Source organism: Crotalus tigris, unplaced genomic scaffold (genome assembly GCF_016545835.1).
Source record: "Crotalus tigris isolate CLP2741 ecotype Arizona unplaced genomic scaffold, ASM1654583v1 scf7180000024192.52159, whole genome shotgun sequence".
Taxonomy (NCBI): domain Eukaryota; kingdom Metazoa; phylum Chordata; class Lepidosauria; order Squamata; family Viperidae; genus Crotalus; species Crotalus tigris.
The window spans coordinates 1-52,159 of record NW_024100423.1 but is presented as its reverse complement, the minus strand read 5'-3'; the positions used below and the strand labels follow the sequence as shown (position 1 = coordinate 52,159).

The window sequence follows — 52,159 nt, the reverse complement described above, 5'->3', positions numbered from 1 at the left end:
ATGTTCTGTGAAGAGAAGAGAAATAGGCATAAGTCAGTCATAAGAGTTGGGAAACATGACTTTCTCCCCTACTACTTCCAATTTCGTGGCAGCTGAGATGGCCACACTTACTCTAAAAAACCGTCGTACAGCCATGACCCCAAGCAGCTGTTGGTCCTTTCACTGCACGAAGGGAGAATGGACTGCTGGGGCCTGATTGGTGGCTTTTCAGGGAAACTGTCAACCTGGTTGCTGTGGCAACCAGGTAAACATTGGCCACATTCTAAACGTGCCCAAGGAGGGCAGCTCACCTGGGTTTAGGAGTGTCTGGATGGCCCGGTGGCTGACTCCTTTGGTGGCTTTTGGCCTCTGCCTTTCACGTGGGAAGTTGTTTGTTCATGAAAAAGAGAGAAGCACAATCATTGTGGCACAAAGCACAGAGGGAATCATACAATCCTAGGATAGATGGGAATTTTAGTCCAACCCCCTGCCCAAGGAAGGGCTCCCCATACCATCTCAGACAAATGACTGTCCAATCTTTTCTTGAAAATCTCCACAATGCAGCACACACAACTCTGGGATATTTCCTCTCCATACTCACACAGACTTCAGGCATGACCTCCCCGGCGGCCATGTTGCAAAGCGTTATTTTGAGCCTTCAGCGTTCACTTAATGACTTCAGCATTCGCTTAATGACTACAGCGTTCGCTTAACAACTACTGTAAAAATGTTCAAAAAATTAGGTCCAGTCACATGATGCTTTGACTTTTTAACTGCAACAATGTACGACTGTAATTCAGGGCTCAATCGCAGTCTCAGGTTGAGGACCACCTGTACTGATAATGTGACTTCAGGCTCAAAGAGAAAAACATTACAGATTTATAGTGATGAGGAGAGAGATGCTGTACTTAAATATCTTCTAAGTAAATGTTGAAGCATTCACTGCCCTAACAAATAGAGACAGTTCTTCTTTCTTCAAGAATGGCCTTGCTGGTCTCAAATATGTTCCATTTTAAATTTCCAAATATCATAAACTAGGAACAAAAAACAAGAAATAAACAGCAGGCTCAAAGTAACCAGCTTCATAACTTATCCTTCAGTTATAGTGAAATATTAAACCACAGGCATCCCAGAAACAGAACAAATTCTTATTTTTTTTTTCAGGTTTGCAGGTTTACTTCCAAAACGTCTATTGTTTCACATAGATATCCTTTTTCTTCCTCCAACGGGAGAATTCTCATTTATTTATATTCATATTTTAAATTCTGTCCTTGTATCCTCTTTGAGTTTATAAAAATATCTAACTTTGATATAATGCCCCAAACAGGAACAAACGTAGTTATCGTTATGACTGCATTTCTGAAGGATGGGCTTCAGAGTGGGTTGTGTAGGGATTAGAGAAATTTCAAAGGAAGGTTGAGGAAAAATATTGGAAGCAGGATTAAGTACACATAGTACAGGAAGTCCTCAACGTACAACAGTTCATTTAGTAACCCTTGAAAGTTACAATGACACTGAATAAAGTGACTTATGACCGTTTTTCACACTTACGACCTTTGTAGCAGTCCCATGCTCACGTGATCAACATTCAAATGCTTGGCAATTGGTTCATCCTTATGACCGTTGCTATGTCCGGAGGTCATGCGATCACCTTTTGCAACAGTTTGAAAAGCAAAACCAATGCGGAAGCCAGCTTCACTTAACAACCGTGTTACTAAGTTATCAAGCGCAGTGATTCATTAAGCAACTGTGGGAAGAAAAGTCGTAAAAGGGACAAAACTCACTTAACAAGTGTCTCCCTTAACAACAGAAATTTTGAGCTCAGTTCTCATCGTAAGTCGAGGACTACCTGTGCAGGAAAATCAAGCTGAGACTTGAGTCCATAACAAACTGATATTTAATTTGAGTTTGTCCCAAGAAGCTTTATAGTAACAAAATTGTCAATATTGTAAAATTTACATTAAAAACAACGTGAAAATGGATTATAAACAGGTTGCCTTAGCTGTACGATATTTCTACCCAATCCTGCCTTCCTTGGCTCTAAAGATGTATTTATACAGATAGTCCTCGACTTACAACCGTTCATTTTTTGACCCTTGAAAGTTACAACAGCCCTGACAAAGTAACTGATGACCATTTTTCACACTTACGACCTTTGTAGCAGTCCCATGATCATGTGATCAAAATTCAGATGTTTGGCAATTGGTTCATACTTATGACCGTTGCTGTGTCCGAAGGTCATGTGATCCCCTTTTGCAATCCTTTCAACAGCAAAATCAATGCGGAAGGCAGATTCACTTAACAACCGTGTTACTAACTTCACCACTTAATTCACTTAACAGCTGTGGCAAGAAAGATTGTAAAAGGAGAAAAACTCACTTAAAAACTCTCTCGCTTAGCAACAGAAACATTGGCTCAATTGTGGTCGTAAGTCGAGCACTACTAGTATAACTCTTAGTAGTTTTCTTAGGGCTAAGACTCCAAGCTTTCCTTCCATCTGCCACTCCCAGCTCCCAAATTACTCACTTCTCTTCCCTCCAAGAATACAAATATATAAATATAAATATAAACCAGAAGAGGAACCCAGTGTTACTATCCTTTGATTGACGAGTCTAAGATCCAATCCCCACTCACTGAATTTCTGGGCAACAGGAAATGGCCTCCTCCTTTCCCAACACGGGGCCTAAAAATCCAGCCTGAGCTGAGGAAGGTCTGTAGTCCTTGCAGTTTGTCCTGCTGTAGTCACCTCTCGGGCTGAGACAGGTAGCATTGTCAGTTCTTTCCACACATTTTTGCAGTGAAGACAGTTCCGCGCAAAGACAAAATTCCACAAGTAACTATGAATAGGATTATGGTGGTGATAAAATACCAGGGCAAAACAAGGCAAGGCAACAGTAAGTAATGGTTACACTGGATATTTCCCATTTGGGACCAAATCTTTAAAAAAATCTCTCTCTCTCTCTCTCTCTCTCTCTGTGTGTGTGTTTGTGTGTTTGTGTGTATTTGTGTATGTGTGTGTGTTTATTTAGCATATGGAATATCATACATGGATTTGCAATATATATTAACATTTCATGTAGACCAATAAAACATAATATAATATAAATTTGAAAAAGATCTATGTTCTAAACCAGGGGTCTTCAAACTTGGCTCTTTTATGATTTGTGGACTTCACCTCCCAGAAGTCCTCATCCAGGCATGCTGGCTGAGGAATTATGGGAGTTGAAGTCCACGAGTCATAAAAGAGCCAAGTTTGCCTACCCCTGGTCTAGGCCATCTAACCATTGAAGCAAAGCATTGTTTATATTTAAAAATGAGAGACTGTATATGCCTTCAGTTTACAGCGGGACATGAACTGATCTACGATTTGACGTGGTACCCGCACATTTAAACACCGGTTTGCTGTTCATGAGACCTAATGCTAATTGCTGTCTAAATTGTCCTGGCGCAGAATTGTTCCCTCATGCTGTTTAGTTTCCTTTTCAGAAAATACTGAAAGTAAATATAAAGGTAAAACCAGAAACTTTTCTTTTTGGTTTAATGGAAAAAAGACTTGGACAAAATGATGGAACTTCAATGTTATATACGCTGACTGCAACAAGACTAGTTTATGCACAAACATGTAAGGACATTTCGATCTCCACAATGGCGGAATGGCTGCAAAAGTTGATGGAGTTAGCAGAGATGGCTAAATTGACTCCTTTGATGAAAGAAAAAGACATAAGTCCTTTTGTTTCTACTTGGAAACCCTTTCTGGACTTCTGCACTTCTAGGCGGCTGGGCTAGAAGATCTCCAAGGTCCCTTCCAACTCTGGAATTCAGCTTCTAAGTGGCTTTTATGGCCTCCGACAAATGTCTTTTGGGGGTTTTATCTTCCAGCCTATTATTAAATGGTAAATATAGAATCTTTCTTCGGTAAGTAAACTCATATTCCAAAAGTTTCCAGGTTGGTTATTAATTTTAAGATGTATATTGCAAGACATGATCATTGCTTCTTGTGTATAGAAGAAATAACCCTCCAAATTACAGGAAGCCTTAACTTACAACACTTCATTTAATGACCATTCGAAGTTACAACGTCACTGAAAAAAGGGACATGTGAACCTTTGAGAGCTGTATGCAACGAAATTTCATTTTGATGTATGCCAATTGGTGTACATTCAAAGTGACAATAAAGTTGTTGTTGTTCTTGTTATTATTATTATTATTTTCACAAATACGACCTTTGCAGCATCCCCATGATTATGTTATCAAAATTAAGATGCTTGGCAACTGGTTCACACTTATGACCGTTGCTGTATCCCCAGGTCATGTGATTTTCTTTTGTGACCTTCTGACAAGCAAAGTCAATGGGGAAGCCAGATTCACTTAAGAACCAGGTTACTAACTTATGAACTGGAGTGATTCACTTAACAGGTGTGGCAAGAAAGGTCATAAAATGGGGTAAAACTCAGACGAAATTGGTGCCCCTCTCTAAGTGGTCAGATTGCAGTCGCTGTCAGGTCACCATTTGCATGGAGAGAAATGGCCAGTCTGGGAGTTGCACTCACCTCTCCAGAGAAAGTCGGTTAGAAGAGTTGGATTGCATATTTTGCTAGTGTGTGCCTTGTAGCAACAACCTAGCATGACTTACAAGAAATTATGGCCTCTTAGCTACTATAAGTTGGGTATTGTTCTGTAAAATTCCTTATGAACTTTTTTCACACTTTCGTCCATTGCAGAACCCCATGGTCACGTGATCAATATTCAGATGCTTGGCAACTGACTCATGTTTAGGACGGTAGCAGTGTCCAGGGGTCATGTGATCAACTTTTGCGCCCTTCTGACAAGCAAAAGCAATGGGGAAGCCAGTCTTAACAACTGTGTTACTATCTTAACAACTGCAATGATCTACTTAACAACTGTGGCAAGAAACATTGTAAAATGAGGCAAAAGTCACTTCACAAATGTTCCATTTAGCAACATATATTTGGGGATCAATTGGGGTAGGTTGAGGACTACCTGTATGTAGTTGAGGAACCTCTGGAAGTGTCAGGTTTCCATTAATATTGTAACTAAATACTAATTCACTGTATGCTGTAGAACGGTGGGAAAAAATGGGACAAAGCTCAGACAAAGAATTTTGCTGAAATTTACATTTAATGAAAAGTTTACCCTATTCCTAACAAAAGTGTAATGAAAATAGGCCTAAGCTAAATTAGTATATATAAAATCTTTTTTACTTTTATTCTCCGAACAATAACTAGAACAACAAGAGCAAGTACAACAAAAAGAACAATTACAAAAACAACAACAATAACAAGACGCAGAAAGTTCCTTGGGGGAAAGTGGCTCATCGCTGGTCTTCGCTGCTGGGTCGGATTCCGCCGTCCATCGCCGTCCGTCTATATGCAGATAGAATAACAGAACAGAATACCAAGAGTTGGAAGGGACTTTGGAGGTCTTCTACTCCAACCCCCTACTCATGAACACATTGTTCCCAGCATCGCCTCCATCTGTCTGCTGTGCTAAATAGCCAGCTTCTGGTCCAGCCCATCAAGAAGGGCGAGACTTCCTCCTTGTGAATAAAAGAGCTGCCCTTTGCTGCTCCTGCCTTTTCTCTGCCCTACCTGTTCTCGGATGAGTGTATAAAGCAGTTCCTCCTCCAAACTAACCATCTGCAGCTGTGTGCTTTCCCATCCGAAAGCCTCCTGGCTGTCCTGCCGCACCTGTGCTCCAGCCAAATCCCTCTCCTCTGGCTGCTCGGAGGCATTGACCAACTCACCTCCTGATGTGCCTGGGACTGGTTCATCCTTCTCCGATCTGCCAACTGGAGAGGCATCTGGGGAAGCATCTGGGGGAGTAATCAAAGGCTTTTATTAGTACCACACGCTTTCTATAAAAGTACAAACACTTTGTTCTTTTTGGAGTTACTTTTGATACTTTTGTGGGGTTTTCTTAATAAGGACACTGGAGAAGGTTGCCATTTCCTTCTCCAGTGGACCATGTTGTGTTAGCGCTCTGCACTATGACCTGTCTGACTTGGGTGACCCTGCACGGCAGAGCTCATTGCTTCATTGAGCTTTGCAAGACTTCAACACAACAACAAAGAGGCTAAAATAGGTACCTCTTTTAATTAGAGACTGAAGTCCAGGGAGTCTTCCTCCAGGCTGCTGAGATTCTCCAGCGTGCCTTCCCCTTCTTCAGGAGAATCCTGTGAATGACAATGATTCCTCTTTAGCCATCAGTGAAAAGAGACTCAGAATTCCTAAAAGAGGTCCTATTGAATCAGGATCCTCATCGGGAACAATGCTTCTGTTGCAATCCCCACCCCCACCCAGCCATTCCCGCAGAAATGTAGGCTGTCTACTCTGCCCCTTAATGCCCTGCCCAGAAACAACAGGGTGCTGGAGAGGAGGAAGCAGAAAAAGGAAAGGGATAAGCAGGGTGGTTCATATCCATTTAGGATACCAGTCCACTGCATTGGGCCCTTCCCTGCTGCTTTGCGGTACCCAACCAATCGCAACAGAGCTTGAGTGTTAGCCTAAATATGTTGTCCCAAGGGCCAGGTGTCACCTTGCTCCACTGCCCAGAGCCCTCCAGCACAGTTCACTCAGATTAGGAGAACTGAATAGAGGGACTCTATCCTTCCCCAAGAGAAAACACTTTGTCTTTCTTACCCACGGACTGGACGAAAGGCTGGCCTCCAAAGCCTCTGCAGCCTGCTCCCAGCTTCCCTCAGACTCCTCATCCAAGAGGGCAGAAATGGAGTCGAAATCCTCCAGGCTGTTGATCCCGGAGCCCACCTGCACTTCCATCGAATCCTGCTAGTGACAGTATCGAGGCTAAATCCTAAGCCTTCTGCATCCCAATAAGATTGCTAAAGGATAGGGTGCGTTCAGGCCCTGTGTGCCAACAGCAAGAGAGCCTCCATCGGCCCCATTGCCAAGACTTTCTTACCTCCGAGGTCTGCGTCTTCTCCTCAGTAGGAGAGAGCTCCTCTTCTGCCGGCTGGTCTTCTTCGTCCTGAAATAACAATGTGAAGGTTCTGTCTGTTGGCATCTCCACAGAGACAATGCTTCTTCTTTTAGTGGGGCAGAAGCTGTTCAGGTCTTACCGACTCAACGCAGGTCTCCAAAATGGGGGGGAGTCGCGGCCTCCAGTGCTCTTGCTTTTTCTCTCTGGGGAGCGAAACGAAGAGGCCAAAGGTGAAAAGTAGCCACGGGCCCTTTTTAAAAAAGTGGTCCCGTGGAGGTTCTAAGAACCCTTCCAGCTGGCCTGCCAAGGGGATTGGCCTGCCAAAGGGGCTGCCCTCAGTCATTCTTCCTTTGCAGAGGCAGAGGGCAGAGATGCCTCCCTTCTGCAAAGGTTTCACCCTCCGAGGTGTTACCTACCTTGATAAGCAGGCACTGCTTTCCTCCTGCACGTCGTCCCTTGGTTGGCATTCTTCCAAAGGATCCTGAAATAACAATGCAAATATTACAACTGTCGGCATATCAACAAACCCGCAGCGAAAGGGCTTCTGCATGGTGAGGAGCTGGTCTGGGCTTACCGACTCAGTGCAGGTCTCCGAGATAGTTAAGAGCCGCGGCCTCCATTTCGCCATGTTCTCATTTCTGGGGAGAGAATGAAGAGCCAAAGATGAAAAGTAGCCATGCGATGCCTCCCCTCTGCAAACGGTTCTTCGAGCCCTTTTCTTTAGGGCTTTAGTGCGTCCGCCTTTTCGGGGGCTTCAGAATACTTCAGCTGAGAACACCTACCTCATTGAAATAAGAACTGGCGCCACCTCTTCCTTCCTGGGGATCCGGGCGGTGGCACGAACACCCATCAAAACCTGCAAGTAACAATTGTTCATTGAAGGAATAAATGAAAAGTCCTCTGCATGTGATGGAATGTTTATCTTCCCCAAGAGGGAAAGGCTGCACTCCACAGGGAATAGAGACAGCAGATCATGGAAAAGTTGGCTAATGGGAAGAGGCTCAAAATGGCTCTTTCTTAGAATGTCCCAGTATTTCCCTTCCAAGCCATCAAGATCTTTTCCCGAATCCAAAAGGCTCCTCTTGACTTTCCTAGGCTGGCCAGGTTCCCCCAAGTGAGAATTCCTCCCTTTCCCCACCCGGTTTTGAGGCAAGGACCCTGACTGGCCATGTCACAGAAGAGTCCTTACCCCTTGGGAGGAAGACCTGTGTCCATCAGACACACAAAGATGTGTCTGCCATTCTCCCTTCTGGTCATGCCGCTTCTGTCCCTCGTCAATCCTGGCCAAAAGAAGAAGGTGACATGTCAAAGGTTATCCTTCTAGGTCTGCCTCTCCTTTCTAGGACCGGCCATTCAGCCTGCCCAACTTTTTGCCTCTGCAACCCCTTGCACACAGGAAGCCATCTTGAGGAGAGGCTCTTAGAGACCCTGCAGTCCATCAATGTTGCCCCACCATGCCCAGGGTTTGTGGAGAAGGGGGTGGTACCTGTCAGGAGGCTCAGGAAGGTCCTCTACGTCGCTCTTCGTGCAGCAGAAGAGCGCTGAACATCTTTTCCAGATGTTCTGTGAAGAGAAAAGAAATAGGCATAAGTCAGTCATAAGAGTTGGGAAACATGACTTTCTCCCCTACTACTGCCAATTTCTTGGCAGCTGAGATGGCCACACTTACTCTAAAAAACCGTCGTACAGCCATGACCCCAAGCAGCTGTTGGTCCTTTCACTGCACGAAGGGAGAATGGACAGCTGGGGCCTGATTGGTGGCTTTTCAGGGAAACTGTCAACCTGGTTGCTTTGGCAACCAGGTAAACATTGGCCACATTCTAAACCTGCCCAAGGAGGGCAGCTCACCTGGGTTTAGGAGTGTCTGGATGGCCCGGTGGCTGACTCCTTTGGTGGCTTTTGGCCTCTGCCTTTCACGTGGGAAGTTGTTTGTTCATGAAAAAGAGAGAAGCACAATCATTGTGGCACAAAGCACAGAGGGAATCATACAATCCTAGGATAGATGGGAATTTTAGTCCAACCCCCTGCCCAAGGAAGGGCTCCCCATACCATCTCAGACAAATGACTGTCCAATCTTTTCTTGAAAATCTCCACAATGCAGCACACACAACTCTGGGATATTTCCTCTCCATACTCACACAGACTTCAGGCATGACCTCCCCGGAGGCCATGTTGCAAAGCGTTATTTTGAGCCTTCAGCGTTCACTTAATGACTTCAGCATTCGCTTAATGACTACAGCGTTCGCTTAACAACTACTGTAAAAATGTTCAAAAAATTAGGTCCAGTCACATGATGCTTTGACTTTTTAACTGCAACAATGTACGACTGTAATTCAGGGCTCAATCGCAGTCTCAGGTTGAGGACCACCTGTACTGATAATGTGACTTCAGGCTCAAAGAGAAAAACATTACAGATTTATAGTGATGAGGAGAGAGATGCTGTACTTAAATATCTTCTAAGTAAATGTTGAAGCATTCACTGCCCTAACAAATAGAGACAGTTCTTCTTTCTTCAAGAATGGCCTTGCTGGTCTCAAATATGTTCCATTTTAAATTTCCAAATATCATAAACTAGGAACAAAAAACAAGAAATAAACAGCAGGCTCAAAGTAACCAGCTTCATAACTTATCCTTCAGTTATAGTGAAATATTAAACCACAGGCATCCCAGAAACAGAACAAATTCTTATTTTTTTTTTTCAGGTTTGCAGGTTTACTTCCAAAACGTCTATTGTTTCACATAGATATCCTTTTTCTTCCTCCAACGGGAAAATTCTCATTTATTTATATTCATATTTTAAATTCTGTCCTTGTATCCTCTTTGAGTTTATAAAAATATCTAACTTTGATATAATGCCCCAAACAGGAACAAACGTAGTTATCGTTATGACTGCATTTCTGAAGGATGGGCTTCAGAGTGGGTTGTGTAGGGATTAGAGAAATTTCAAAGGAAGGTTGAGGAAAAATATTGGAAGCAGGATTAAGTACACATAGTACAGGAAGTCCTCAACGTACAACAGTTCATTTAGTAACCCTTGAAAGTTACAATGACACTGAATAAAGTGACTTATGACCGTTTTTCACACTTACGACCTTTGTAGCAGTCCCATGCTCACGTGATCAACATTCAAATGCTTGGCAATTGGTTCATCCTTATGACCGTTGCTATGTCCGGAGGTCATGCGATCACCTTTTGCAACAGTTTGAAAAGCAAAACCAATGCGGAAGCCAGTTTCACTTAACAACCGTGTTACTAAGTTATCAAGCGCAGTGATTCATTAAGCAACTGTGGGAAGAAAAGTCGTAAAAGGGACAAAACTCACTTAACAAGTGTCTCCCTTAACAACAGAAATTTTGAGCTCAGTTCTCATCGTAAGTCGAGGACTACCTGTGCAGGAAAATCAAGCTGAGACTTGAGTCCATAACAAACTGATATTTAATTTGAGTTTGTCCCAAGAAGCTTTATAGTAACAAAATTGTCAATATTGTAAAATTTACATTAAAAACAACGTGAAAATGGATTATAAACAGGTTGCCTTAGCTGTACGATATTTCTACCCAATCCTGCCTTCCTTGGCTCTAAAGATGTATTTATACAGATAGTCCTCGACTTACAACCGTTCATTTTTTGACCCTTGAAAGTTACAACAGCCCTGACAAAGTAACTGATGACCATTTTTCACACTTACGACCTTTGTAGCAGTCCCATGATCATGTGATCAAAATTCAGATGTTTGGCAATTGGTTCATACTTATGACCGTTGCTGTGTCCGAAGGTCATGTGATCCCCTTTTGCAATCCTTTCAACAGCAAAATCAATGCGGAAGGCAGATTCACTTAACAACCGTGTTACTAACTTCACCACTTAATTCACTTAACAGCTGTGGCAAGAAAGATTGTAAAAGGAGAAAAACTCACTTAAAAACTCTCTCGCTTAGCAACAGAAACATTGGCTCAATTGTGGTCGTAAGTCGAGCACTACTAGTATAACTCTTAGTAGTTTTCTTAGGGCTAAGACTCCAAGCTTTCCTTCCATCTGCCACTCCCAGCTCCCAAATTACTCACTTCTCTTCCCTCCAAGAATACAAATATATAAATATAAATATAAACCAGAAGAGGAACCCAGTGTTACTATCCTTTGATTGACGAGTCTAAGATCCAATCCCCACTCACTGAATTTCTGGGCAACAGGAAATGGCCTCCTCCTTTCCCAACACGGGGCCTAAAAATCCAGCCTGAGCTGAGGAAGGTCTGTAGTCCCTGCAGTTTGTCCTGCTGTAGTCACCTCTCGGGCTGAGACAGGTAGCATTGTCAATTCTTTCCACACATTTTTGCAGTGAAGACAGTTCCGCGCAAAGACAAAATTCCACAAGTAACTATGAATAGGATTATGGTGGTGATAAAATACCAGGGCAAAACAAGGCAAGGCAACAGTAAGTAATGGTTACACTGGATATTTCCCATTTGGGACCAAATCTTTAAAAAAATCTCTCTCTCTCTCTCTCTCTCTCTCTCTTCCTCTCTCTCTCTCTCTCTCTCTCTGTGTGTGTGTGTGTGTGTGTGTGTTTGTGTGTTTGTGTGTATTTGTGTATGTGTGTGTGTTTATTTAGCATATGGAATATCATACATGGATTTGCAATATATATTAACATTTCATGTAGACCAATAAAACATAATATAATATAAATTTGAAAAAGATCTATGTTCTAAACCAGGGGTCTTCAAACTTGGCTCTTTTATGATTTGTGGACTTCACCTCCCAGAATTCCTCATCCAGGCATGCTGGCTGAGGAATTATGGGAGTTGAAGTCCACGAGTCATAAAAGAGCCAAGTTTGCCTACCCCTGGTCTAGGCCATCTAACCATTGAAGCAAAGCATTGTTTATATTTAAAAATGAGAGACTGTATATGCCTTCAGTTTACAGCGGGACATGAACTGATCTACGATTTGACGTGGTACCCGCACATTTAAACACCGGTTTGCTGTTCATGAGACCTAATGCTAATTGCTGTCTAAATTGTCCTGGCGCAGAATTGTTCCCTCATGCTGTTTAGTTTCCTTTTCAGAAAATACTGAAAGTAAATATAAAGGTAAAACCAGAAACTTTTCTTTTTGGTTTAATGGAAAAAAGACTTGGACAAAATGATGGAACTTCAATGTTATATACGCTGACTGCAACAAGACTAGTTTATGCACAAACATGTAAGGACATTTCGATCTCCACAATGGCGGAATGGCTGCAAAAGTTGATGGAGTTAGCAGAGATGGCTAAATTGACTCCTTTGATGAAAGAAAAAGACATAAGTCCTTTTGTTTCTACTTGGAAACCCTTTCTGGACTTCTGCACTTCTAGGCGGCTGGGCTAGAAGATCTCCAAGGTCCCTTCCAACTCTGGAATTCAGCTTCTAAGTGGCTTTTATGGCCTCCGACAAATGTCTTTTGGGGGTTTTATCTTCCAGCCTATTATTAAATGGTAAATATAGAATCTTTCTTCGGTAAGTAAACTCATATTCCAAAAGTTTCCAGGTTGGTTATTAATTTTAAGATGTATATTGCAAGACATGATCATTGCTTCTTGTGTATAGAAGAAATAACCCTCCAAATTACAGGAAGCCTTAACTTACAACACTTCATTTAATGACCATTCGAAGTTACAACGTCACTGAAAAAAGGGACATGTGAACCTTTGAGAGCTGTATGCAACGAAATTTCATTTTGATGTATGCCAATTGGTGTACATTCAAAGTGACAATAAAGTTGTTGTTGTTCTTGTTATTATTATTATTATTTTCACAAATACGACCTTTGCAGCATCCCCATGATTATGTTATCAAAATTAAGATGCTTGGCAACTGGTTCACACTTATGACCGTTGCTCTGTCCCCAGGTCATGTGATTTTCTTTTGTGACCTTCTGACAAGCAAAGTCAATGGGGAAGCCAGATTCACTTAAGAACCATGTTACTAACTTATGAACTGGAGTGATTCACTTAACAGGTGTGGCAAGAAAGGTCATAAAATGGGGTAAAACTCAGATGAAATTGGTGCCCCTCTCTAAGTGGTCAGATTGCAGTCGCTGTCAGGTCACCATTTGCATGGAGAGAAATGGCCAGTCTGGGAGTTGCACTCACCTCTCCAGAGAAAGTCGGTTAGAAGAGTTGGATTGCATATTTTGCTAGTGTATGCCTTGTAGCAACAACCTAGCATGACTTGCAAGAAATTATGGCCTCTTAGCTACTATAAGTTGGGTATTGTTCTGTAAAATTCCTTATGAACTTTTTTCACACTTTCGTCCATTGCAGAACCCCATGGTCACGTGATCAATATTCAGATGCTTGGCAACTGACTCATGTTTAGGACGGTAGCAGTGTCCAGGGGTCATGTGATCAACTTTTGCGCCCTTCTGACAAGCAAAAGCAATGGGGAAGCCAGTCTTAACAATTGTGTTACTATCTTAACAACTGCAATGATCTACTTAACAACTGTGGCAAGAAACATTGTAAAATGAGGCAAAAGTCACTTCACAAATGTTCCATTTAGCAACATATATTTGGGGATCAATTGGGGTAGGTTGAGGACTACCTGTATGTAGTTGAGGAACCTCTGGAAGTGTCAGGTTTCCATTAATATTGTAACTAAATACTAATTCACTGTATGCTGTAGAACGGTGGGAAAAAATGGGACAAAGCTCAGACAAAGAATTTTGCTGAAATTTACATTTAATGAAAAGTTTACCCTATTCCTAACAAAAGTGTAATGAAAATAGGCCTAAGCTAAATTAGTATATATAAAATCTTTTTTACTTTTATTCTCCGAACAATAACTAGAACAACAAGAGCAAGTACAACAAAAAGAACAATTACAAAAACAACAACAATAACAAGACGCAGAAAGTTCCTTGGGGGAAAGTGGCTCATCGCTGGTCTTCGCTGCTGGGTCGGATTCCGCCGTCCATCGCCGTCCGTCTATATGCAGATAGAATAACAGAACAGAATACCAAGAGTTGGAAGGGACTTTGGAGGTCTTCTACTCCAACCCCCTACTCATGAACACATTGTTCCCAGCATCGCCTCCATCTGTCTGCTGTGCTAAATAGCCAGCTTCTGGTCCAGCCCATCAAGAAGGGCGAGACTTCCTCCTTGTGAATAAAAGAGCTGCCCTTTGCTGCTCCTGCCTTTTCTCTGCCCTACCTGTTCTCGGATGAGTGTATAAAGCAGTTCCTCCTCCAAACTAACCATCTGCAGCTGTGTGCTTTCCCATCCGAAAGCCTCCTGGCTGTCCTGCCGCACCTGTGCTCCAGCCAAATCCCTCTCCTCTGGCTGCTCGGAGGCATTGACCAACTCACCTCCTGATGTGCCTGGGACTGGTTCATCCTTCTCCGATCTGCCAACTGGAGAGGCATCTGGGGAAGCATCTGGGGGAGTAATCAAAGGCTTTTATTAGTACCACACGCTTTCTATAAAAGTACAAACACTTTGTTCTTTTTGGAGTTACTTTTGATACTTTTGTGGGGTTTTCTTAATAAGGACACTGGAGAAGGTTGCCATTTCCTTCTCCAGTGGACCATGTTGTGTTAGCGCTCTGCACTATGACCTGTCTGACTTGGGTCACCCTGCACGGCAGAGCGTATTGCTTCATTGAGCTTTGCAAGACTTCAACACAACAACAAAGAGGCTAAAATAGGTACCTCTTTTAATTAGAGACTGAAGTCCAGGGAGTCTTCCTCCAGGCTGCTGAGATTCTCCAGCGTGCCTTCCCCTTCTTCAGGAGAATCCTGTGAATGACAATGATTCCTCTTTAGCCATCAGTGAAAAGAGACTCAGAATTCCTAAAAGAGGTCCTATTGAATCAGGATCCTCATCGGGAACAATGCTTCTGTTGCAATCCCCACCCCCACCCAGCCATTCCCGCAGAAATGTAGGCTGTCTACTCTGCCCCTTAATGCCCTGCCCAGAAACAACAGGGTGCTGGAGAGGAGGAAGCAGAAAAAGGAAAGGGATAAGCACGGTGGTTCATATCCATTTAGGATACCAGTCCACTGCATTGGGCCCTTCCCTGCTGCTTTGCGGTACCCAACCAATCGCAACAGAGCTTGAGTGTTAGCCTAAATATGTTGTCCCAAGGGCCAGGTGTCACCTTGCTCCACTGCCCAGAGCCCTCCAGCACAGTTCACTCAGATTAGGAGAACTGAATAGAGGGACTCTATCCTTCCCCAAGAGAAAACACTTTGTCTTTCTTACCCACGGACTGGACGAAAGGCTGGCCTCCAAAGCCTCTGCAGCCTGCTCCCAGCTTCCCTCAGACTCCTCATCCAAGAGGGCAGAAATGGAGTCAAAATCCTCCAGGCTGTTGATCCCGGAGCCCACCTGCACTTCCATCGAATCCTGCTAGTGACAGTATCGAGGCTAAATCCTAAGCCTTCTGCATCCCAATAAGATTGCTAAAGGATAGGGTGCGTTCAGGCCCTGTGTGCCAACAGCAAGAGAGCCTCCATCGGCCCCATTGCCAAGACTTTCTTACCTCCGAGGTCTGCGTCTTCTCCTCAGTAGGAGAGAGCTCCTCTTCTGCCGGCTGGTCTTCTTCGTCCTGAAATAACAATGTGAAGGTTCTGTCTGTTGGCATCTCCACAGAGACAATGCTTCTTCTTTTAGTGGGGCAGAAGCTGTTCAGGTCTTACCGACTCAACGCAGGTCTCCAAAATGGGGGGGAGTCGCGGCCTCCAGTGCTCTTGCTTTTTCTCTCTGGGGAGCGAAACGAAGAGGCCAAAGGTGAAAAGTAGCCACGGGCCCTTTTTAAAAAAGTGGTCCCGTGGAGGTTCTAAGAACCCTTCCAGCTGGCCTGCCAAGGGGATTGGCCTGCCAAAGGGGCCTTCAGTCATTCTTCCTTTGCAGAGGCAGAGGGCAGAGATGCCTCCCTCTGCAAAGGTTTCACCCTCCGAGGTGTTACCTACCTTGATAAGCAGGCACTGCTTTCCTCCTGCACGTCGTCCTTGGTTGGCATTCTTCCAAAGGATCCTGAAATAACAATGCAAATATTACAAATGTTGGCATATCAACAAACCACAGCGAAAGGGCTTCTGCCATTGCCATGGTGAGGAGCTGGTCTGGGCTTACCGACTCAGTGCAGGTCTCCCAGATGGTTGAGAGCCGCGGCCTCCACTTCGCTATCTTCTCATTTCTGGGGAGAGAATGAAGGGCCAAAGATCAAAACTAGCCATGCGATGCCCCCCCTGCCTCTGCAAAGGTTTCTTCTAGCCCTTCTCTTTAGGGCTTTACTGCGGCTGCCTTTTAGGGGGCTTCAGAATACTTCATCTGCGAACACCTACCTCACTGAAATGAGAACTGGCATCACCTCTTCCTTCCTGGGGCTCCGGGCGGTGGCACGAACACCCATCAAACCCTGCAAGTAACAATTGAAAGTATAAATTAAAAGTCCCCTGCATGTTGTGGAACGTTTATCTTCCCCAGGAGGGAAAGACTGCATTCAACAGGGAAAGACACAGCAGATCATGGAAAAGTTGGCTAATGGGAAGAGGCTCAAAATGGCTCTTTCTTAGAATGTCCCAGTATTTCCCTTCCAAGCCATCAAGATCTTTTCCCGAATCCAAAAGGCTCCTCTTGACTTTCCTAGGCTGGCCAGGTTCCCCCAAGTGAGAATTCCTCCCTTTCCCCACCCGGTTTTGAGGCAAGGACCCTGACTGGCCATGTCACAGAAGAGTCCTTACCCCTTGGGAGGAAGACCTGCGTCCATCAGACACACAAAGATGTGTCTGCCATTCTCCCTTCTGGTCATGCCGCTTCTGTCCCTCGTCAGTCCTGGCCAAAAGAAGAAGGTGACATGTCAAAGGTTATCCTTCTAGGTCTGCCTCTCCTTTCTAGGACCGGCCATTCAGCCTGCCCAACTTTTTGCCTCTGCAACCCCTTGCACACAGGAAGCCATCTTGAGGAGAGGCTCTTAGAGACCCTGCAGTCCATCAATGTTGCCCCACCATGCCCAGGGTTTGTGGAGAAGGGGGTGGTACCTGTCAGGAGGCTCAGGAAGGTCCTCTACGTCGCTCTTCGTGCAGCAGAAGAGCGCTGAACATCTTTTCCAGATGTTCTGTGAAGAGAAAAGAAATAGGCATAAGTCAGTCATAAGAGTTGGGAAACATGACTTTCTCCCCTACTACTGCCAATTTCTTGGCAGCTGAGATGGCCACACTTACTCTAAAAAACCGTCGTACAGCCATGACCCCAAGCAGCTGTTGGTCCTTTCACTGCACGAAGGGAGAATGGACAGCTGGGGCCTGATTGGTGGCTTTTCAGGGAAACTGTCAACCTGGTTGCTTTGGCAACCAGGTAAACATTGGCCACATTCTAAACCTGCCCAAGGAGGGCAGCTCACCTGGGTTTAGGAGTGTCTGGATGGCCCGGTGGCTGACTCCTTTGGTGGCTTTTGGCCTCTGCCTTTCACGTGGGAAGTTGTTTGTTCATGAAAAAGAGAGAAGCACAATCATTGTGGCACAAAGCACAGAGGGAATCATACAATCCTAGGATGTGGCTTTTAGTCCAACCCCCTGCCCAAGGAAGGGCTCCCCATACCATCTCAGACAAATGACTGTCCAATCTTTTCTTGAAAATCTCCACAATGCAGCACACACAACTCTGGGATATTTCCTCTCCATACTCACACAGACTTCAGGCATGACCTCCCCGGAGGCCATGTTGCAAAGCGTTATTTTGAGCCTTCAGCGTTCACTTAATGACTTCAGCATTCGCTTAATGACTACAGCGTTCGCTTGACAACTACTGTAAAAATGTTCAAAAAATTAAGTCCAGTCACATGATGCTTTGACTTTTTAACTGCAACAATGTACGACTGTAATTCAGGGCTCAATCGCAGTCTCAGGTTGAGGACCACCTGTACTGATAATGTGACTTCAGGCTCAAAGAGAAAAACATTACAGATTTGTAGTGATGAGGAGAGAGATGCTGTACTTAAATATCTTCTAAGTAAATGTTGAAGCATTCACTGCCCTAACAAATAGAGACAGTTCTTCTTTCTTCAAGAATGGCCTTGCTGGTCTCAAATATGTTCCATTTTAAATTTCCAAATATCATAAACTAGGAACAAAAAACAAGAAATAAACAGCAGGCTCAAAGTAACCAGCTTCATAACTTATCCTTCAGTTATAGTGAAATATTAAACCACAGGCATCCCAGAAACAGAACAAATTCTTATTTTTTTTTTTCAGGTTTGCAGGTTTACTTCCAAAACGTCTATTGTTTCACATAGATATCCTTTTTCTTCCTCCAACGGGAGAATTCTCATTTATTTATATTCATATTTTAAATTCTGTCCTTGTATCCTCTTTGAGTTTATAAAAATATCTAACTTTGATATAATGCCCCAAACAGGAACAAACGTAGTTATCGTTATGACTGCATTTCTGAAGGATGGGCTTCAGAGTGGGTTGTGTAGGGATTAGAGAAATTTCAAAGGAAGGTTGAGGAAAAATATTGGAAGCAGGATTAAGTACACATAGTACAGGAAGTCCTCAACGTACAACAGTTCATTTAGTAACCCTTGAAAGTTACAATGACACTGAATAAAGTGACTTATGACCGTTTTTCACACTTACGACCTTTGTAGCAGTCCCATGCTCACGTGATCAACATTCAAATGCTTGGCAATTGGTTCATCCTTATGACCGTTGCTATGTCCGGAGGTCATGCGATCACCTTTTGCAACAGTTTGAAAAGCAAAACCAATGCGGAAGCCAGTTTCACTTAACAACCGTGTTACTAAGTTATCAAGCGCAGTGATTCATTAAGCAACTGTGGGAAGAAAAGTCGTAAAAGGGACAAAACTCACTTAACAAGTGTCTCCCTTAACAACAGAAATTTTGAGCTCAGTTCTCATCGTAAGTCGAGGACTACCTGTGCAGGAAAATCAAGCTGAGACTTGAGTCCATAACAAACTGATATTTGAGTTTGTCCCAAGAAGCTTTATAGTAACAAAATTGTCAATATTGTAAAATTTACATTAAAAACAACGTGAAAATGGATTATAAACAGGTTGCCTTAGCTGTACGATATTTCTACCCAATCCTGCCTTCCTTGGCTCTAAAGATGTATTTATACAGATAGTCCTCGACTTACAACCGTTCATTTTTTGACCCTTGAAAGTTACAACAGCCCTGACAAAGTAACTGATGACCATTTTTCACACTTACAACCTTTGTAGCAGTCCCATGATCATGTGATCAAAATTCAGATGTTTGGCAATTGGTTCATACTTATGACCGTTGCTGTGTCCGAAGGTCATGTAATCCCCTTTTGCAATCCTTTCAACAGCAAAATCAATGCGGAAGGCAGATTCACTTAACAACCGTGTTACTAACTTCACCACTTAATTCACTTAACAGCTGTGGCAAGAAAGATTGTAAAAGGAGAAAAACTCACTTAAAAACTCTCTCGCTTAGCAACAGAAACATTGGCTCAATTGTGGTCGTAAGTCGAGCACTACTAGTATAACTCTTAGTAGTTTTCTTAGGGCTAAGACTCCAAGCTTTCCTTCCATCTGCCACTCCCAGCTCCCAAATTACTCACTTCTCTTCCCTCCAAGAATACAAATATATAAATATAAATATAAACCAGAAGAGGAACCCAGTGTTACTATCCTTTGATTGACGAGTCTAAGATCCAATCCCCACTCACTGAATTTCTGGGCAACAGGAAATGGCCTCCTCCTTTCCCAACACGGGGCCTAAAAATCCAGCCTGAGCTGAGGAAGGTCTGTAGTCCTTGCAGTTTGTCCTGCTGTAGTCACCTCTCGGGCTGAGACAGGTAGCATTGTCAGTTCTTTCCACACATTTTTGCAGTGAAGACAGTTCCGCGCAAAGACAAAATTCCACAAGTAACTATGAATAGGATTATGGTGGTGATAAAATACCAGGGCAAAACAAGGCAAGGCAACAGTAAGTAATGGTTACACTGGATATTTCCCATTTGGGACCAAATCTTTAAAAAAATCTCTCTCTCTCTCTCTCTCTCTCTTCTCTCTCTCTCTCTCTCTCTCTCTGTGTGTGTATGTGTGTGTGTGTGTGTGTTTGTGTGTTTTTGTGTATGTGTGTGTGTTTATTTAGCATATGGAATATCATACATGGATTTGCAATATATATTAACATTTCATGTAGACCAATAAAACATAATATAATATAAATTTGAAAAAGATCTATGTTCTAAACCAGGGGTCTTCAAACTTGGCTCTTTTATGATTTGTGGACTTCACCTCCCAGAATTCCTCATCCAGGCATGCTGGCTGAGGAATTATGGGAGTTGAAGTCCACGAGTCATAAAAGAGCCAAGTTTGCCTACCCCTGGTCTAGGCCATCTAACCATTGAAGCAAAGCATTGTTTATATTTAAAAATGAGAGACTGTATATGCCTTCAGTTTACAGCGGGACATGAACTGATCTACGATTTGACGTGGTACCCGCACATTTAAACACCGGTTTGCTGTTCATGAGACCTAATGCTAATTGCTGTCTAAATTGTCCTGGCGCAGAATTGTTCCCTCATGCTGTTTAGTTTCCTTTTCAGAAAATACTGAAAGTAAATATAAAGGTAAAACCAGAAACTTTTCTTTTTGGTTTAATGGAAAAAAGACTTGGACAAAATGATGGAATTTCAATGTTATATACGCTGACTGCAACAAGACTAGTTTATGCACAAACATGTAAGGACATTTCGATCTCCACAATGGCGGAATGGCTGCAAAAGTTGATGGAGTTAGCAGAGATGGCTAAATTGACTCCTTTGATGAAAGAAAAAGACATAAGTCCTTTTGTTTCTACTTGGAAACCCTTTCTGGACTTCTGCACTTCTAGGCGGCTGGGCTAGAAGATCTCCAAGGTCCCTTCCAACTCTGGAATTCAGCTTCTAAGTGGCTTTTATGGCCTCCGACAAATGTCTTTTGGGGGTTTTATCTTCCAGCCTATTATTAAATGGTAAATATAGAATCTTTCTTCGGTAAGTAAACTCATATTCCAAAAGTTTCCAGGTTGGTTATTAATTTTAAGATGTATATTGCAAGACATGATCATTGCTTCTTGTGTATAGAAGAAATAACCCTCCAAATTACAGGAAGCCTTAACTTACAACACTTCATTTAATGACCATTCGAAGTTACAACGTCACTGAAAAAAGGGACATGTGAACCTTTGAGAGCTGTATGCAACGAAATTTCATTTTGATGTATGCCAATTGGTGTACATTCAAAGTGACAATAAAGTTGTTGTTGTTCTTGTTATTATTATTATTATTTTCACAAATACGACCTTTGCAGCATCCCCATGATTATGTTATCAAAATTAAGATGCTTGGCAACTGGTTCACACTTATGACCGTTGCTGTATCCCCAGGTCATGTGATTTTCTTTTGTGACCTTCTGACAAGCAAAGTCAATGGGGAAGCCAGATTCACTTAAGAACCAGGTTACTAACTTATGAACTGGAGTGATTCACTTAACAGGTGTGGCAAGAAAGGTCATAAAATGGGGTAAAACTCTGACGAAATTGGTGCCCCTCTCTAAGTGGTCAGATTGCAGTCGCTGTCAGGTCACCATTTGCATGGAGAGAAATGGCCAGTCTGGGAGTTGCACTCACCTCTCCAGAGAAAGTCGGTTAGAAGAGTTGGATTGCATATTTTGCTAGTGTATGCCTTGTAGCAACAACCTAGCATGACTTACAAGAAATTATGGCCTCTTAGCTACTATAAGTTGGGTATTGTTCTGTAAAATTCCTTATGAACTTTTGTCACACTTTCGTCCATTGCAGAACCCCATGGTCACGTGATCAATATTCAGATGCTTGGCAACTGACTCATGTTTAGGACGGTAGCAGTGTCCAGGGGTCATGTGATCAACTTTTGCGCCCTTCTGACAAGCAAAAGCAATGGGGAAGCCAGTCTTAACAACTGTGTTACTATCTTAACAACTGCAATGATCTACTTAACAACTGTGGCAAGAAACATTGTAAAATGAGGCAAAAGTCACTTCACAAATGTTCCATTTAGCAACATATATTTGGGGATCAATTGGGGTAGGTTGAGGACTACCTGTATGTAGTTGAGGAACCTCTGGAAGTGTCAGGTTTCCATTAATATTGTAACTAAATACTAATTCACTGTATGCTGTAGAACGGTGGGAAAAAATGGGACAAAGCTCAGACAAAGAATTTTGCTGAAATTTACATTTAATGAAAAGTTTACCCTATTCCTAACAAAAGTGTAATGAAAATAGGCCTAAGCTAAATTAGTATATATAAAATCTTTTTTACTTTTATTCTCCGAACAATAACTAGAACAACAAGAGCAAGTACAACAAAAAGAACAATTACAAAAACAACAACAATAACAAGACGCAGAAAGTTCCTTGGGGGAAAGTGGCTCATCGCTGGTCTTCGCTGCTGGGTCGGATTCCGCCGTCCATCGCCGTCCGTCTATATGCAGATAGAATAACAGAACAGAATACCAAGAGTTGGAAGGGACTTTGGAGGTCTTCTACTCCAACCCCCTACTCATGAACACATTGTTCCCAGCATCGCCTCCATCTGTCTGCTGTGCTAAATAGCCAGCTTCTGGTCCAGCCCATCAAGAAGGGCGAGACTTCCTCCTTGTGAATAAAAGAGCTGCCCTTTGCTGCTCCTGCCTTTTCTCTGCCCTACTTGTTCTCGGATGAGTGTATAAAGCAGTTCCTCCTCCAAACTAACCATCTGCAGCTGTGTGCTTTCCCATCCGAAAGCCTCCTGGCTGTCCTGCCGCACCTGTGCTCCAGCCAAATCCCTCTCCTCTGGCTGCTCGGAGGCATTGACCAACTCACCTCCTGATGTGCCTGGGACTGGTTCATCCTTCTCCGATCTGCCAACTGGAGAGGCATCTGGGGAAGCATCTGGGGGAGTAATCAAAGGCTTTTATTAGTACCACACGCTTTCTATAAAAGTACAAACACTTTGTTCTTTTTGGAGTTACTTTTGATACTTTTGTGGGGTTTTCTTAATAAGGACACTGGAGAAGGTTGCCATTTCCTTCTCCAGTGGACCATGTTGTGTTAGCGCTCTGCACTATGACCTGTCTGACTTGGGTGACCCTGCACGGCAGAGCGTATTGCTTCATTGAGCTTTGCAAGACTTCAACACAACAACAAAGAGGCTAAAATAGGTACCTCTTTTAATTAGAGACTGAAGTCCAGGGAGTCTTCCTCCAGGCTGCTGAGATTCTCCAGCGTGCCTTCCCCTTCTTCAGGAGAATCCTGTGAATGACAATGATTCCTCTTTAGCCATCAGTGAAAAGAGACTCAGAATTCCTAAAAGAGGTCCTATTGAATCAGGATCCTCATCGGGAACAATGCTTCTGTTGCAATCCCCACCCCCACCCAGCCATTCCCGCAGAAATGTAGGCTGTCTACTCTGCCCCTTAATGCCCTGCCCAGAAACAACAGGGTGCTGGAGAGGAGGAAGCAGAAAAAGGAAAGGGATAAGCAGGGTGGTTCATATCCATTTAGGATACCAGTCCACTGCATTGGGCCCTTCCCTGCTGCTTTGCGGTACCCAACCAATCGCAACAGAGCTTGAGTGTTAGCCTAAATATGTTGTCCCAAGGGCCAGGTGTCACCTTGCTCCACTGCCCAGAGCCCTCCAGCACAGTTCACTCAGATTAGGAGAACTGAATAGAGGGACTCTATCCTTCCCCAAGAGAAAACACTTTGTCTTTCTTACCCACGGACTGGACGAAAGGCTGGCCTCCAAAGCCTCTGCAGCCTGCTCCCAGCTTCCCTCAGACACCTCATCCAAGAGGGCAGAAATGGAGTCGAAATCCTCCAGGCTGTTGATCCCGGAGCCCACCTGCACTTCCATCGAATCCTGCTAGTGACAGTATCGAGGCTAAATCCTAAGCCTTCTGCATCCCAATAAGATTGCTAAAGGACAGGGTGCGTTCAGGCCCTGTGTGCCAACAGCAAGAGAGCCTCCATCGGCCCCATTGCCAAGACTTTCTTACCTCCGAGGTCTGCGTCTTCTCCTCAGTAGGAGAGAGCTCCTCTTCTGCCGGCTGGTCTTCTTCGTCCTGAAATAACAATGTGAAGGTTCTGTCTGTTGGCATCTCCACAGAGACAATGCTTCTTCTTTTAGTGGGGCAGAAGCTGTTCAGGTCTTACCGACTCAACGCAGGTCTCCAAAATGGGGGGGAGTCGCGGCCTCCAGTGCTCTTGCTTTTTCTCTCTGGGGAGCGAAACGAAGAGGCCAAAGGTGAAAAGTAGCCACGGGCCCTTTTTAAAAAAGTGGTCCCGTGGAGGTTCTAAGAACCCTTCCAGCTGGCCTGCCAAGGGGATTGGCCTGCCAAAGGGGCTGCCTTCAGTCATTCTTCCTTTGCAGAGGCAGAGGGCAGAGATGCCTCCCTTCTGCAAAGGTTTCACCCTCCGAGGTGTTACCTACCTTGATAAGCAGGCACTGCTTTCCTCCTGCACGTCGTCCCTTGGTTGGCATTCTTCCAAAGGATCCTGAAATAACAATGCAAATATTACAACTGTCGGCATATCAACAAACCCGCAGCGAAAGGGCTTCTGCATGGTGAGGAGCTGGTCTGGGCTTACCGACTCAGTGCAGGTCTCCGAGATAGTTAAGAGCCGCGGCCTCCATTTCGCCATGTTCTCATTTCTGGGGAGAGAATGAAGAGCCAAAGATGAAAAGTAGCCATGCGATGCCTCCCCTCTGCAAACGGTTCTTCGAGCCCTTTTCTTTAGGGCTTTAGTGCGTCCGCCTTTTCGGGGGCTTCAGAATACTTCAGCTGAGAACACCTACCTCATTGAAATAAGAACTGGCGCCACCTCTTCCTTCCTGGGGATCCGGGCGGTGGCACGAACACCCATCAAAACCTGCAAGTAACAATTGTTCATTGAAGGAATAAATGAAAAGTCCTCTGCATGTGATGGAATGTTTATCTTCCCCAAGAGGGAAAGGCTGCACTCCACAGGGAATAGAGACAGCAGATCATGGAAAAGTTGGCTAATGGGAAGAGGCTCAAAATGGCTCTTTCTTAGAATGTCCCAGTATTTCCCTTCCAAGCCATCAAGATCTTTTCCCGAATCCAAAAGGCTCCTCTTGACTTTCCTAGGCTGGCCAGGTTCCCCCAAGTGAGAATTCCTCCCTTTCCCCACCCGGTTTTGAGGCAAGGACCCTGACTGGCCATGTCACAGAAGAGTCCTTACCCCTTGGGAGGAAGACCTGTGTCCATCAGACACACAAAGATGTGTCTGCCATTCTCCCTTCTGGTCATGCCGCTTCTGTCCCTCGTCAATCCTGGCCAAAAGAAGAAGGTGACATGTCAAAGGTTATCCTTCTAGGTCTGCCTCTCCTTTCTAGGACCGGCCATTCAGCCTGCCCAACTTTTTGCCTCTGCAACCCCTTGCACACAGGAAGCCATCTTGAGGAGAGGCTCTTAGAGACCCTGCAGTCCATCAATGTTGCCCCACCATGCCCAGGGTTTGTGGAGAAGGGGGTGGTACCTGTCAGGAGGCTCAGGAAGGTCCTCTACGTCGCTCTTCGTGCAGCAGAAGAGCGCTGAACATCTTTTCCAGATGTTCTGTGAAGAGAAAAGAAATAGGCATAAGTCAGTCATAAGAGTTGGGAAACATGACTTTCTCCCCTACTACTGCCAATTTCTTGGCAGCTGAGATGGCCACACTTACTCTAAAAAACCGTCGTACAGCCATGACCCCAAGCAGCTGTTGGTCCTTTCACTGCACGAAGGGAGAATGGACAGCTGGGGCCTGATTGGTGGCTTTTCAGGGAAACTGTCAACCTGGTTGCTTTGGCAACCAGGTAAACATTGGCCACATTCTAAACCTGCCCAAGGAGGGCAGCTCACCTGGGTTTAGGAGTGTCTGGATGGCCCGGTGGCTGACTCCTTTGGTGGCTTTTGGCCTCTGCCTTTCACGTGGGAAGTTGTTTGTTCATGAAAAAGAGAGAAGCACAATCATTGTGGCACAAAGCACAGAGGGAATCATACAATCCTAGGATAGATGGGAATTTTAGTCCAACCCCCTGCCCAAGGAAGGGCTCCCCATACCATCTCAGACAAATGACTGTCCAATCTTTTCTTGAAAATCTCCACAATGCAGCACACACAACTCTGGGATATTTCCTCTCCATACTCACACAGACTTCAGGCATGACCTCCCCGGAGGCCATGTTGCAAAGCGTTATTTTGAGCCTTCAGCGTTCACTTAATGACTTCAGCATTCGCTTAATGACTACAGCGTTCGCTTAACAACTACTGTAAAAATGTTCAAAAAATTAAGTCCAGTCACATGATGCTTTGACTTTTTAACTGCAACAATGTACGACTGTAATTCAGGGCTCAATCGCAGTCTCAGGTTGAGGACCACCTGTACTGATAATGTGACTTCAGGCTCAAAGAGAAAAACATTACAGATTTGTAGTGATGAGGAGAGAGATGCTGTACTTAAATATCTTCTAAGTAAATGTTGAAGCATTCACTGCCCTAACAAATAGAGACAGTTCTTCTTTCTTCAAGAATGGCCTTGCTGGTCTCAAATATGTTCCATTTTAAATTTCCAAATATCATAAACTAGGAACAAAAAACAAGAAATAAACAGCAGGCTCAAAGTAACCAGCTTCATAACTTATCCTTCAGTTATAGTGAAATATTAAACCACAGGCATCCCAGAAACAGAACAAATTCTTATTTTTTTTTCAGGTTTGCAGGTTTACTTCCAAAACGTCTATTGTTTCACATAGATATCCTTTTTCTTCCTCCAACGGGAGAATTCTCATTTATTTATATTCATATTTTAAATTCTGTCCTTGTATCCTCTTTGAGTTTATAAAAATATCTAACTTTGATATAATGCCCCAAACAGGAACAAACGTAGTTATCGTTATGACTGCATTTCTGAAGGATGGGCTTCAGAGTGGGTTGTGTAGGGATTAGAGAAATTTCAAAGGAAGGTTGAGGAAAAATATTGGAAGCAGGATTAAGTACACATAGTACAGGAAGTCCTCAACGTACAACAGTTCATTTAGTAACCCTTGAAAGTTACAATGACACTGAATAAAGTGACTTATGACCGTTTTTCACACTTACGACCTTTGTAGCAGTCCCATGCTCACGTGATCAACATTCAAATGCTTGGCAATTGGTTCATCCTTATGACCGTTGCTATGTCCGGAGGTCATGCGATCACCTTTTGCAACAGTTTGAAAAGCAAAACCAATGCGGAAGCCAGTTTCACTTAACAACCGTGTTACTAAGTTATCAAGCGCAGTGATTCATTAAGCAACTGTGGGAAGAAAAGTCGTAAAAGGGACAAAACTCACTTAACAAGTGTCTCCCTTAACAACAGAAATTTTGAGCTCAGTTCTCATCGTAAGTCGAGGACTACCTGTGCAGGAAAATCAAGCTGAGACTTGAGTCCATAACAAACTGATATTTAATTTGAGTTTGTCCCAAGAAGCTTTATAGTAACAAAATTGTCAATATTGTAAAATTTACATTAAAAACAACGTGAAAATGGATTATAAACAGGTTGCCTTAGCTGTACGATATTTCTACCCAATCCTGCCTTCCTTGGCTCTAAAGATGTATTTATACAGATAGTCCTCGACTTACAACCGTTCATTTTTTGACCCTTGAAAGTTACAACAGCCCTGACAAAGTAACTGATGACCATTTTTCACACTTACAACCTTTGTAGCAGTCCCATGATCATGTGATCAAAATTCAGATGTTTGGCAATTGGTTCATACTTATGACCGTTGCTGTGTCCGAAGGTCATGTAATCCCCTTTTGCAATCCTTTCAACAGCAAAATCAATGCGGAAGGCAGATTCACTTAACAACCGTGTTACTAACTTCACCACTTAATTCACTTAACAGCTGTGGCAAGAAAGATTGTAAAAGGAGAAAAACTCACTTAAAAACTCTCTCGCTTAGCAACAGAAACATTGGCTCAATTGTGGTCGTAAGTCGAGCACTACTAGTATAACTCTTAGTAGTTTTCTTAGGGCTAAGACTCCAAGCTTTCCTTCCATCTGCCACTCCCAGCTCCCAAATTACTCACTTCTCTTCCCTCCAAGAATACAAATATATAAATATAAATATAAACCAGAAGAGGAACCCAGTGTTACTATCCTTTGATTGACGAGTCTAAGATCCAATCCCCACTCACTGAATTTCTGGGCAACAGGAAATGGCCTCCTCCTTTCCCAACACGGGGCCTAAAAATCCAGCCTGAGCTGAGGAAGGTCTGTAGTCCTTGCAGTTTGTCCTGCTGTAGTCACCTCTCGGGCTGAGACAGGTAGCATTGTCAGTTCTTTCCACACATTTTTGCAGTGAAGACAGTTCCGCGCAAAGACAAAATTCCACAAGTAACTATGAATAGGATTATGGTGGTGATAAAATACCAGGGCAAAACAAGGCAAGGCAACAGTAAGTAATGGTTACACTGGATATTTCCCATTTGGGACCAAATCTTTAAAAAAATATCTCTCTCTCTCTCTCTCTCTCTCTCTCTCTCTCTCTGTGTGTGTGTGTGTGTGTGTGTGTGTGTGTGTTTGTGTGTTTGTGTGTATTTGTGTATGTGTGTGTGTTTATTTAGCATATGGAATATCATACATGGATTTGCAATATATATTAACATTTCATGTAGACCAATAAAACATAATATAATATAAATTTGAAAAAGATCTATGTTCTAAACCAGGGGTCTTCAAACTTGGCTCTTTTATGATTTGTGGACTTCACCTCCCAGAATTCCTCATCCAGAATTCCTCATCCAGGCATGCTGGCTGAGGAATTATGGGAGTTGAAGTCCACGAGTCATAAAAGAGCCAAGTTTGCCTACCCCTGGTCTAGGCCATCTAACCATTGAAGCAAAGCATTGTTTATATTTAAAAATGAGAGACTGTATATGCCTTCAGTTTACAGCGGGACATGAACTGATCTACGATTTGACGTGGTACCCGCACATTTAAACACCGGTTTGCTGTTCATGAGACCTAATGCTAATTGCTGTCTAAATTGTCCTGGCGCAGAATTGTTCCCTCATGCTGTTTAGTTTCCTTTTCAGAAAATACTGAAAGTAAATATAAAGGTAAAACCAGAAACTTTTCTTTTTGGTTTAATGGAAAAAAGACTTGGACAAAATGATGGAACTTCAATGTTATATACGCTGACTGCAACAAGACTAGTTTATGCACAAACATGTAAGGACATTTCGATCTCCACAATGGCGGAATGGCTGCAAAAGTTGATGGAGTTAGCAGAGATGGCTAAATTGACTCCTTTGATGAAAGAAAAAGACATAAGTCCTTTTGTTTCTACTTGGAAACCCTTTCTGGACTTCTGCACTTCTAGGCGGCTGGGCTAGAAGATCTCCAAGGTCCCTTCCAACTCTGGAATTCAGCTTCTAAGTGGCTTTTATGGCCTCCGACAAATGTCTTTTGGGGGTTTTATCTTCCAGCCTATTATTAAATGGTAAATATAGAATCTTTCTTCGGTAAGTAAACTCATATTCCAAAAGTTTCCAGGTTGGTTATTAATTTTAAGATGTATATTGCAAGACATGATCATTGCTTCTTGTGTATAGAAGAAATAACCCTCCAAATTACAGGAAGCCTTAACTTACAACACTTCATTTAATGACCATTCGAAGTTACAACGTCACTGAAAAAAGGGACATGTGAACCTTTGAGAGCTGTATGCAACGAAATTTCATTTTGATGTATGCCAATTGGTGTACATTCAAAGTGACAATAAAGTTGTTGTTGTTCTTGTTATTATTATTATTATTTTCACAAATACGACCTTTGCAGCATCCCCATGATTATGTTATCAAAATTAAGATGCTTGGCAACTGGTTCACACTTATGACCGTTGCTGTATCCCCAGGTCATGTGATTTTCTTTTGTGACCTTCTGACAAGCAAAGTCAATGGGGAAGCCAGATTCACTTAAGAACCAGGTTACTAACTTATGAACTGGAGTGATTCACTTAACAGGTGTGGCAAGAAAGGTCATAAAATGGGGTAAAACTCTGACGAAATTGGTGCCCCTCTCTAAGTGGTCAGATTGCAGTCGCTGTCAGGTCACCATTTGCATGGAGAGAAATGGCCAGTCTGGGAGTTGCACTCACCTCTCCAGAGAAAGTCGGTTAGAAGAGTTGGATTGCATATTTTGCTAGTGTATGCCTTGTAGCAACAACCTAGCATGACTTACAAGAAATTATGGCCTCTTAGCTACTATAAGTTGGGTATTGTTCTGTAAAATTCCTTATGAACTTTTGTCACACTTTCGTCCATTGCAGAACCCCATGGTCACGTGATCAATATTCAGATGCTTGGCAACTGACTCATGTTTAGGACGGTAGCAGTGTCCAGGGGTCATGTGATCAACTTTTGCGCCCTTCTGACAAGCAAAAGCAATGGGGAAGCCAGTCTTAACAACTGTGTTACTATCTTAACAACTGCAATGATCTACTTAACAACTGTGGCAAGAAACATTGTAAAATGAGGCAAAAGTCACTTCACAAATGTTCCATTTAGCAACATATATTTGGGGATCAATTGGGGTAGGTTGAGGACTACCTGTATGTAGTTGAGGAACCTCTGGAAGTGTCAGGTTTCCATTAATATTGTAACTAAATACTAATTCACTGTATGCTGTAGAACGGTGGGAAAAAATGGGACAAAGCTCAGACAAAGAATTTTGCTGAAATTTACATTTAATGAAAAGTTTACCCTATTCCTAACAAAAGTGTAATGAAAATAGGCCTAAGCTAAATTAGTATATATAAAATCTTTTTTACTTTTATTCTCCGAACAATAACTAGAACAACAAGAGCAAGTACAACAAAAAGAACAATTACAAAAACAACAACAATAACAAGACGCAGAAAGTTCCTTGGGGGAAAGTGGCTCATCGCTGGTCTTCGCTGCTGGGTCGGATTCCGCCGTCCATCGCCGTCCGTCTATATGCAGATAGAATAACAGAACAGAATACCAAGAGTTGGAAGGGACTTTGGAGGTCTTCTACTCCAACCCCCTACTCATGAACACATTGTTCCCAGCATCGCCTCCATCTGTCTGCTGTGCTAAATAGCCAGCTTCTGGTCCAGCCCATCAAGAAGGGCGAGACTTCCTCCTTGTGAATAAAAGAGCTGCCCTTTGCTGCTCCTGCCTTTTCTCTGCCCTACCTGTTCTCGGATGAGTGTATAAAGCAGTTCCTCCTCCAAACTAACCATCTGCAGCTGTGTGCTTTCCCATCCGAAAGCCTCCTGGCTGTCCTGCCGCACCTGTGCTCCAGCCAAATCCCTCTCCTCTGGCTGCTCGGAGGCATTGACCAACTCACCTCCTGATGTGCCTGGGACTGGTTCATCCTTCTCCGATCTGCCAACTGGAGAGGCATCTGGGGAAGCATCTGGGGGAGTAATCAAAGGCTTTTATTAGTACCACACGCTTTCTATAAAAGTACAAACACTTTGTTCTTTTTGGAGTTACTTTTGATACTTTTGTGGGGTTTTCTTAATAAGGACACTGGAGAAGGTTGCCATTTCCTTCTCCAGTGGACCATGTTGTGTTAGCGCTCTGCACTATGACCTGTCTGACTTGGGTGACCCTGCACGGCAGAGCGTATTGCTTCATTGAGCTTTGCAAGACTTCAACACAACAACAAAGAGGCTAAAATAGGTACCTCTTTTAATTAGAGACTGAAGTCCAGGGAGTCTTCCTCCAGGCTGCTGAGATTCTCCAGCGTGCCTTCCCCTTCTTCAGGAGAATCCTGTGAATGACAATGATTCCTCTTTAGCCATCAGTGAAAAGAGACTCAGAATTCCTAAAAGAGGTCCTATTGAATCAGGATCCTCATCGGGAACAATGCTTCTGTTGCAATCCCCACCCCCACCCAGCCATTCCCGCAGAAATGTAGGCTGTCTACTCTGCCCCTTAATGCCCTGCCCAGAAACAACAGGGTGCTGGAGAGGAGGAAGCAGAAAAAGGAAAGGGATAAGCACGGTGGTTCATATCCATTTAGGATACCAGTCCACTGCATTGGGCCCTTCCCTGCTGCTTTGCGGTACCCAACCAATCGCAACAGAGCTTGAGTGTTAGCCTAAATATGTTGTCCCAAGGGCCAGGTGTCACCTTGCTCCACTGCCCAGAGCCCTCCAGCACAGTTCACTCAGATTAGGAGAACTGAATAGAGGGACTCTATCCTTCCCCAAGAGAAAACACTTTGTCTTTCTTACCCACGGACTGGACGAAAGGCTGGCCTCCAAAGCCTCTGCAGCCTGCTCCCAGCTTCCCTCAGACACCTCATCCAAGAGGGCAGAAATGGAGTCGAAATCCTCCAGGCTGTTGATCCCGGAGCCCACCTGCACTTCCATCGAATCCTGCTAGTGACAGTATCGAGGCTAAATCCTAAGCCTTCTGCATCCCAATAAGATTGCTAAAGGACAGGGTGCGTTCAGGCCCTGTGTGCCAACAGCAAGAGAGCCTCCATCGGCCCCATTGCCAAGACTTTCTTACCTCCGAGGTCTGCGTCTTCTCCTCAGTAGGAGAGAGCTCCTCTTCTGCCGGCTGGTCTTCTTCGTCCTGAAATAACAATGTGAAGGTTCTGTCTGTTGGCATCTCCACAGAGACAATGCTTCTTCTTTTAGTGGGGCAGAAGCTGTTCAGGTCTTACCGACTCAACGCAGGTCTCCAAAATGGGGGGGAGTCGCGGCCTCCAGTGCTCTTGCTTTTTCTCTCTGGGGAGCGAAACGAAGAGGCCAAAGGTGAAAAGTAGCCACGGGCCCTTTTTAAAAAAGTGGTCCCGTGGAGGTTCTAAGAACCCTTCCAGCTGGCCTGCCAAGGGGATTGGCCTGCCAAAGGGGCTGCCCTCAGTCATTCTTCCTTTGCAGAGGCAGAGGGCAGAGATGCCTCCCTTCTGCAAAGGTTTCACCCTCCGAGGTGTTACCTACCTTGATAAGCAGGCACTGCTTTCCTCCTGCACGTCGTCCCTTGGTTGGCATTCTTCCAAAGGATCCTGAAATAACAATGCAAATATTACAACTGTCGGCATATCAACAAACCCGCAGCGAAAGGGCTTCTGCATGGTGAGGAGCTGGTCTGGGCTTACCGACTCAGTGCAGGTCTCCGAGATAGTTAAGAGCCGCGGCCTCCATTTCGCCATGTTCTCATTTCTGGGGAGAGAATGAAGAGCCAAAGATGAAAAGTAGCCATGCGATGCCTCCCCTCTGCAAACGGTTCTTCGAGCCCTTTTCTTTAGGGCTTTAGTGCGTCCGCCTTTTCGGGGGCTTCAGAATACTTCAGCTGAGAACACCTACCTCATTGAAATAAGAACTGGCGCCACCTCTTCCTTCCTGGGGATCCGGGCGGTGGCACGAACACCCATCAAAACCTGCAAGTAACAATTGTTCATTGAAGGAATAAATGAAAAGTCCTCTGCATGTGATGGAATGTTTATCTTCCCCAAGAGGGAAAGGCTGCACTCCACAGGGAATAGAGACAGCAGATCATGGAAAAGTTGGCTAATGGGAAGAGGCTCAAAATGGCTCTTTCTTAGAATGTCCCAGTATTTCCCTTCCAAGCCATCAAGATCTTTTCCCGAATCCAAAAGGCTCCTCTTGACTTTCCTAGGCTGGCCAGGTTCCCCCAAGTGAGAATTCCTCCCTTTCCCCACCCGGTTTTGAGGCAAGGACCCTGACTGGCCATGTCACAGAAGAGTCCTTACCCCTTGGGAGGAAGACCTGTGTCCATCAGACACACAAAGATGTGTCTGCCATTCTCCCTTCTGGTCATGCCGCTTCTGTCCCTCGTCAGTCCTGGCCAAAAGAAGAAGGTGACATGTCAAAGGTTATCCTTCTAGGTCTGCCTCTCCTTTCTAGGACCGGCCATTCAGCCTGCCCAACTTTTTGCCTCTGCAACCCCTTGCACACAGGAAGCCATCTTGAGGAGAGGCTCTTAGAGACCCTGCAGTCCATCAATGTTGCCCCACCATGCCCAGGGTTTGTGGAGAAGGGGGTGGTACCTGTCAGGAGGCTCAGGAAGGTCCTCTACGTCGCTCTTCGTGCAGCAGAAGAGCGCTGAACATCTTTTCCAGATGTTCTGTGAAGAGAAAAGAAATAGGCATAAGTCAGTCATAAGAGTTGGGAAACATGACTTTCTCCCCTACTACTGCCAATTTCTTGGCAGCTGAGATGGCCACACTTACTCTAAAAAACCGTCGTACAGCCATGACCCCAAGCAGCTGTTGGTCCTTTCACTGCACGAAGGGAGAATGGACAGCTGGGGCCTGATTGGTGGCTTTTCAGGGAAACTGTCAACCTGGTTGCTTTGGCAACCAGGTAAACATTGGCCACATTCTAAACCTGCCCAAGGAGGGCAGCTCACCTGGGTTTAGGAGTGTCTGGATGGCCCGGTGGCTGACTCCTTTGGTGGCTTTTGGCCTCTGCCTTTCACGTGGGAAGTTGTTTGTTCATGAAAAAGAGAGAAGCACAATCATTGTGGCACAAAGCACAGAGGGAATCATACAATCCTAGGATAGATGGGAATTTTAGTCCAACCCCCTGCCCAAGGAAGGGCTCCCCATACCATCTCAGACAAATGACTGTCCAATCTTTTCTTGAAAATCTCCACAATGCAGCACACACAACTCTGGGATATTTCCTCTCCATACTCACACAGACTTCAGGCATGACCTCCCCGGCGGCCATGTTGCAAAGCGTTATTTTGAGCCTTCAGCGTTCACTTAATGACTTCAGCATTCGCTTAATGACTACAGCGTTCGCTTAACAACTACTGTAAAAATGTTCAAAAAATTAGGTCCAGTCACATGATGCTTTGACTTTTTAACTGCAACAATGTACGACTGTAATTCAGGGCTCAATCGCAGTCTCAGGTTGAGGACCACCTGTACTGATAATGTGACTTCAGGCTCAAAGAGAAAAACATTACAGATTTGTAGTGATGAGGAGAGAGATGCTGTACTTAAATATCTTCTAAGTAAATGTTGAAGCATTCACTGCCCTAACAAATAGAGACAGTTCTTCTTTCTTCAAGAATGGCCTTGCTGGTCTCAAATATGTTCCATTTTAAATTTCCAAATATCATAAACTAGGAACAAAAAACAAGAAATAAACAGCAGGCTCAAAGTAACCAGCTTCATAACTTATCCTTCAGTTATAGTGAAATATTAAACCACAGGCATCCCAGAAACAGAACAAATTCTTATTTTTTTTTTCAGGTTTGCAGGTTTACTTCCAAAACGTCTATTGTTTCACATAGATATCCTTTTTCTTCCTCCAACGGGAGAATTCTCATTTATTTATATTCATATTTTAAATTCTGTCCTTGTATCCTCTTTGAGTTTATAAAAATATCTAACTTTGATATAATGCCCCAAACAGGAACAAACGTAGTTATCGTTATGACTGCATTTCTGAAGGATGGGCTTCAGAGTGGGTTGTGTAGGGATTAGAGAAATTTCAAAGGAAGGTTGAGGAAAAATATTGGAAGCAGGATTAAGTACACATAGTACAGGAAGTCCTCAACGTACAACAGTTCATTTAGTAACCCTTGAAAGTTACAATGACACTGAATAAAGTGACTTATGACCGTTTTTCACACTTACGACCTTTGTAGCAGTCCCATGCTCACGTGATCAACATTCAAATGCTTGGCAATTGGTTCATCCTTATGACCGTTGCTATGTCCGGAGGTCATGCGATCACCTTTTGCAACAGTTTGAAAAGCAAAACCAATGCGGAAGCCAGCTTCACTTAACAACCGTGTTACTAAGTTATCAAGCGCAGTGATTCATTAAGCAACTGTGGGAAGAAAAGTCGTAAAAGGGACAAAACTCACTTAACAAGTGTCTCCCTTAACAACAGAAATTTTGAGCTCAGTTCTCATCGTAAGTCGAGGACTACCTGTGCAGGAAAATCAAGCTGAGACTTGAGTCCATAACAAACTGATATTTAATTTGAGTTTGTCCCAAGAAGCTTTATAGTAACAAAATTGTCAATATTGTAAAATTTACATTAAAAACAACGTGAAAATGGATTATAAACAGGTTGCCTTAGCTGTACGATATTTCTACCCAATCCTGCCTTCCTTGGCTCTAAAGATGTATTTATACAGATAGTCCTCGACTTACAACCGTTCATTTTTTGACCCTTGAAAGTTACAACAGCCCTGACAAAGTAACTGATGACCATTTTTCACACTTACGACCTTTGTAGCAGTCCCATGATCATGTGATCAAAATTCAGATGTTTGGCAATTGGTTCATACTTATGACCGTTGCTGTGTCCGAAGGTCATGTGATCCCCTTTTGCAATCCTTTCAACAGCAAAATCAATGCGGAAGGCAGATTCACTTAACAACCGTGTTACTAACTTCACCACTTAATTCACTTAACAGCTGTGGCAAGAAAGATTGTAAAAGGAGAAAAACTCACTTAAAAACTCTCTCGCTTAGCAACAGAAACATTGGCTCAATTGTGGTCGTAAGTCGAGCACTACTAGTATAACTCTTAGTAGTTTTCTTAGGGCTAAGACTCCAAGCTTTCCTTCCATCTGCCACTCCCAGCTCCCAAATTACTCACTTCTCTTCCCTCCAAGAATACAAATATATAAATATAAATATAAACCAGAAGAGGAACCCAGTGTTACTATCCTTTGATTGACGAGTCTAAGATCCAATCCCCACTCACTGAATTTCTGGGCAACAGGAAATGGCCTCCTCCTTTCCCAACACGGGGCCTAAAAATCCAGCCTGAGCTGAGGAAGGTCTGTAGTCCCTGCAGTTTGTCCTGCTGTAGTCACCTCTCGGGCTGAGACAGGTAGCATTGTCAATTCTTTCCACACATTTTTGCAGTGAAGACAGTTCCGCACAAAGACAAAATTCCACAAGTAACTATGAATAGGATTATGGTGGTGATAAAATACCAGGGCAAAACAAGGCAAGGCAACAGTAAGTAATGGTTACACTGGATATTTCCCATTTGGGACCAAATCTTTAAAAAAATCTCTCTCTCTCTCTCTCTCTCTCTCTGTGTGTGTGTGTTGTGTGTTTGTGTGTATTTGTGTATGTGTGTGTGTTTATTTAGCATATGGAATATCATACATGGATTTGCAATATATATTAACATTTCATGTAGACCAATAAAACATAATATAATATAAATTTGAAAAAGATCTATGTTCTAAACCAGGGGTCTTCAAACTTGGCTCTTTTATGATTTGTGGACTTCACCTCCCAGAATTCCTCATCCAGGCATGCTGGCTGAGGAATTATGGGAGTTGAAGTCCACGAGTCATAAAAGAGCCAAGTTTGCCTACCCCTGGTCTAGGCCATCTAACCATTGAAGCAAAGCATTGTTTATATTTAAAAATGAGAGACTGTATATGCCTTCAGTTTACAGCGGGACATGAACTGATCTACGATTTGACGTGGTACCCGCACATTTAAACACCGGTTTGCTGTTCATGAGACCTAATGCTAATTGCTGTCTAAATTGTCCTGGCGCAGAATTGTTCCCTCATGCTGTTTAGTTTCCTTTTCAGAAAATACTGAAAGTAAATATAAAGGTAAAACCAGAAACTTTTCTTTTTGGTTTAATGGAAAAAAGACTTGGACAAAATGATGGAACTTCAATGTTATATACGCTGACTGCAACAAGACTAGTTTATGCACAAACATGTAAGGACATTTCGATCTCCACAATGGCGGAATGGCTGCAAAAGTTGATGGAGTTAGCAGAGATGGCTAAATTGACTCCTTTGATGAAAGAAAAAGACATAAGTCCTTTTGTTTCTACTTGGAAACCCTTTCTGGACTTCTGCACTTCTAGGCGGCTGGGCTAGAAGATCTCCAAGGTCCCTTCCAACTCTGGAATTCAGCTTCTAAGTGGCTTTTATGGCCTCCGACAAATGTCTTTTGGGGTTTTATCTTCCAGCCTATTATTAAATGGTAAATATAGAATCTTTCTTCGGTAAGTAAACTCATATTCCAAAAGTTTCCAGGTTGGTTATTAATTTTAAGATGTATATTGCAAGACATGATCATTGCTTCTTGTGTATAGAAGAAATAACCCTCCAAATTACAGGAAGCCTTAACTTACAACACTTCATTTAATGACCATTCGAAGTTACAACGTCACTGAAAAAAGGGACATGTGAACCTTTGAGAGCTGTATGCAACGAAATTTCATTTTGATGTATGCCAATTGGTGTACATTCAAAGTGACAATAAAGTTGTTGTTGTTCTTGTTATTATTATTATTATTTTCCACAAATACGACCTTTGCAGCATCCCCATGATTATGTTATCAAAATTAAGATGCTTGGCAACTGGTTCACACTTATGACCGTTGCTGTGTCCCCAGGTCATGTGATTTTCTTTTGTGACCTTCTGACAAGCAAAGTCAATGGGGAAGCCAGATTCACTTAAGAACCAGGTTACTAACTTATGAACTGGAGTGATTCACTTAACAGGTGTGGCAAGAAAGGTCATAAAATGGGGTAAAACTCAGATGAAATTGGTGCCCCTCTCTAAGTGGTCAGATTGCAGTCGCTGTCAGGTCACCATTTGCATGGAGAGAAATGGCCAGTCTGGGAGTTGCACTCACCTCTCCAGAGAAAGTCGGTTAGAAGAGTTGGATTGCATATTTTGCTAGTGTATGCCTTGTAGCAACAACCTAGCATGACTTACAAGAAATTATGGCCTCTTAGCTACTATAAGTTGGGTATTGTTCTGTAAAATTCCTTATGAACTTTTGTCACACTTTCGTCCATTGCAGAACCCCATGGTCACGTGATCAATATTCAGATGCTTGGCAACTGACTCATGTTTAGGACGGTAGCAGTGTCCAGGGGTCATGTGATCAACTTTTGCGCCCTTCTGACAAGCAAAAGCAATGGGGAAGCCAGTCTTAACAACTGTGTTACTATCTTAACAACTGCAATGATCTACTTAACAACTGTGGCAAGAAACATTGTAAAATGAGGCAAAAGTCACTTCACAAATGTTCCATTTAGCAACATATATTTGGGGATCAATTGGGGTAGGTTGAGGACTACCTGTATGTAGTTGAGGAACCTCTGGAAGTGTCAGGTTTCCATTAATATTGTAACTAAATACTAATTCACTGTATGCTGTAGAACGGTGGGAAAAAATGGGACAAAGCTCAGACAAAGAATTTTGCTGAAATTTACATTTAATGAAAAGTTTACCCTATTCCTAACAAAAGTGTAATGAAAATAGGCCTAAGCTAAATTAGTATATATAAAATCTTTTTTACTTTTATTCTCCGAACAATAACTAGAACAACAAGAGCAAGTACAACAAAAAGAACAATTACAAAAACAACAACAATAACAAGACGCAGAAAGTTCCTTGGGGGAAAGTGGCTCATCGCTGGTCTTCGCTGCTGGGTCGGATTCCGCCGTCCATCGCCTTCCGTCTATATGCAGATAGAATAACAGAACAGAATACCAAGAGTTGGAAGGGACTTTGGAGGTCTTCTACTCCAACCCCCTACTCATGAACACATTGTTCCCAGCATCGCCTCCATCTGTCTGCTGTGCTAAATAGCCAGCTTCTGGTCCAGCCCATCAAGAAGGGCGAGACTTCCTCCTTGTGAATAAAAGAGCTGCCCTTTGCTGCTCCTGCCTTTTCTCTGCCCTACTTGTTCTCGGATGAGTGTATAAAGCAGTTCCTCCTCCAAACTAACCATCTGCAGCTGTGTGCTTTCCCATCCGAAAGCCTCCTGGCTGTCCTGCCGCACCTGTGCTCCAGCCAAATCCCTCTCCTCTGGCTGCTCGGAGGCATTGACCAACTCACCTCCTGATGTGCCTGGGACTGGTTCATCCTTCTCCGATCTGCCAACTGGAGAGGCATCTGGGGAAGCATCTGGGGGAGTAATCAAAGGCTTTTATTAGTACCACACGCTTTCTATAAAAGTACAAACACTTTGTTCTTTTTGGAGTTACTTTTGATACTTTTGTGGGGTTTTCTTAATAAGGACACTGGAGAAGGTTGCCATTTCCTTCTCCAGTGGACCATGTTGTGTTAGCGCTCTGCACTATGACCTGTCTGACTTGGGTGACCCTGCACGGCAGAGCGTATTGCTTCATTGAGCTTTGCAAGACTTCAACACAACAACAAAGAGGCTAAAATAGGTACCTCTTTTAATTAGAGACTGAAGTCCAGGGAGTCTTCCTCCAGGCTGCTGAGATTCTCCAGCGTGCCTTCCCCTTCTTCAGGAGAATCCTGTGAATGACAATGATTCCTCTTTAGCCATCAGTGAAAAGAGACTCAGAATTCCTAAAAGAGGTCCTATTGAATCAGGATCCTCATCGGGAACAATGCTTCTGTTGCAATCCCCACCCCCACCCAGCCATTCCCGCAGAAATGTAGGCTGTCTACTCTGCCCCTTAATGCCCTGCCCAGAAACAACAGGGTGCTGGAGAGGAGGAAGCAGAAAAAGGAAAGGGATAAGCAGGGTGGTTCATATCCATTTAGGATACCAGTCCACTGCATTGGGCCCTTCCCTGCTGCTTTGCGGTACCCAACCAATCGCAACAGAGCTTGAGTGTTAGCCTAAATATGTTGTCCCAAGGGCCAGGTGTCACCTTGCTCCACTGCCCAGAGCCCTCCAGCACAGTTCACTCAGATTAGGAGAACTGAATAGAGGGACTCTATCCTTCCCCAAGAGAAAACACTTTGTCTTTCTTACCCACGGACTGGACGAAAGGCTGGCCTCCAAAGCCTCTGCAGCCTGCTCCCAGCTTCCCTCAGACACCTCATCCAAGAGGGCAGAAATGGAGTCGAAATCCTCCAGGCTGTTGATCCCGGAGCCCACCTGCACTTCCATCGAATCCTGCTAGTGACAGTATCGAGGCTAAATCCTAAGCCTTCTGCATCCCAATAAGATTGCTAAAGGACAGGGTGCGTTCAGGCCCTGTGTGCCAACAGCAAGAGAGCCTCCATCGGCCCCATTGCCAAGACTTTCTTACCTCCGAGGTCTGCGTCTTCTCCTCAGTAGGAGAGAGCTCCTCTTCTGCCGGCTGGTCTTCTTCGTCCTGAAATAACAATGTGAAGGTTCTGTCTGTTGGCATCTCCACAGAGACAATGCTTCTTCTTTTAGTGGGGCAGAAGCTGTTCAGGTCTTACCGACTCAACGCAGGTCTCCAAAATGGGGGGGAGTCGCGGCCTCCAGTGCTCTTGCTTTTTCTCTCTGGGGAGCGAAACGAAGAGGCCAAAGGTGAAAAGTAGCCACGGGCCCTTTTTAAAAAAGTGGTCCCGTGGAGGTTCTAAGAACCCTTCCAGCTGGCCTGCCAAGGGGATTGGCCTGCCAAAGGGGCTGCCTTCAGTCATTCTTCCTTTGCAGAGGCAGAGGGCAGAGATGCCTCCCTTCTGCAAAGGTTTCACCCTCCGAGGTGTTACCTACCTTGATAAGCAGGCACTGCTTTCCTCCTGCACGTCGTCCCTTGGTTGGCATTCTTCCAAAGGATCCTGAAATAACAATGCAAATATTACAACTGTCGGCATATCAACAAACCCGCAGCGAAAGGGCTTCTGCATGGTGAGGAGCTGGTCTGGGCTTACCGACTCAGTGCAGGTCTCCGAGATAGTTAAGAGCCGCGGCCTCCATTTCGCCATGTTCTCATTTCTGGGGAGAGAATGAAGAGCCAAAGATGAAAAGTAGCCATGCGATGCCTCCCCTCTGCAAACGGTTCTTCGAGCCCTTTTCTTTAGGGCTTTAGTGCGTCCGCCTTTTCGGGGGCTTCAGAATACTTCAGCTGAGAACACCTACCTCATTGAAATAAGAACTGGCGCCACCTCTTCCTTCCTGGGGATCCGGGCGGTGGCACGAACACCCATCAAAACCTGCAAGTAACAATTGTTCATTGAAGGAATAAATGAAAAGTCCTCTGCATGTGATGGAATGTTTATCTTCCCCAAGAGGGAAAGGCTGCACTCCACAGGGAATAGAGACAGCAGATCATGGAAAAGTTGGCTAATGGGAAGAGGCTCAAAATGGCTCTTTCTTAGAATGTCCCAGTATTTCCCTTCCAAGCCATCAAGATCTTTTCCCGAATCCAAAAGGCTCCTCTTGACTTTCCTAGGCTGGCCAGGTTCCCCCAAGTGAGAATTCCTCCCTTTCCCCACCCGGTTTTGAGGCAAGGACCCTGACTGGCCATGTCACAGAAGAGTCCTTACCCCTTGGGAGGAAGACCTGTGTCCATCAGACACACAAAGATGTGTCTGCCATTCTCCCTTCTGGTCATGCCGCTTCTGTCCCTCGTCAATCCTGGCCAAAAGAAGAAGGTGACATGTCAAAGGTTATCCTTCTAGGTCTGCCTCTCCTTTCTAGGACCGGCCATTCAGCCTGCCCAACTTTTTGCCTCTGCAACCCCTTGCACACAGGAAGCCATCTTGAGGAGAGGCTCTTAGAGACCCTGCAGTCCATCAATGTTGCCCCACCATGCCCAGGGTTTGTGGAGAAGGGGGTGGTACCTGTCAGGAGGCTCAGGAAGGTCCTCTACGTCGCTCTTCGTGCAGCAGAAGAGCGCTGAACATCTTTTCCAGATGTTCTGTGAAGAGAAAAGAAATAGGCATAAGTCAGTCATAAGAGTTGGGAAACATGACTTTCTCCCCTACTACTGCCAATTTCTTGGCAGCTGAGATGGCCACACTTACTCTAAAAAACCGTCGTACAGCCATGACCCCAAGCAGCTGTTGGTCCTTTCACTGCACGAAGGGAGAATGGACAGCTGGGGCCTGATTGGTGGCTTTTCAGGGAAACTGTCAACCTGGTTGCTTTGGCAACCAGGTAAACATTGGCCACATTCTAAACCTGCCCAAGGAGGGCAGCTCACCTGGGTTTAGGAGTGTCTGGATGGCCCGGTGGCTGACTCCTTTGGTGGCTTTTGGCCTCTGCCTTTCACGTGGGAAGTTGTTTGTTCATGAAAAAGAGAGAAGCACAATCATTGTGGCACAAAGCACAGAGGGAATCATACAATCCTAGGATAGATGGGAATTTTAGTCCAACCCCCTGCCCAAGGAAGGGCTCCCCATACCATCTCAGACAAATGACTGTCCAATCTTTTCTTGAAAATCTCCACAATGCAGCACACACAACTCTGGGATATTTCCTCTCCATACTCACACAGACTTCAGGCATGACCTCCCCGGAGGCCATGTTGCAAAGCGTTATTTTGAGCCTTCAGCGTTCACTTAATGACTTCAGCATTCGCTTAATGACTACAGCGTTCGCTTAACAACTACTGTAAAAATGTTCAAAAAATTAAGTCCAGTCACATGATGCTTTGACTTTTTAACTGCAACAATGTACGACTGTAATTCAGGGCTCAATCGCAGTCTCAGGTTGAGGACCACCTGTACTGATAATGTGACTTCAGGCTCAAAGAGAAAAACATTACAGATTTGTAGTGATGAGGAGAGAGATGCTGTACTTAAATATCTTCTAAGTAAATGTTGAAGCATTCACTGCCCTAACAAATAGAGACAGTTCTTCTTTCTTCAAGAATGGCCTTGCTGGTCTCAAATATGTTCCATTTTAAATTTCCAAATATCATAAACTAGGAACAAAAAACAAGAAATAAACAGCAGGCTCAAAGTAACCAGCTTCATAACTTATCCTTCAGTTATAGTGAAATATTAAACCACAGGCATCCCAGAAACAGAACAAATTCTTATTTTTTTTTTCAGGTTTGCAGGTTTACTTCCAAAACGTCTATTGTTTCACATAGATATCCTTTTTCTTCCTCCAACGGGAGAATTCTCATTTATTTATATTCATATTTTAAATTCTGTCCTTGTATCCTCTTTGAGTTTATAAAAATATCTAACTTTGATATAATGCCCCAAACAGGAACAAACGTAGTTATCGTTATGACTGCATTTCTGAAGGATGGGCTTCAGAGTGGGTTGTGTAGGGATTAGAGAAATTTCAAAGGAAGGTTGAGGAAAAATATTGGAAGCAGGATTAAGTACACATAGTACAGGAAGTCCTCAACGTACAACAGTTCATTTAGTAACCCTTGAAAGTTACAATGACACTGAATAAAGTGACTTATGACCGTTTTTCACACTTACGACCTTTGTAGCAGTCCCATGCTCACGTGATCAACATTCAAATGCTTGGCAATTGGTTCATCCTTATGACCGTTGCTATGTCCGGAGGTCATGCGATCACCTTTTGCAACAGTTTGAAAAGCAAAACCAATGCGGAAGCCAGTTTCACTTAACAACCGTGTTACTAAGTTATCAAGCGCAGTGATTCATTAAGCAACTGTGGGAAGAAAAGTCGTAAAAGGGACAAAACTCACTTAACAAGTGTCTCCCTTAACAACAGAAATTTTGAGCTCAGTTCTCATCGTAAGTCGAGGACTACCTGTGCAGGAAAATCAAGCTGAGACTTGAGTCCATAACAAACTGATATTTAATTTGAGTTTGTCCCAAGAAGCTTTATAGTAACAAAATTGTCAATATTGTAAAATTTACATTAAAAACAACGTGAAAATGGATTATAAACAGGTTGCCTTAGCTGTACGATATTTCTACCCAATCCTGCCTTCCTTGGCTCTAAAGATGTATTTATACAGATAGTCCTCGACTTACAACCGTTCATTTTTTGACCCTTGAAAGTTACAACAGCCCTGACAAAGTAACTGATGACCATTTTTCACACTTACAACCTTTGTAGCAGTCCCATGATCATGTGATCAAAATTCAGATGTTTGGCAATTGGTTCATACTTATGACCGTTGCTGTGTCCGAAGGTCATGTAATCCCCTTTTGCAATCCTTTCAACAGCAAAATCAATGCGGAAGGCAGATTCACTTAACAACCGTGTTACTAACTTCACCACTTAATTCACTTAACAGCTGTGGCAAGAAAGATTGTAAAAGGAGAAAAACTCACTTAAAAACTCTCTCGCTTAGCAACAGAAACATTGGCTCAATTGTGGTCGTAAGTCGAGCACTACTAGTATAACTCTTAGTAGTTTTCTTAGGGCTAAGACTCCAAGCTTTCCTTCCATCTGCCACTCCCAGCTCCCAAATTACTCACTTCTCTTCCCTCCAAGAATACAAATATATAAATATAAATATAAACCAGAAGAGGAACCCAGTGTTACTATCCTTTGATTGACGAGTCTAAGATCCAATCCCCACTCACTGAATTTCTGGGCAACAGGAAATGGCCTCCTCCTTTCCCAACACGGGGCCTAAAAATCCAGCCTGAGCTGAGGAAGGTCTGTAGTCCTTGCAGTTTGTCCTGCTGTAGTCACCTCTCGGGCTGAGACAGGTAGCATTGTCAGTTCTTTCCACACATTTTTGCAGTGAAGACAGTTCCGCGCAAAGACAAAATTCCACAAGTAACTATGAATAGGATTATGGTGGTGATAAAATACCAGGGCAAAACAAGGCAAGGCAACAGTAAGTAATGGTTACACTGGATATTTCCCATTTGGGACCAAATCTTTAAAAAAATATCTCTCTCTCTCTCTCTCTCTCTCTCTGTGTGTGTGTGTGTGTTTGTGTGTTTGTGTGTATTTGTGTATGTGTGTGTGTTTATTTAGCATATGGAATATCATACATGGATTTGCAATATATATTAACATTTCATGTAGACCAATAAAACATAATATAATATAAATTTGAAAAAGATCTATGTTCTAAACCAGGGGTCTTCAAACTTGGCTCTTTTATGATTTGTGGACTTCACCTCCCAGAATTCCTCATCCAGGCATGCTGGCTGAGGAATTATGGGAGTTGAAGTCCACGAGTCATAAAAGAGCCAAGGTTGCCTACCCCTGGTCTAGGCCATCTAACCATTGAAGCAAAGCATTGTTTATATTTAAAAATGAGAGACTGTATATGCCTTCAGTTTACAGCGGGACATGAACTGATCTACGATTTGACGTGGTACCCGCACATTTAAACACCGGTTTGCTGTTCATGAGACCTAATGCTAATTGCTGTCTAAATTGTCCTGGCGCAGAATTGTTCCCTCATGCTGTTTAGTTTCCTTTTCAGAAAATACTGAAAGTAAATATAAAGGTAAAACCAGAAACTTTTCTTTTTGGTTTAATGGAAAAAAGACTTGGACAAAATGATGGAACTTCAATGTTATATACGCTGACTGCAACAAGACTAGTTTATGCACAAACATGTAAGGACATTTCGATCTCCACAATGGCGGAATGGCTGCAAAAGTTGATGGAGTTAGCAGAGATGGCTAAATTGACTCCTTTGATGAAAGAAAAAGACATAAGTCCTTTTGTTTCTACTTGGAAACCCTTTCTGGACTTCTGCACTTCTAGGCGGCTGGGCTAGAAGATCTCCAAGGTCCCTTCCAACTCTGGAATTCAGCTTCTAAGTGGCTTTTATGGCCTCCGACAAATGTCTTTTGGGGTTTTATCTTCCAGCCTATTATTAAATGGTAAATATAGAATCTTTCTTCGGTAAGTAAACTCATATTCCAAAAGTTTCCAGGTTGGTTATTAATTTTAAGATGTATATTGCAAGACATGATCATTGCTTCTTGTGTATAGAAGAAATAACCCTCCAAATTACAGGAAGCCTTAACTTACAACACTTCATTTAATGACCATTCGAAGTTACAACGTCACTGAAAAAAGGGACATGTGAACCTTTGAGAGCTGTATGCAACGAAATTTCATTTTGATGTATGCCAATTGGTGTACATTCAAAGTGACAATAAAGTTGTTGTTGTTCTTGTTATTATTATTATTATTTTCACAAATACGACCTTTGCAGCATCCCCATGATTATGTTATCAAAATTAAGATGCTTGGCAACTGGTTCACACTTATGACCGTTGCTGTGTCCCCAGGTCATGTGATTTTCTTTTGTGACCTTCTGACAAGCAAAGTCAATGGGGAAGCCAGATTCACTTAAGAACCAGGTTACTAACTTATGAACTGGAGTGATTCACTTAACAGGTGTGGCAAGAAAGGTCATAAAATGGGGTAAAACTCAGATGAAATTGGTGCCCCTCTCTAAGTGGTCAGATTGCAGTCGCTGTCAGGTCACCATTTGCATGGAGAGAAATGGCCAGTCTGGGAGTTGCACTCACCTCTCCAGAGAAAGTCGGTTAGAAGAGTTGGATTGCATATTTTGCTAGTGTATGCCTTGTAGCAACAACCTAGCATGACTTGCAAGAAATTATGGCCTCTTAGCTACTATAAGTTGGGTATTGTTCTGTAAAATTCCTTATGAACTTTTTTCACACTTTCGTCCATTGCAGAACCCCATGGTCACGTGATCAATATTCAGATGCTTGGCAACTGACTCATGTTTAGGACGGTAGCAGTGTCCAGGGGTCATGTGATCAACTTTTGCGCCCTTCTGACAAGCAAAAGCAATGGGGAAGCCAGTCTTAACAACTGTGTTACTATCTTAACAACTGCAATGATCTACTTAACAACTGTGGCAAGAAACATTGTAAAATGAGGCAAAAGTCACTTCACAAATGTTCCATTTAGCAACATATATTTGGGGATCAATTGGGGTAGGTTGAGGACTACCTGTATGTAGTTGAGGAACCTCTGGAAGTGTCAGGTTTCCATTAATATTGTAACTAAATACTAATTCACTGTATGCTGTAGAACGGTGGGAAAAAATGGGACAAAGCTCAGACAAAGAATTTTGCTGAAATTTACATTTAATGAAAAGTTTACCCTATTCCTAACAAAAGTGTAATGAAAATAGGCCTAAGCTAAATTAGTATATATAAAATCTTTTTTACTTTTATTCTCCGAACAATAACTAGAACAACAAGAGCAAGTACAACAAAAAGAACAATTACAAAAACAACAACAATAACAAGACGCAGAAAGTTCCTTGGGGGAAAGTGGCTCATCGCTGGTCTTCGCTGCTGGGTCGGATTCCGCCGTCCATCGCCGTCCGTCTATATGCAGATAGAATAACAGAACAGAATACCAAGAGTTGGAAGGGACTTTGGAGGTCTTCTACTCCAACCCCCTACTCATGAACACATTGTTCCCAGCATCGCCTCCATCTGTCTGCTGTGCTAAATAGCCAGCTTCTGGTCCAGCCCATCAAGAAGGGCGAGACTTCCTCCTTGTGAATAAAAGAGCTGCCCTTTGCTGCTCCTGCCTTTTCTCTGCCCTACCTGTTCTCGGATGAGTGTATAAAGCAGTTCCTCCTCCAAACTAACCATCTGCAGCTGTGTGCTTTCCCATCCGAAAGCCTCCTGGCTGTCCTGCCGCACCTGTGCTCCAGCCAAATCCCTCTCCTCTGGCTGCTCGGAGGCATTGACCAACTCACCTCCTGATGTGCCTGGGACTGGTTCATCCTTCTCCGATCTGCCAACTGGAGAGGCATCTGGGGAAGCATCTGGGGGAGTAATCAAAGGCTTTTATTAGTACCACACGCTTTCTATAAAAGTACAAACACTTTGTTCTTTTTGGAGTTACTTTTGATACTTTTGTGGGGTTTTCTTAATAAGGACACTGGAGAAGGTTGCCATTTCCTTCTCCAGTGGACCATGTTGTGTTAGCGCTCTGCACTATGACCTGTCTGACTTGGGTGACCCTGCACGGCAGAGCGTATTGCTTCATTGAGCTTTGCAAGACTTCAACACAACAACAAAGAGGCTAAAATAGGTACCTCTTTTAATTAGAGACTGAAGTCCAGGGAGTCTTCCTCCAGGCTGCTGAGATTCTCCAGCGTGCCTTCCCCTTCTTCAGGAGAATCCTGTGAATGACAATGATTCCTCTTTAGCCATCAGTGAAAAGAGACTCAGAATTCCTAAAAGAGGTCCTATTGAATCAGGATCCTCATCGGGAACAATGCTTCTGTTGCAATCCCCACCCCCACCCAGCCATTCCCGCAGAAATGTAGGCTGTCTACTCTGCCCCTTAATGCCCTGCCCAGAAACAACAGGGTGCTGGAGAGGAGGAAGCAGAAAAAGGAAAGGGATAAGCACGGTGGTTCATATCCATTTAGGATACCAGTCCACTGCATTGGGCCCTTCCCTGCTGCTTTGCGGTACCCAACCAATCGCAACAGAGCTTGAGTGTTAGCCTAAATATGTTGTCCCAAGGGCCAGGTGTCACCTTGCTCCACTGCCCAGAGCCCTCCAGCACAGTTCACTCAGATTAGGAGAACTGAATAGAGGGACTCTATCCTTCCCCAAGAGAAAACACTTTGTCTTTCTTACCCACGGACTGGACGAAAGGCTGGCCTCCAAAGCCTCTGCAGCCTGCTCCCAGCTTCCCTCAGACACCTCATCCAAGAGGGCAGAAATGGAGTCGAAATCCTCCAGGCTGTTGATCCCGGAGCCCACCTGCACTTCCATCGAATCCTGCTAGTGACAGTATCGAGGCTAAATCCTAAGCCTTCTGCATCCCAATAAGATTGCTAAAGGACAGGGTGCGTTCAGGCCCTGTGTGCCAACAGCAAGAGAGCCTCCATCGGCCCCATTGCCAAGACTTTCTTACCTCCGAGGTCTGCGTCTTCTCCTCAGTAGGAGAGAGCTCCTCTTCTGCCGGCTGGTCTTCTTCGTCCTGAAATAACAATGTGAAGGTTCTGTCTGTTGGCATCTCCACAGAGACAATGCTTCTTCTTTTAGTGGGGCAGAAGCTGTTCAGGTCTTACCGACTCAACGCAGGTCTCCAAAATGGGGGGGAGTCGCGGCCTCCAGTGCTCTTGCTTTTTCTCTCTGGGGAGCGAAACGAAGAGGCCAAAGGTGAAAAGTAGCCACGGGCCCTTTTTAAAAAAGTGGTCCCGTGGAGGTTCTAAGAACCCTTCCAGCTGGCCTGCCAAGGGGATTGGCCTGCCAAAGGGGCTGCCCTCAGTCATTCTTCCTTTGCAGAGGCAGAGGGCAGAGATGCCTCCCTTCTGCAAAGGTTTCACCCTCTGAGGTGTTACCTACCTTGATAAGCAGGCACTGCTTTCCTCCTGCACGTCGTCCCTTGGTTGGCATTCTTCCAAAGGATCCTGAAATAACAATGCAAATATTACAACTGTCGGCATATCAACAAACCCGCAGCGAAAGGGCTTCTGCATGGTGAGGAGCTGGTCTGGGCTTACCGACTCAGTGCAGGTCTCCGAGATAGTTAAGAGCCGCGGCCTCCATTTCGCCATGTTCTCATTTCTGGGGAGAGAATGAAGAGCCAAAGATGAAAAGTAGCCATGCGATGCCTCCCCTCTGCAAACGGTTCTTCGAGCCCTTTTCTTTAGGGCTTTAGTGCGTCCGCCTTTTCGGGGGCTTCAGAATACTTCAGCTGAGAACACCTACCTCATTGAAATAAGAACTGGCGCCACCTCTTCCTTCCTGGGGATCCGGGCGGTGGCACGAACACCCATCAAAACCTGCAAGTAACAATTGTTCATTGAAGGAATAAATGAAAAGTCCTCTGCATGTGATGGAATGTTTATCTTCCCCAAGAGGGAAAGGCTGCACTCCACAGGGAATAGAGACAGCAGATCATGGAAAAGTTGGCTAATGGGAAGAGGCTCAAAATGGCTCTTTCTTAGAATGTCCCAGTATTTCCCTTCCAAGCCATCAAGATCTTTTCCCGAATCCAAAAGGCTCCTCTTGACTTTCCTAGGCTGGCCAGGTTCCCCCAAGTGAGAATTCCTCCCTTTCCCCACCCGGTTTTGAGGCAAGGACCCTGACTGGCCATGTCACAGAAGAGTCCTTACCCCTTGGGAGGAAGACCTGTGTCCATCAGACACACAAAGATGTGTCTGCCATTCTCCCTTCTGGTCATGCCGCTTCTGTCCCTCGTCAATCCTGGCCAAAAGAAGAAGGTGACATGTCAAAGGTTATCCTTCTAGGTCTGCCTCTCCTTTCTAGGACCGGCCATTCAGCCTGCCCAACTTTTTGCCTCTGCAACCCCTTGCACACAGGAAGCCATCTTGAGGAGAGGCTCTTAGAGACCCTGCAGTCCATCAATGTTGCCCCACCATGCCCAGGGTTTGTGGAGAAGGGGGTGGTAGGTAACTGTCAGGAGGCTCAGGAAGGTCCTCTACGTCGCTCTTCGTGCAGCAGAAGAGCGCTGAACATCTTTTCCAGATGTTCTGTGAAGAGAAAAGAAATAGGCATAAGTCAGTCATAAGAGTTGGGAAACATGACTTTCTCCCCTACTACTGCCAATTTCTTGGCAGCTGAGATGGCCACACTACTCTAAAAAACCGTCGTACAGCCATGACCCCAAGCAGCTGTTGGTCCTTTCACTGCACGAAGGGAGAATGGACAGCTGGGGCCTGATTGGTGGCTTTTCAGGGAAACTGTCAACCTGGTTGCTTTGGCAACCAGGTAAACATTGGCCACATTCTAAACCTGCCCAAGGAGGGCAGCTCACCTGGGTTTAGGAGTGTCTGGATGGCCCGGTGGCTGACTCCTTTGGTGGCCTTTGGCCTCTGTCTTTCATGTGGGAAGTTGTCTGTTCATGAACAAGAGAGAAGCACAATCATTGTGGCACAAAGCACAGAGGGAATCATACAATCCGAGGATAGATGGGAATTTTAGTCCAACCCCCTGCCCAAGGAAGGGCTCCCCATACCATCTCAGACAAATGACTGTCCAATCTTTTCTTGAAAATCTCCACAATGCAGCACACACAACTCTGGGATATTTCCTCTCCATACTCACACAGACGTCAGGCATGACCTCCCCGGAGGCCATGTTGCAAAGCGTTATTTTGAGCCTTCAGCGTTCACTTAATGACTTCAGCATTCGCTTAATGACTACAGCGTTCGCTTGACAACTACTGTAAAAATGTTCAAAAAATTAAGTCCAGTCACATGATGCTTTGACTTTTTAACTGCAACAATGTACGACTGTAATTCAGGGCTCAATCGCAGTCTCAGGTTGAGGACCACCTGTACTGATAATGTGACTTCAGGCTCAAAGAGAAAAACATTACAGATTTGTAGTGATGAGGAGAGAGATGCTGTACTTAAATATCTTCTAAGTAAATGTTGAAGCATTCACTGCCCTAACAAATAGAGACAGTTCTTCTTTCTTCAAGAATGGACTTGCTGGTCTCAAATATGTTCCATTTTAAATTTCCAAATATCATAAACTAGGAACAAAAAACAAGAAATAAACAGCAGGCTCAAAGTAACCAGCTTCATAACTTAT

General features: G+C 43.9%; 5 protein-coding genes and 3 long non-coding RNA genes across 17 annotated transcripts; 1 reads left to right on the top strand and 7 right to left on the bottom strand.

Moving 5' to 3' along the window:
* Nucleotides 1-5,099: 5,099 nt before the first annotated feature.
* LOC120299054 lies at nucleotides 5,100-8,711 on the bottom strand. 2 transcript variants are annotated; one of them, XM_039323455.1, is made up of 12 exons: nucleotides 8,606-8,711; nucleotides 8,423-8,499; nucleotides 8,126-8,216; nucleotides 7,719-7,792; nucleotides 7,511-7,574; nucleotides 7,353-7,417; nucleotides 7,076-7,139; nucleotides 6,919-6,984; nucleotides 6,639-6,785; nucleotides 6,086-6,172; nucleotides 5,744-5,812; nucleotides 5,100-5,363 (listed from the first exon to the last, which is right to left on the bottom strand). In XM_039323455.1, exons 1-10 carry the CDS (start codon nucleotides 8,627-8,629, stop codon nucleotides 6,095-6,097), a joined length of 750 nt encoding a protein of 249 aa, XP_039179389.1. In that variant the 5' UTR covers nucleotides 8,630-8,711; the 3' UTR covers nucleotides 5,100-5,363; nucleotides 5,744-5,812; nucleotides 6,086-6,094. The 2 variants fall into 2 exon arrangements, with proteins under 2 accessions (XP_039179389.1, XP_039179390.1); XM_039323456.1 differs by having other exon boundaries at nucleotides 6,639-6,782; nucleotides 8,606-8,689.
* Nucleotides 8,712-13,636: 4,925 nt separating this feature from the next.
* LOC120299055 lies at nucleotides 13,637-15,924 on the bottom strand. Its single transcript, XR_005554315.1, has 7 exons — nucleotides 15,886-15,924; nucleotides 15,613-15,676; nucleotides 15,456-15,521; nucleotides 15,176-15,319; nucleotides 14,623-14,709; nucleotides 14,281-14,349; nucleotides 13,637-13,900 (listed from the first exon to the last, which is right to left on the bottom strand). It is a non-coding gene; the product is annotated as an uncharacterized LOC120299055 (long non-coding RNA).
* A 520-nt stretch (nucleotides 15,925-16,444) lies between these two features.
* On the bottom strand, nucleotides 16,445-19,573 carry LOC120299052. Of its 5 annotated transcripts, none has more exons than XR_005554313.1 (5): nucleotides 19,526-19,573; nucleotides 17,516-18,037; nucleotides 17,319-17,380; nucleotides 16,957-17,033; nucleotides 16,445-16,750 (listed from the first exon to the last, which is right to left on the bottom strand). It is a non-coding gene; the product is annotated as an uncharacterized LOC120299052 (long non-coding RNA). The 5 variants fall into 5 exon arrangements; XR_005554312.1 differs by lacking the exon at nucleotides 19,526-19,573 and adding an exon at nucleotides 18,556-18,605; XR_005554310.1 differs by lacking the exon at nucleotides 19,526-19,573 and having other exon boundaries at nucleotides 17,516-18,584.
* A 187-nt stretch (nucleotides 19,574-19,760) lies between these two features.
* On the top strand, nucleotides 19,761-22,413 carry LOC120299053. The gene is made up of 3 exons (XR_005554314.1): nucleotides 19,761-19,893; nucleotides 20,519-20,947; nucleotides 22,279-22,413. It is a non-coding gene; the product is annotated as an uncharacterized LOC120299053 (long non-coding RNA).
* LOC120299048 lies at nucleotides 22,153-25,749 on the bottom strand. 2 transcript variants are annotated; one of them, XM_039323446.1, is made up of 12 exons: nucleotides 25,659-25,749; nucleotides 25,476-25,552; nucleotides 25,179-25,269; nucleotides 24,772-24,845; nucleotides 24,564-24,627; nucleotides 24,406-24,470; nucleotides 24,129-24,192; nucleotides 23,972-24,037; nucleotides 23,692-23,838; nucleotides 23,139-23,225; nucleotides 22,797-22,865; nucleotides 22,153-22,416 (listed from the first exon to the last, which is right to left on the bottom strand). In XM_039323446.1, the coding sequence occupies exons 1-10, from the start codon at nucleotides 25,680-25,682 to the stop codon at nucleotides 23,148-23,150; spliced, it is 750 nt and encodes a 249-aa protein (XP_039179380.1). In that variant the 5' UTR covers nucleotides 25,683-25,749; the 3' UTR covers nucleotides 22,153-22,416; nucleotides 22,797-22,865; nucleotides 23,139-23,147. The 2 variants fall into 2 exon arrangements, with proteins under 2 accessions (XP_039179380.1, XP_039179381.1); XM_039323447.1 differs by having other exon boundaries at nucleotides 23,692-23,835; nucleotides 25,659-25,742.
* A 4,944-nt stretch (nucleotides 25,750-30,693) lies between these two features.
* LOC120299050 lies at nucleotides 30,694-34,294 on the bottom strand. Of its 2 annotated transcripts, none has more exons than XM_039323450.1 (12): nucleotides 34,200-34,294; nucleotides 34,017-34,093; nucleotides 33,720-33,810; nucleotides 33,313-33,386; nucleotides 33,105-33,168; nucleotides 32,947-33,011; nucleotides 32,670-32,733; nucleotides 32,513-32,578; nucleotides 32,233-32,379; nucleotides 31,680-31,766; nucleotides 31,338-31,406; nucleotides 30,694-30,957 (listed from the first exon to the last, which is right to left on the bottom strand). In XM_039323450.1, exons 1-10 carry the CDS (start codon nucleotides 34,221-34,223, stop codon nucleotides 31,689-31,691), a joined length of 750 nt encoding a protein of 249 aa, XP_039179384.1. In that variant the 5' UTR covers nucleotides 34,224-34,294; the 3' UTR covers nucleotides 30,694-30,957; nucleotides 31,338-31,406; nucleotides 31,680-31,688. The 2 variants fall into 2 exon arrangements, with proteins under 2 accessions (XP_039179384.1, XP_039179386.1); XM_039323452.1 differs by having other exon boundaries at nucleotides 32,233-32,376; nucleotides 34,200-34,270.
* Nucleotides 34,295-39,188: 4,894 nt separating this feature from the next.
* LOC120299051 lies at nucleotides 39,189-42,786 on the bottom strand. 2 transcript variants are annotated; one of them, XM_039323453.1, is made up of 12 exons: nucleotides 42,695-42,786; nucleotides 42,512-42,588; nucleotides 42,215-42,305; nucleotides 41,808-41,881; nucleotides 41,600-41,663; nucleotides 41,442-41,506; nucleotides 41,165-41,228; nucleotides 41,008-41,073; nucleotides 40,728-40,874; nucleotides 40,175-40,261; nucleotides 39,833-39,901; nucleotides 39,189-39,452 (listed from the first exon to the last, which is right to left on the bottom strand). In XM_039323453.1, the coding sequence occupies exons 1-10, from the start codon at nucleotides 42,716-42,718 to the stop codon at nucleotides 40,184-40,186; spliced, it is 750 nt and encodes a 249-aa protein (XP_039179387.1). In that variant the 5' UTR covers nucleotides 42,719-42,786; the 3' UTR covers nucleotides 39,189-39,452; nucleotides 39,833-39,901; nucleotides 40,175-40,183. The 2 variants fall into 2 exon arrangements, with proteins under 2 accessions (XP_039179387.1, XP_039179388.1); XM_039323454.1 differs by having other exon boundaries at nucleotides 40,728-40,871; nucleotides 42,695-42,778.
* Nucleotides 42,787-47,689: 4,903 nt separating this feature from the next.
* On the bottom strand, nucleotides 47,690-51,270 carry LOC120299049. 2 transcript variants are annotated; one of them, XM_039323448.1, is made up of 12 exons: nucleotides 51,199-51,270; nucleotides 51,017-51,093; nucleotides 50,716-50,806; nucleotides 50,309-50,382; nucleotides 50,101-50,164; nucleotides 49,943-50,007; nucleotides 49,666-49,729; nucleotides 49,509-49,574; nucleotides 49,229-49,375; nucleotides 48,676-48,762; nucleotides 48,334-48,402; nucleotides 47,690-47,953 (listed from the first exon to the last, which is right to left on the bottom strand). In XM_039323448.1, exons 1-10 carry the CDS (start codon nucleotides 51,220-51,222, stop codon nucleotides 48,685-48,687), a joined length of 750 nt encoding a protein of 249 aa, XP_039179382.1. In that variant the 5' UTR covers nucleotides 51,223-51,270; the 3' UTR covers nucleotides 47,690-47,953; nucleotides 48,334-48,402; nucleotides 48,676-48,684. The 2 variants fall into 2 exon arrangements, with proteins under 2 accessions (XP_039179382.1, XP_039179383.1); XM_039323449.1 differs by having other exon boundaries at nucleotides 49,229-49,372; nucleotides 51,199-51,268.
* Between the last annotated feature and the right edge of the window lie 889 nt (nucleotides 51,271-52,159).

Coding starts and splice junctions, on each gene's coding strand:
- LOC120299054 (XM_039323455.1), bottom strand. CDS start 8,629: ATGGCTGTACGACGGTTTTTTAGA. Junction 7,140..7,352: donor AGCAGTGCCTGCTTATCAAG/GTAGGTAACACC, acceptor TTCGCTCCCCAG/AGAGAAAAAGCAAGAGCACT. Junction 6,985..7,075: donor TGGAGACCTGCGTTGAGTCG/GTAAGACCTGAA, acceptor TTGTTATTTCAG/GACGAAGAAGACCAGCCGGC.
- LOC120299048 (XM_039323446.1), bottom strand. CDS start 25,682: ATGGCTGTACGACGGTTTTTTAGA. Junction 25,553..25,658: donor CTGTACGACGGTTTTTTAGA/GTAAGTGTGGCC, acceptor TTCTCTTCACAG/AACATCTGGAAAAGATGTTC. Junction 24,846..25,178: donor ACAGGTCTTCCTCCCAAGGG/GTAAGGACTCTT, acceptor TGTTACTTGCAG/GTTTTGATGGGTGTTCGTGC.
- LOC120299050 (XM_039323450.1), bottom strand. CDS start 34,223: ATGGCTGTACGACGGTTTTTTAGA. Junction 34,094..34,199: donor CTGTACGACGGTTTTTTAGA/GTAAGTGTGGCC, acceptor TTCTCTTCACAG/AACATCTGGAAAAGATGTTC. Junction 33,387..33,719: donor ACAGGTCTTCCTCCCAAGGG/GTAAGGACTCTT, acceptor TGTTACTTGCAG/GTTTTGATGGGTGTTCGTGC.
- LOC120299051 (XM_039323453.1), bottom strand. CDS start 42,718: ATGGCTGTACGACGGTTTTTTAGA. Junction 41,074..41,164: donor TGGAGACCTGCGTTGAGTCG/GTAAGACCTGAA, acceptor TTGTTATTTCAG/GACGAAGAAGACCAGCCGGC. Junction 40,262..40,727: donor GCCTTTCGTCCAGTCCGTGG/GTAAGAAAGACA, acceptor TGTCATTCACAG/GATTCTCCTGAAGAAGGGGA.
- LOC120299049 (XM_039323448.1), bottom strand. CDS start 51,222: ATGGCTGTACGACGGTTTTTTAGA. Junction 50,383..50,715: donor ACAGGTCTTCCTCCCAAGGG/GTAAGGACTCTT, acceptor TGTTACTTGCAG/GTTTTGATGGGTGTTCGTGC. Junction 49,575..49,665: donor TGGAGACCTGCGTTGAGTCG/GTAAGACCTGAA, acceptor TTGTTATTTCAG/GACGAAGAAGACCAGCCGGC.